Source organism: Dasypus novemcinctus, chromosome 21 (genome assembly GCF_030445035.2).
Source record: "Dasypus novemcinctus isolate mDasNov1 chromosome 21, mDasNov1.1.hap2, whole genome shotgun sequence".
Lineage (NCBI taxonomy): Eukaryota > Metazoa > Chordata > Mammalia > Cingulata > Dasypodidae > Dasypus > Dasypus novemcinctus.
In genome coordinates this window covers 49686460-49758548 of record NC_080693.1, presented here as the reverse complement: position 1 = coordinate 49758548, position 72089 = coordinate 49686460, and the positions used below count along the sequence as shown (strand labels likewise).

Genomic DNA, 72089 nt, shown 5'->3' with positions numbered 1-72089 from the left:
TAAAAATGGGGAAAGGTTATGGGAATTCTGTGTTTTGTGCATGATCTTTCTGTAAATCTACAATTTCTCTAATTAAGAAAAGTGGTTTGAGACTACTGCTTTGTGCTTATATATCTTACAATCTTCACCAAGTAGTGTGAAAATAGCTGTTTGCTTGTTTATATCCTCGAATCTAAGAGACTGAGTGCTTTCCCAGAATAGGGAATACAAAATTTATCTTTGTGCCTCTTGTATTAAAGCATAGTACCCTTCAACAGACTATGTAGACAATTTACATTTCTTGAGCAAAACTTTATTGAAGTAGTGGAAGTCAGAAGACCTAGATTTAGCAAACCTTGGCTGACTCTATCACTTAAAATGAATAGTGGACAAGTCACCTGGCAGCTCTGTGCCTCAGTTTCCCTCATTTTGAAGACAGGGGTAATAATAACACCAGACTTGCCTCTGTGGGTAGGTGGCCTGGCTATGGCCATATGCCTCAAGGACTGCTGCTCATGTGGTATGCATTCTTTGGGCATAGAGTCTTGGGTGCCATTGAAAATTCACGTCCACTTAAGCAATATATTCATCTATAACAATAACTGATGGGTTTCTTTAATTTGGAACATTAAAAATATAAGAAGTCTTCCTGAAAATGACTGATCTCCCAGTAAATAATGAGACCAAAATAATTGACTCAATCACTGTCTTAAGCACAGTTATGTAGAGCACAACATGGATACTCTAAAGGACAAGCACTAATCCCTACCCCAAGTATGCCTCCACAAACTCCAGTTATAGATCAAATCACACATCCCCAAAGTCATGCTCACAAAGTCATGCTCAAGTCCCAACCCCTGGCCCTGTGGCTCTGAATTCATTTGTAAATAGGATCTTTGAAGATGTTATTAGTTAAGATGGGGCCAAACTGAATCAAGGTGGACCTTAATCCCATACAACTGGTTTCCTTATAAGCAGAGGAAATTGGACAAACTGGGAGACATGGCCATGTGACAGAGGCAGACGACAGGTGTGGACTGCTGATAAGCTACTGCTGGGAAGCCACAGACTTCAGAGCCAGCATGATCTTGCTGACACCTTGATTTTGGACCTCTGGCCTCCATAAGTGTAAGAAAATAAATTCTTATTGCTTAAGCCAACTAGACTGTGGTACTTTGATACCGCAGCTCTAACAAACTTCGACAGCTCCAGCAGAGAAACAGCCAGGCCAAAGGCTCTGCTCTAGGCCTGACTGATTTTCTTGTCTTTGAGGCTCTGCCAGATCCACTCTTTATACCTATTGCTCTATTCTCACAATGGTTCCTTTCTGCTCTGTGAACTGGAATGGCTACTTCCTTGTTTCCCAACCCTTGATATCAGTGGTAGAAAATTTTGCATCTGCTATGGCTTGTATTTCACAATGTTTTTAGGAAGTGTTATCCACTGTGCATAAAGGAGGTTGTTTCCTTTAATATCTACTCATGCCTATCAGTTATTTATTACCTTCACCAAGGGCTTCTTTCTCTCTCCCTCTCCAGCCTATCCCCAACTCTCTCTCCCCCAACTCCCATTGCCTATTTATGTCTTCCTTCCCTGGCCACTTCACCACTGCTGCCTCTGTGTTCTCTCAGCTCTGTGGTGGGGTGGTTTTTATATCTCCCTCCCTCCTTACGGTGCAGATAATTAGTTTCCAGTTCAGTTGAGGAGGACCCCATTTCAGACTCAGATACTCTCTGTGCCACCATTAACCCTCTCCTAAGGGCCGCTGGCCAGGACTTTCCCATTAACCATTGCATGCTCCGAATGTGTAGACTACAAAGAATTGTGCAAATTGTAAAATTCTCCACAAGGGGAGGGCTGTAAAGGACTTGGAAATTGTCTAAATTATCTCTTTCAATTTAAACCTGAGAACTCTGAGAGCTGAAGAGATTAAATGACTCCCTCTTTTTTATTCTCATTGCAGTTCTGGACCATCTCAAAAGCCAATCTGAATTATTCTGTTATTTTTTTAGTGCAGCACAGCTAATCTTTATTTTCCAACCTTTATTGTAGTTCTTGATCTTCTCTTCTTTAAGCTTAAGATAATATCCATTTAGTGCAGAGTTTGGGGAAGTTTCATCTGGAAGATGATAGATGTTGCTTTTAAAAGAGTGAGTTCCGTGTATCTGTTTATATAATCACACAAGGTTTAAAGTGATGATGATGAACAGCTTTTTTGTTCTTACCTCCAAAAGACAATTCATTTCCATGCAAGTTGAAAATAGCTTCATTCAGCTTAAAAAAAAAAAAATTCTTCTTTCAATTTCTTTTAGAAACTTCTTATGTGGATTACCAGGATTTGTTTGGAGAAAGATTGCCATAAAAAGATTTGCAGAGACCATTATCCACTAAAATTTTTGAATTTGAGAATATTGGAGAACTTGCAACATGGACGTACCTGCTCACTAGTTCACTCAAAGATTTCATGGAGCGATTCATTGTGAGACTTGACTGTGGTCTGAAAGTCTTGGACTGTTCAATGCTTATCAAAAACAATAATTCCTTGATGGCTGGAATTACTCAGTTCAGTAGAAGTGTAAATGCAGGGCAGGGGGTGGCAAAGGCAAGTTTGAACTGATATAGGACCATGATTATTTCTCAAAATAGAGAATATTTTAGGATAATAAATTTAGAAAGGATATAATCTTTCCCATTGCTTTTATTTTTCACATTTTGATTACATGTCTTCAAACTGGCTTTTGGAAATCACCAAATCTAGGTTTCTAAGAACCAGAGATGAGAGTTATAAAGTCAAGTACTGTAATAAAATGAAGCCCTTCGCTGTCCCCCACCCCAAGTTCTTTGCTTTGTCTTGGCATTAAATATTGTTTATCTAGAGTGGCTTTTTAGGGAAGCAGACTTGGCTCAGTGGTTAGGGCGGACGTCTACCACATGGGAGGTCCGCAGTTCAAACCCTGGGCCTCCTTGACCCGTGTGGAGCTGGCCCATGCACAGTGCTGATACATGCAAGGAGTGCTGTACCACGCAGGGGTGTCCCCCGCGTAGGGGAGCCCCACGCGCAAGGAGTGCACCCATAAGGAGAGCCGCCCAGTGTGAAAGAAAGTGCAGCCTGTCCAAGAATGGCGCCACACACATGAAGAGCTGACACAAGATGACACAACAAAAAGAAACACAGATTCCCGTGCCACTGGCAACAGAAGTGGACAAAGAAGAACACGCAGCAAATAGACACAGAGAACAGACAACTGGGGTGGGGGTGGGGGTGGGGGCGGGGTGGGGGCAGGGAGAGAAATTTTTAAAAAATGGAGTGGCTTTTTAGTGGGGTTAAGATGTTATTTAGATGGTTGAAGATTTCTGGATTTTTAGGGAAGTAACATAGTGAAATCAGTATATCTAGACATACAGGCCTGGCTGTGAGATAGATGTTCTAACTTGGCTATCCTTCATAAACCACTTAGACCATTTGTTTCTTCATCTTGAAAAATAGACCTATTTCACTGGGTTATTGTATTAAATAAAATAATATACCTGAAAACATTTTATAAATGGTGAAGCTGTATTTAACTGTGAGATTTTAGCAATGTCTCTAAATTCAATGGCCTGCAATATCTGAATGAAACTTACCAAAATAAGTTTTACATGGGCTGATACAGTGTGTTACTGTAAGTCAGTGCCTGACATAGAATAAACCTTTAATCATTTTTATTTCCCTTTGCCAACTAAAGGTACATGCTTTTGAGTATCCAGATACCACAATGTCAACCATTTTACAATATAAGTGATGACTAAATTTTAGTTATATTTCTATGATCTTTGAGAAATTTCTTAGATAATCGAAAAAACATGTACAGGAAAGTGGCTGTGGCTCAATCAGTTGGGCTCCCATCTACCATATAAGAGCCTCTGGGTTCATGTCCCAGGGCCTCCTTCTGAAGGCAGGCTCGCCCACACTCTGTGGAGAACTGCCCGGCCCACAGGCACTGCGGAGAGCTGACTCAGCAAGGTGACGCAACAAGAAAAGTGAGACAAGCAAAACCACAGAAGAGGGCGCCGTAAATGGTCACAGAGAGCAGACAGCAATCAAGTCACAAGGGAGAAGGGGAAATAAAATAAATAAATACATACACAGAAGAATGCACAGCAAATGCACACAGAGCAGACAGCACCCAAAAAGCCACAAGGTGTGTGTGTGGGGGGATTAAAAAAAAGCACAACATTTATATTACAAAATTTTTCAATCTAGGTATGCACCAATTAATGCACCTCACTTCTATCTCCCCTCTCTACCAACTGCAAGTCTCTCTTGAATTTAACTATTTGAACAAATAGGTAATTCTCTTCAGCTTGTGACTGAAAGTCATGACATAAATTATTACTTTAAAGAATTATGGTGTTTTCTTCTTAAGGTTTTTAATGACAGAAGGAAAACCTAGTCAAAAGCTAAAACTTAGCTAATATGGATAAACCCAAATAGAAAATAAAAATCATATGCTGATGTCACCATCCATAGAATAACTATTAATATGTTCTTTTCATTCTATTTTCTCTACATAATATGTATGTTGTTTTTCTTATAGAAATAGGATCAGGCTATATGTAATTTTTACACTCTTGCTTTTAGCACTAACTGGAGGTGGTAAACATCTTTCCATGTCAATAAATGGACTCTCAAAAATGTCTACATTGTGTTCCACTGGAAGGATGTACCGTAACATATTTATGAATGTATTTTAGTGAGTTTTTCTCACTGTGTGTGTTTTAATTTCCCTCTAGTGTCCCATAGTTTCCATAACGATATGCCAGAAACTAGACCCAACATTGATAATATTCAATACTTAACATTAGGCTCTAGAAGTGGTAAACCAGCACTCAGATCTCAATATACTGCACTGACAAATATGTCTCCTGCCCCTTTTCATTTTCTGCACCGCTTATCCTTTTCTACTGAATTGCATTGAAATATGCTTATCATAAACATAGAATGAACACTTCTAAAAGATTTAAAATATTATTTTCAATAGCATGAAAGAATGTAGTGTGTGAGCCAGGTGTGTGTTAAGAACTAGAGATGGAAAGGTAAGGGAGACGGGCCAGTCCCTGCAGTCCTTGAGATATGCTCTGGCGAAGGAGACAGACACTCAGCTAATTGTAGATCAACATCAGTACTGGATGCAATTAGTATTTATTTGTTCGCTTTTTATCATTTTCCTCCCTCCCCACTGGAGTACAGGCCTAATCACAAATGGTAATCATTCTTTTTCAAGAGGTTCTGGGGAAGGAACCTGGGACCTTGTATGTGCAAGCAGATGCTCACCACTGAGTTACACCTGCTCCTCAGCAATACATTTTTATACAGAAAAAAAAAAAAAAAGACTGAGACAGTTAATAAAAGTAGCTGGGAGAGAAGAGTCTGAGGAAGGAACATTCAAGCTGATTGGTGAAGGATGAGAATGAGAGAAGAGTGTGGAGAGAGCAGCTGGCAGAGACACAGCATGTGCAGTGTTTCTGAGGTAAGAAAACCAGGCTGGAGCCCCTGAGCCAGGGGAGTGTGCAGGAGATGAGGATGGAGATGCAGGCAGGGCCAGCGCTTTGTGTGCTGGGATGAGGAGTTTGAGTTCTAGTTAATGCCATGGGAAGCCAGGGAACGGTTGCTAGGAGAGGAGTGACATGGTCTAGTTAGCATTTTAAATTGTTCTTTTTGTGGTGTGGGGAGTTGGCTCCAGCGCTGAGATTAATTCTAAGACCACGGAGTTAGAAGCAGTGCTGGTTGGCTTGGGCTATGTTGGGCACTGTAGACAGAAAGAAGTGAACATATCAAGCCACCTGGGAAGTAGAAATGGTAAAAAATGCTGACAAATTAGATATGGGGGATGACGGGAAGAGACGAATATCATGGCAATGTTTTTAAACTTTGGGAGGAATCTGGTTTTGTCCTTATGGACACACAGCCCTAGTGAGATAGTGAGAAGAGGGGATCCTATAGAGTTATTTTCTAGGTGGAACTGGTATAAATTAAGTCTGCTGAAGTCACCCAGAGCATGGTTTACATTCCAGAGAAAGATGCTGCTAGGCTTCTGACCCAAACTTGAGACCTCCCTCCTATAAGGAGAGGATTCCAGGTGTTCAGAAAAAAGGCACTGAGAGTTTATGCTGATTAATGTGACAGTGCAACTCCGCAGTCTGGGGGTCTCAGCCAAAGTGAAACTCTAGCCACTAGGACTGAAACGCCCCACAGCTGAACTCAGATCCCCTGCAATGATTAGTCAGGGAAGCGGAAGGGACTTCGTAATACAATACATCCAGCTCTTCTCTGGAATACCCTTTACTGGAAGGAAGAGAGGTGGTGACTTTATTCTCTGATTCCTTCCAGGAGGAGTAAAACAAACCCAGTTTTCTGAACAGCCAATTCCATTTAGCAAGTTTCAAATAAAGTAAATGTCCTAACAGGCAAAATTATAGACTCATCTTCCTAGCACCTGATTTGCGTGTTCTTACTTGATTTATATTAGTCGTTTAAATAAACTAGGGAACATGTGTCTTTATGGATCTGTGACAACATGGCTTTACTAACTGAATAACCAAGTTATTACCTATGGCAGTATCTCCTTGTGCTTCAATTCCCTCATGTGGAAAATAAAAGTGATGGACAAGATAGTATATGACACACATCAAATAATCTTTATTATACTTGATCCTGTTCACGTGTTCTGGGCTTTAGGCTAAGGATGCTCTGGTGCATGTTTGTACTCCACATAGCTGTTACAGCCATAGACCCATAAAGTCTCTTACTGAGTAAAGATTCAGATATTGTTGTTAATGCCTTTATTTATCTACTCATTTTACTCACTTGTTTGATCAATATGTATCAGCAATCAATAAATATTTATCAAGCATGAATGAAAAATAAGAGAATAAATTAAAGTTAATATCTGAATCCCTTTTCAGTACGATATTTTATAGTTTTTTGGTTATACCAATTCACAAAAAGACTTTAGCAATGAAGAAGTTTACAAATGTAATCTGGGTTAGAAGCTGTGTTCACAGTCTCATGCCTTCAGATCCCACATCCGTAACAGGTGATTTAGACATGCAAAAGTGGACTCTAGTGTCCACCAGAACTGGCTCCAAGCCATGGGCTCACGTTAGGCAACCTGTGTGTCCTTGGACAAGTTACTTCACTTCTCCAAACCCCTATTTCTTCAGGTAAAACCTGGGGATTATGATAGAATTGAATTCAGAGTGGTTTTGTGGGGATTAAATGAAAAGAGCATAATATCTGGCTCATAAAGAGTACTTGGCAAGTTGAAACTATTATTAACTGACTTAGAGGTTATTTTTATAAACTTTGGAGGCCAGTAACAGATCATCACTCTCTTTTGCCTCTCCCCCACCCACTTGAGCATATGATAGGAGCAGATATTCAACAGTACAAATTGAATAGGATAGAATGAAACTGATTTGGATGGAAACTAAAGCTACAGAATTTAGAAAAACCTGTTGAGACCATGTTTTCTTTAAGTTGTCACTTTTGCTTTACATAGTGCTTTTATTTATATTATCTGCTTAATCCTCACAGCACATCCTAGATGTGAATATGATTATTTTCACACTACTGTTGTGTAAACAGATTTTCAAAATTAGTGACTTGCCTAGTTCTTAAAGTCACTAGAACTAGATCTTTTGATTCCAAAGTTAACTTTTGTAACTGTTTTGGGGATCATAAACCAAATTAGTTTCGTGTTATAAAAAACATGCCTAGGGAAAGTGAAAAGTTCTGATCTTTACTCAGATGTTCTATCTATAATACCATACATTTCTTCACTCTTAGTTCCTAGTGATTTTTTACTGGTAAAAAAGAATGGATATACTTCTAAAACTCCAAATTAAAAAAACAAAAAGAAAAACACCAATCAATCACAACAGTTAATCTATAAGTGTAAAAGTTAGGCACGTGTGAACAATTTATTCATTCATTTTTCATAATATTCCTGAATGATGCTTTCCTTTTTTTTCTTTTCTTTTTAATAGCAATTATATTATTATAACTTTATTAGATTTATTTCTTTAATTTAAAAAATTATGTATATCTAAAAAATACAGAAAAGTGCAGAGAATAATATAATATTCATGAGCCCCACACAGCACACACATTCATATTGTGCCTTATTTACTACATGATTTTAAAAGAAATAAATGTTCACAACTTAAAGCTCACTGGTATCCTCCCCATTCATATTTTTGTATTTTCAGGACATATGCTTAGTCCATAAACAATAGTAGCTTACTCTATGGATCCTTTTGCAACTTTGTTCATTCAACAGAATTTTCCAGATTTATCCATGATATACAAGTAGATAAGAAATTTTTTTCAATTTCAAAAGCTATGAAATAAATATATTGCAATTTGTTTATTTTGCAGTTGGTGAATATGTATGCTGTTTTCAATTTTTGCCAACGAAAACAATATTCAGCTCTATGCAATATTAGCATTTCTCTCAAGTGTGCTCCTCAGAGTGGAACTGCTGGATCAGACAGTATGTGCCTCCTCAAAGTTAATAGGTCTTGTCAAATTCATACTGCCAGTTACATATCAACCAGAATGTTTTGTATCAGAGCTTTCATTTTCCCATATATTCACCAATATTTAATTTTGTCAGATTTTTAAGGTTTTTCAATTTTACACAAATGAAATGTTATCATTTGTTTTGCATTTCCCCCGATAATAGGGAAGTAAAACACCTTTTCATGTGTTTAGCACTGTTTGTTTTTTCTCACTATTCGTATTTTTCTGTTGCATTACGTGGCTTTTAAAGTTGGTTTCTAAGAGTTCTATGTATATTTTCAATATTGATCATGTGCTGGTTATGGGAGTACCAAATGTTTTCTATCAGTCCATAGGGTGCTGTTTTTAATTTGTTCATGGTATCTGGTTGAACAGAGGCTCTTTCTTTTAATGTAGATGACAATTCATTTTTTCCTTTATGATTTGTGCTTTTTTTTCTTCAAGAAATACTTTTCAGGTGAGCAGATGTAGCTCAGTGGTTGAGCACCTGTTTCCCATGTATGAGGTCCTGGGTTCAATCCCTGGTACCTCCTAAGAAAACAAAAAAAAAAAGGAATACTTTTCAACTCTAGGTTTCAACACTTTTTGTTCATAATTAGTTTTTTAATACATCTGGAATTTGTATTTGTGTAAGATATGATATAGGAATCTCATTTTTAGAATAAAAATATCCAATTTTCCACCAAATCTTTTTTTTTTTTTTTAATTGGCCATCCTCCCTCACTATGTTTCCATTTTTGTATGAGTCTGTTTCTGGACAGAGAGTGATTTTTTTCATTTTTGTTCTTTTTTTTTTTTTTTTTTTTTTTTAGGCCTGGTTGTATATCACAGTTTTCTTTATGATAAATCTTAAAATCTTATAGGAAAATGTTTTCTATTTTCTTCCTTTTTTAAACTATTTTTGCCTCCTTAACTATCAATTTTAGAATTTTTAAATCTCCATGAAAACTCATTCTGGATTTTTATTTAAATCTTATTGGCTTAAACTGTGAATTGGAGGGAATGACAAACTAAAATATTAAGCATTTTAATTCATGAATATAGTATCACTCTGGGGTCAATATAGAAAACAATTGTAGGCATTTTAATATGAAGGGAGATTTGATACAGGGAATTAGTTGCTGGCACTAGGCTAGGTTTCTGGAATAAGTGTACATTTGTTTTGTTTAGTTTTTAAGTTTCAAATTTATGGCAGGCAGGATTGGCTATTTTTGTCTCCCAATATTCTTTTTTTGCATTGTCATCAGATATGATATCGATTATTTGGTATTTGTTGAAAATACCCTTTGTGGTTTATAAGATGGTCAATTTTAATGACTGTTTTATGAAAGATTGAAATTACTATATATGTTTTTTATTGGCTATAGTGTTCTATATAATATGCCCTTTAGATCAAATTTATAAATTGTATGCTTAATGCTTCCATACATTTACAAATTTGCTTAATCAATCTCCTAGAGTCTTAAAATGTTCTGCTATGATTGTAAATTAATTGATTTTCCTTGTACTGATGACAATTTTTGCCTTACATATTTAAGACCATATTGTAACATAAATATAAATTTAAACCTTAAGAATTCAGAATTGCAGAAGAGTTGCCTCTTTTATCATTAATTTCTGAACTTCTATCACTTCATTTTTATTTGCCTTAGCGTCTATTTTACCTGATTTTTTTAGAGCCACACCAGCTTTCTTTTGTTTAGGGTTTACTTGTATATTGTGATGTTGAGGCTAATGTGTCAACTCAGCCAAGTAATGGTGCCCAATTATTTGGTCAAGGAAGCACTGGACTAATTGTAATACAAGGGCATTTCATGAACTTTAATAATCAATAAGTTGATTGCATAGGTGATTGGTTATATCTACAATCAAGCAAGGCGATTGCTGTCAGCAATGAGTGACGTTTCATCTAATCATTTGAAAGCCTTAAAAGGGAAAGCAATTTCAGTATTCAAAGAAAGAATTCAGACCTCTACTTCAGACAGCCAGCGGCTCCTAGGAACTCATCAAGGACATTCATCTGAGCCCCTGGTTTGTAGCCTGCCCTGCAGAATTTGAACTTGTGTGTCCCCATGGTGCAATTTTATAAAATCTCATACTGTTTACAGATATCTCCTGTCAGTTCTGTTTCCCTAGAGAGCCCTGACTGATACATGTATTTTCTATACTTTCATTTTCACATTTCTTTGTACTTATAGTTTAGTTATTTCTCCTCCAAACACATGTAGCTGGATTGTCCCCCCATTTTTGGTTTGAAAAATGTTAACACATATTAAAGCTGAAGGAATAAGCCAATGAAAATATGTTTACCTTTCACCTAAGTCTGTTTAACCTTCAACTATTCCAATTATCCCAGAAATGGCTGTTAAAAGATGTTTTAGTAGTCCATGATTCAAAGAAATTTATGGAGCGCAAGTGTTTGTTATTTCTCTTGAGTCTTAGAAAAGTGCCCCCTACCTTTTTTTGTTGTCATTTGGTCTTTCTTGACATTAGTTTTTGTTGTATTGTTGTTGTTGTTGTTTATGATTCCAGATCAGTTTGAGTCTTTTGTGGACCCCAGAAAATCCTGTTCTCAAAGGGAACCCATTCCTGTGCCATTCATGTGCCTGAAAACCTACTGTATGTGATGAGACTTTTTGGTTAGATTCAATTAAGGCACCTCGTGATTAGATTACTTTTGATTAGATTGCTTCAGTTAAGGGCCTTCGGTTAGATTGTGGGACACTTTGATTGGATTGAATTCGGTTGGGGCCTTTGATTGGAGTACTTCAGTGAGGCATGACCCAGGATGTGTCCAGCCCTCTTGCTGGAGTCTTTTATAAATGGGAGAAACATGCAGAGAAACACAGAAAAAGAGATCTTCCATTTTTACCCTGTCTTGTGAGAGAGGACTCCAGAAGAGCCTGAGTGCTGGGGAAAGACAGAGAAACCCCGAGAGACTGAGAGAGAGGCTGGAGACTAGAATCAATGGTGCAGGCCAAAGCTGAAGAGATGAGGCCCAGGGAGAGATGAACCATGGGCCTGACTGCCCACAGCTGTGCTCAGAGAGGAAGTGAGATGGGCCACCATTTTGCTTTGCCACATGGCAGGAGTCCAGGATCACCAGCAGCCAACCTTTAGTGAGACAGCTTCTCTGATGATGCCTTGATTTGGACATTTTCACAGCCATGGAACTATAAACTCTTACCCTAATAAATTCCCATTATAAAAGCCAACCTATTTCTGGTATTTGCATTGGCAGCCTTTAGCAAACTAAAACAATTGTCTTGAGAAATGTTCCACATTCTAGATTTGTCTCACTGGTTTCTCATGATTAGCTGTAGGTTAACATTTTAGCAAAAATGATGATGCAAACTTGCCACTGTAGCACTTCAGGAAACTTGTGTCAGTTGTCTCACTATTGGTGATGCTATTCTACTGAACCCTTCGTTAGAGTAGTAACCACCATTTCTTCATCATAACATTATAGCTTCCCCTCTGTATGTAACAAATAAAATATGAAGACACTTTCCCATCATGTGAATATTCTATTTCCCAACAACCCAGCAGATGTAACATCCTTTGATGATCCTGCCTGAATCTGTCAGCTATTACATGGGTTGTGGAAAATTTGTAATTTCCTATTTTTGTCATTTCTTCTATGTAAATTGCTTGGTATTCTGTAAAGGAGCTTTTCTAATCCTACCCTTCACCCCTCAATTTATCTCCTCTTCTTTTTTTTTTTTTTAATATTATAATGGACACACGGATTTCTTTTTTTTTAAGTTTATATTTAGAAATACTTTCAAATTTACAGGAAAATTATAAATATAATTACAAATTCCATATGGAGTATTCCAACATACCGCTACTCCCTTAGATGTCCAGATTCATCAATTGTAACATTTTGCTCCATTTGCCATACCTATTTATCTATCTATGTATCTATCTATCTATCATCTATCATCTATCTTCTATCTATCTATACATTTTCTGAACACAATGTAGGTTGTATATATCATGCTCCTTGAATACTTAATATTACCATGTACATTTCCTAAAAACAAGGATATTCACTTTATGTAACCACCTTAAGTGCTGTTATCAAGTTTTAGAAATTTAATATTGATAGAAAGCCAACAGTATATATTCCAATTTTTTCACATGTCTTAGTAATGTCTCTTTGAGTCTTTTTTCCTCTCTTGTTAAATCCTTTCTAAGATCATGTATTGCATTTAATTGTCATTGTCTTTTTAGTTACTCTTTCTTTTTTTAATAATTGTGGGAACATATACACAACATAAACTTCCCAATCTCAATCATTCCAAGCATACCATTCAATGGGATTAATCAAATTTACCATAATGTTATACCCTAACTAGCCTACATTACTAAAACTTTCCCATCTCCCCAAACAGAAACTCTAAACTTTCCCTTCTTCCCAAAGAGAAACCCTACACACATTATACATTATTCCCCACTCCCCTGACCCCACCCTTGGTAACCTGCACTCTATTCTGTCTCTGAATTTGCATATTCTCTGATATTTTCTTTGTAGTTTCCATGGGGCTTAAATTTAACATCATATTTTTACATGACTCTGCTAGTCTTTGAGCATTTCCTTACACTCTGGCACGAGATGTCATAGGCTCACTTTATTCGCCCCTTACCCAGAATCTGTTTTGTCCATGAAGTTTTTAGTAGAGAGTAGTATGGAGAAGCCAAGATCCATGGTCACTGGTGTGCTCATTGTTACCAGGCTACCCATGCTTCTAGGCCACTAGGTCATTTTGATGAACAGAGAACTAGAAAACACACACACACACATTATATATACACACATACAGAGGCATAACTCACTTATTGAGCTTTGCTTTACTGTGCTTCTCAGATATAGTGTTTTTTAAAAATTGAAGGTTTGTGGCAACCCTGCATCAAACAAGACTAGTGGCACCATTTTTGCAACAGCATGGGCTCACTTCATGTCTCTGTGTCATGTTTTAATTTTGTACATTGTGTTTTCAGACATAATGCTATTGGGCACTGTATTAGTCAGCCAAGGGATGCTGATGCAAAATACCAGAAATCTGTTGGCTTTTATTAAGGGTCTAGGCAGTGGCAGCCCTAGCACGGTCCTTGTCGGTCCATGCACCTTAGCCCAGCTGCCTCACTGGCGAATCACTGCTTCATGGGGGAATGCCCATCTCCTGCCTGGCTGGCTCCTTCGGCTGGAACCACAGCAAGACCTTCCTTATGCAGCCAGTGTTGCTCAGTGTCGGTGTCACCTGACACCAGTCGTTCCCTGTTCAAGGGAGCACTAGAAGCCACAGGGTTTCCCCTCCTGCTTGGCTGGCTGCAGCTCCTGGGGAGGACTCCAACCTACAGGACTGCCAATTTGGTGTGAGAAGCTTAGGCAGCTCTCCTCAGAGTCAACAAGCGGTGGTGCAAAGCAGTGGGGACCTAAGTCAGCATGTCACAGATCCTTCCCACATAGTATTAGTTCTCTCAGAGAGCCAGTTAGCTAGCCAAGAGCAGCCAAAGGACATTACGCCTCAGTTCTCAACGGTCGTGAGTCACACCGAGCTTGTTGTGGCACTTGTTTCTAATCAGTTGAGTTGGATTTTAAATTTGGGTCTGAATAGAGGTCAGGTATGACACAATGGGACACCAAGGCCATAATGCATGAGAAAAGATAGTTATTCACAGGTCTCAAAGAGACAAGGGTGCCTGAGAGGTCGGCGGGAAGCACATGGGCAGGGAGCACACCCGCGGAGCTGGGCTTGTGCCTGTAAAGTGGTTTAGGGGTGTAGGGTAATAGATTGCCCACGGGAGTCAAGGATTGGTTAATTTAAAGCAAACATGGGCAAAGGGGAAAAAGGATTGGAAGTCCAAAGACTCTAGGGAGGTTAGCTTATCATTTGGAACCAGCTGTGGGTGTGGGGTTGAGGTGTGTAGGTGGGCAAAGCCCACTTTTCGCCTATCTGCCTCCCCAGACCGTTCCTCCTCTTAAGCCCCGCCTCCGCCCTTATCCTCCTCCGTTCCCCGCCAATCACGTGGAGGACACCCGGAGGCCCCGCCTGCCGGCCTACCCAGCCCTGTCCCGGGCCTCCCCTCCAGGCGGTGGAGCTGTGACTACAGAAGGATGGAGCGGGCGGCGAGTGTTTTCTCGGAGGAGCAGTTCCGGGAGGTGTGCGCTGAGCTCGAGCAGCCCGTGCTAGCCGGGGACGACTGGCAGCTGCTGGTGGAGACTTCCGGCATCAGCGTCTACCGGCTCCTGAACCAGGTAGCGGCCACCGCGCCCGAGGATCGCGGGGGCAGGAGCCGGCGGGACAAACCTCCCCGCGGGGAAGACGGGCCTGCAGCCGCAGGAGGGACTCGGCGGGTCTTCTGGAGCCTGGGGGGCGGTGCCTTGGGCTGACTGCACTCTGTAGATTAGGGGAATTGGGAGGTCATCCGAGTTCAGCCTCAAACCTTAGGCCCCGCGAGAAAGTGGTTTGTTAGAAGGTAATGCTGGAGTTAAACCTGGGTCTCCTGGGTCCTAGGCCCCTACGCATAGTGGCGTGCAGGGTGCGTGGATCCCCCGTCCCGGGTGCTAATGGTGTGAGGTGGGGTGGTATTCTAGGGCTTACCTATGAGTGGATAAAAGACAGGACTTTTCAGGGACTGACTGTGCAGGGCGCTAGTGGGTGTGGGTGTGGGGGGGGAGGGGTTCCTGAGAAGCGACCTACTATGATCTTCAGTCTTTCTGGTGACTGGCTGCTCTTTGCAGCCACCCCTTCCTTGAAAGTTTGCACTTAATAACTTTAGCCCTAGCTTCAGGCAGAATGATAAGCAAAGGGGTAAGAGGAATGGAGTTGGTTTTTAAGCCAGGCTCAGGGCGTTACTGGAGGACTTTGGAACACCTGTAGCCATCCAGGCAGCAGGCATTTGCACCCAAGGCCTGCCATTCATTGCTTTGTGTGACAGTAGCTGTGTGGCAAGTAGGTTAAAGTCACCTTCAGCTAAAGTAAAATTGAAATTTTGTGGCATAGGACCAGAGCATTATAGTGTTAGAACAGGGTGGAACCTTAAGGCTCAGCTGGTCAACCCCATGTTTCATAGATGCAAGAAACAGGCGTGGAGGGGTGTAAGGTCTCTCCAGAGACACCGGGCAAAGCTGGTGGTAGAGGTGCATTAGAGATTTCATGATATTGACATGAGCGTTACCAATGCTTTTTAAACAGTCATATTTAAGTTTATGTAAAATATATTTCTTTGTATTTTAAAACAGAGAACAAGCATTGTGATAGTTAGACTTTGCTCACCATCTGCCATGCCTCCTCAGAGGGTTGTTGAGAGGTTCAAATCAAATGTGTGAAAATGTGTGAAAATCTCTGCAATGGACAGGACAGCCCCCCTCCCAAAACAAAACAAAACAAAAAACCAGAATGAATTATCTGGCCCAAAATTGCAATAGTGCCAAGGTTAAGAGGCCCTGCTGTAAATAAATGAAGAATATTAATATTACGAAGATGGAAGAAATTTCCTCTCTAGAGACTAGGACCATGGAACATGCTAATTTGAACACTGCTAATTAGTAGAGCAGACCATTTTATGATCCAGAACAGAGCAGATACTGGATGTTGGTGAGATGTCATATTTGCTTTTCTCTATATACAGTTGTTACATTTTGTTGGGCATCAGTTGACTAGGTATCCAGCTAAATTGGGTAAGAACTATCCTATAATAGACTTACAATATGGAGTTCTGCTCTAGGCTTCTGCACTTCAGGACGTTAATCACCTGCTGTTTACCCTCAGCCTGGTGGTGGCCCTGAAATGAATCTCAGGGAGCTATTTTGTATTTTCACTAATTGTTCTCATATGCATCCAGAGGATGATGCATCCATCTACATTTGTGTTTCAGTAATGTTTGTGATTATTCACTTAGCAAACACTGAATGCCTGCTGTGTGCCAGGACCTTTGGATATACAAGATGAATAAGTAGCTCACCGTCCCAGGACAGGCAGAATTTATTTCCTGATATAACTTTGACAGACACCTGAGCAGGAAAATGGACATTTTTCAGACAAAATCCTTTTATCTTCTCTCTGAATATTCTATTTTCCTTACCAGTCACAAAAAGGGCCTTTGCCCACTTTTTTCATTTACTGCTTAGCTATATCTGGCATCTGGCCCATTTCCCTTCCCTTTGCTTTCCTTTACCTTTGCCACTTTAGGTGCTCAGTACCTCTCACCTAGAATTACAGTGACCTCTTTTTTTTTAGATTTATTTATTATTTATTTATTTAATTCCCCTCCCCTCCCCCGGTTGTCTGTTTTCTGTGTCTTTTTGCTGCGTCTTGTTTCTTTGTCCGCTTCTGTTGTCGTCAGCTGCATGGGAAGTGTGGGCGCGCCATTCCTCAGCAGGCTGCTCCCTCCTTCGCGCTGGGCGGCTCTCCCTATGGGTGCACTCCTTGCGCGTGGGGCTCCCCTACGCGGGGGACACCCCTGTGTGGCAGGGCACTCCTTGCGCGCATCAGCACTGCGCATGGGCCAGCTCCACACGGGTCAAGGAGGCCCGGGGCTTGAACCGCGGACCTCCCATGTGGTAGACGGGCGCCCTAACCACTGGGCCAAGTCCGTTTCCCACAGTGACCTCTTAAATAGTATCTTGGCCTTCTACCTCCTCGTGTCTTCCCTTCCATCCTACACATCACGGCACAATTAAACACCAGGAAGGGAGGCTGTGATCTTATCCCTACCCTGTCAGTAGCACTATTGATTCTAGAATTAGTAATAACAGTATTTATAGCTAAAGACTTTTCCCATGCTTTCTTATTCCAGGTACTGTTTAAGTGCTTTGCAGGTACTGACTTATTCAACCCTCCCACCAACCTATGAGAAGGTACTATTATTATGTTAAGGTACCTTTTAACCTGTGTGGGAGAGAAGGCAGGAGAGGTTAAGTTAGTTGCTCAAGATTAAACTGGCTTGAGAACCCAGGTTCTTGGCTCTAGACCTGTGCCCTTAAACATGGTCTTATATTGCCTCTCTGGACAGAAGGCAAATGCTCCTGGGTGGGCTTTGCTGAACCAGTTTAACCCCAACTCATATTTCCAGATTTCTCTTCTATGCCTCATCCACACATCTCCTGTCCTCCAGCTGTCCCAGACCATCCTGCCTCCCCCATGGGCCTCATGCTTTTTGGGTTTTAGGCCTTTCCTCACACAAATTCCCTGCATGACAAAGTCCTTCTGTGCCTCTGAGAAAGGAGCAGTCATAGGAATGAGGATGTGTCTGCTTAATGAACAAGTAAATCAATTAGTCACAGATTTTATTTTCAGCCTTAGCTCTCTACAAAATGGCATGCTCCCTAAGGCCAGCCACTGAACTAATTTATTTATTTCTGAGTACATAACACGTGTCAGGCTGGAGACTCAAGAATCATCAGCGAACATGAAAACAGATAAAATTCTTGCCCATAAGGAGCTCACACTTCCTTTTCTTTCCCACCATCACACATCGTAGAAAGCCAGAACTGGAAAGTGCCGTAGAGATTTCTGGGGCAAACCCCATGTTTTACAAAGCGAAGACAGGTTCACAGAGAGAAACACAATGCTAGTCAGTTTTAGGGCAGAATTGGAATCCACATCCTCCAAGGTTAAGGCAAATCTTTTTGTATCCCATTTGTCCTCTTCATTATTTCTGGGATACATTGCAGTTAGTAGGTGCTCAAAATACTTCATTCTGCTATTGTTTTATATTCATCATTCTTCATCTGCCTGCTACTTCTTTCCAGTTTGATTTTTTTTTATGGAAGCATGAATTGGGCATTATTCCCTAACCCCCAACTCTACTTCATATTATTTCTTTATTTGACTTTGGGCCAGTTTTCTTATATATCCCCTTCCATTTGCGTACCTGGGATAAATCCCACTTGATCATGGTACATAATTCTTTTAATGTGCTGTTAGATTTGATTTGCTAGTAGTATGTTGAGGATTTTTGCATCTATATTCATATGGTACATTGGTCTGTAAACTTTTCTTGTGATATCTTTACCTGGCTTTCATATTAAATGAATGTTGGCTTCATAGAAAGATTTAGGATGTGTTCCTGCCTCTTCAGTTTTTTAAAGAATTTGAGCAGGCTTGGTGTTAATTCTTCTTGGGATGTTTGATAAAATTCACCAATGAAGCTGTTTGGTCCTAGGCTTTTCTTCTTTGGGAGGTTTTTGATTATTGATTCATTATCTTTGTCTGTTTTTGGTCTGTTGAGATTGTATATTTCTTCCTGAGGCAATATAGGTAGTTTGTGTGTTTCTAGGACTTTGTACATTTCATCTAGGTTCTCTAATTTGTAGCAGTAGAGTCATAGTAACCTCTTGTAATCCTTTTTATTTCTGTGGGGTTGGTAGTAACATATTAATATACCCCCTTTCATTTCTGACTTTAGTTATTTGCACCTCTGTCTTTTGTTCTTTGTCAATCTAGCTAAATGTGTGTCAATTTTATTGAGTTTTTTAAAGAACCAGCTTTTGGTTTTGTTGATTCTCTTAATGCTTTTTTATTCTCTGTTTAATTTATCTCTACTCAAATCTTTATTTCCTTCCTTCTGCTTATGTTGGGGTTAGTTTGCTCTTCTTTTTTTAGGTCCTGCAATTATGAGGTTAAGTCTCTGGCTTGATATCTTTCCTGTTTTTTAATGTAAGCATTTAGATATATAAAATTCTCTCCCAGCACTGCCTTTCCTGTATCCAATAAGTTTTGGTATGTTGTGTTTTTATTTTTATTTCTGTCAAGATATTTCCAAATTTCGCTTGTGATTTCTTTTGTGGCCCATTTGTTGTTCAAGAGTACATTGTTTAATTTCCACATACTCATAAATTTTTCAGTTCTCCTTCTATTGATTTCTAGCTTCTTTCTGTTATGGTTGGAGAAGATACATTGTATGATTCCAATATTTTTAATTGTATAGTATTTTAATTGAAACTGGTATGGTTTTTAAATTGAGACTGTTAGAAAGAAAGCTGCACCTGTAAGAGAACAAAAGCTCACCGGATTGTGGAGGAGAAAGACTTTTATTAATGATTTTGAAGGAATGGTGTGCAACCTGATAAATGGCCAGCACACCAAACAACAACAAATGTTGTTAGGATAAAACAACATTTATACCCTAAGCCTAACACGCAGGTCCCTCCCCTGTTCCCTATTCATTGGGTAGTTCAGGGGTTATAGCCTATCCGAGAGGTCTGATTAACTTACATGTGTTCCTGTTCTTAGTTGCTGCTTCCATTCCCTACATTCTGGTGGCTTGGCACCGCTTTCAAATTCGGTGCTGCTTTTCACAATTGGCTGGCCCTCGCTTTCACAATAGCCGGCCCTCTTGGCTTGACGCCACTTTCAAATTTTTGGCATCAAAGCTGCTAGAGGGAAGCAGATTTGGCTCAACTGATAGAGTGTTCACCTACCACCTGGGATGTCCAGGGTTCAAACCCAGGGCCTCCTGACCCATGTGATGAACTGGCCCATGTGCAAGGAGTGCTGTGCCATGCAAGGGTGTCCCTCATGTAGGGGAGTTCCACACAGGGGGAGTGCACCCCGTAAGGAGAGCCACCCCGCGCGAAAGAAGTGAAGCCTGCTCAGGAATGACACAGCACACACGGAGAGCTGATGCAGCAAGATGACACAACAAAAAGAGAAACAGATTCCCAGTGCCGCTGACCAGAATACAAGTGGACACAGAAGAATGCACAGTGAATGGACACAGAGAGCAGACAACTGTGGGCGGGGGGGGGGGGGGGGGGGCAGGGAGGAAGGGGAGAGAAATAAATAAAAAATCTTTGGCTTCACCTTCATGTGAAAACTAAACTTAACCCTTTACTTACAAATCTCTACTCTTTCTTTTAGACTCTTTAGTTTTCACAATTTAGTTTCTTAAATCTGCTAAGAGCTTCACATTCTTCATCATAAAGATTTTCCTCTTTAAGGGGGTAGGGGGCTATAAGTTGTTTTGCTTATACTATATGGGCATCTGTTTGGTTAGGGTCATTTCAATGAGTTTTTGAGCTAACCTTCAGGCACATGGGATGATGCAACACCCAGCTGCTGTGAGTACCCCAGCCACAATGATAAGAGAAGTCAGAACAGACAGTGCCACTCATTTCCATTTTCCAAACTTGCTCTCTTATCATCCTGTGAGTGGGTTGTCAATGCCAGAATTTTCTGCCAACTCTTCAGATAAGCCTGTTAAGCCTTGCAAGGCTTTGGTGATAGTCCTGTCTGGGGCCATATTATTGGGGATGATTAGAGCAACTACCTCTAACCATGATACAGATAACTCTGTTTCTGCTGGCATCATGTCTAGGGCTATCCTATTTTCCCATGCCATGGCTAGTAGCATCCAACTGTTCTGCTATTCCCTTAACTATATCCCTAGTGTAACTGATAAATCTTTGTTGATTATAATATATAGTTAATCCAATCCACATTTTTGTTAATGGTGACCCTCCAGAACAAGAATGAGTCAAATCCTGCAGCTACCTGATTTCTAGCTTTAGATTTCTAGTTCTCTGGGGAACTGCTATACTATCTAGATAAATTCAGTCATCAAAGAAACCAGGTAAACTTCTTTCTTTTCTCTTTCCCTGGTTTTGCGTTTCTTCTTCTTTTTCAAATGCCAGGGTAAATGGAATGGCCAAATGAACCAGAACACAGGTTCCTCCCCACTTCTCAGGTAACACCAGTCGGAGGACAACCTTCCTGCAATACCACCAAAGGTCTGCTTGGGGTATGGCCAAACTGGAGAAATTGCCAGTACTCTCCTCACTCTGTTCCATACTCGTGTACACAAGGCCATGGTCCCAAGGTCCTGGAGCCCTTTTCCACAGCTAGTCACAGGCAGAGTGACTTCCTGGACTATGGCGGGAAGCTGGTATGGCTTTGCTGTTTCCCTTTTTGACAGGAGGGAAGAGAAGACAACATATTACAATTTTTACCAGGAGTAGCAGTCTGGAAGAGAAGCACCATGCACTTAAACTCCCTTTCATGCTTTTCCATACCTAACGGAAAGGGTACAATATGAGCAGTGGGCTGGCCTGTTGCACAAGCATAACAGTTGCTTTTGTTCAGACTCTGAACTGTATATTTGACCCGTTCTACCCAGGCATTTATGTCCCCATATCCTGTCTCTTTTTCTATGGTTTACTTTAAATCTTCTGCCTTCAGTATCCTGGCTGCTTTGGGACCATTCTGATTTGGGGAGCTGGCCTTTGGTCGGTTTTCCCTTGTATCTCTGAAGGGTTAGCTGGAGGGGGTGTTGTTGACATCATATCCACTGGGAGAGGAAGGACTCAAATACAGAACCTCCCCAGAGGATCTTTACCTCTAATGTCCACCCCCATCCTGTAGACTCTGTCAGGGGAAGAATAACAGCTGCTGTTGCTGAGTTTGTCTGCCTTATTAATGGTTATTACCACTGGGTTGCACTGGAAGTTTTTGCAGTCTGATGGGGTATTACCTTCATAAAAGGCTATTTTGTCCTCCAGTGGTTTCCAGTGAGTATGGCCTCTGCTGTCCCACCCCTTGTACTTGGTAGACCACCACAAAAACTTTCAGTTGAGATGGGGGAGGGGTTGAGATAACTTCTTGATGACTCTGGGCATAGATATTTATTTTGCTCACTCAGCCACTGCTCATGTCCTAAGCCCTCACATTTTATCACTTGGCAGGCATCAAACTTCACAGTCTAGGACTCTAGGTCTTTGGTTACATTTACTTTCAATTTAACAGGGCTTGTTGTGACCTGAATCAGAAACATCATAGTCAGTATAATTATTTTGATTTTCAGAAACTTTAAATCCATCATCTGCTAGTCTCTCAAGGCACTAGAAAAGATGAATATAGGTAATAGCCTGCCTGCTAAGAGGAAGGATATCTTCTCGCAATATTCACTGATACACAGTCTGACCAGTCCCTCCCCCCTTCCTGATATGCCTTCTCACCTACTCCCTTCTCAGAATGATCCTTAAGGGATCCGAGGTTGGAGTTATTTCCCAGGACTCAGACGGTGTGTTGGGTACTTATTGTCTGGTTTGGGTACCGGTCCTTTTACTCGAGAGTTGGGGGTCCAGGCTTTTTCTGCCGTCAGTACTGCAGTTTCAGTTGTCAACAAAACTTGATAGGGTCCTTCCCAGGTTGGACTCCTTCTACAGCTTGATTAGGACCCAGCTGCTAGGTTGGTATTGATGGATAGTGAATTTGAGAGGCAGGGTCTGGGCCAGCAAACCACGATACCTGAGGGATGACAAAGTAGAGGGCAAAGCCAGTATATAATTCTTAAGGAAGAAATCCTTTGACTCGAAGGAAGGTCTCTAGTACTCCTAGGAAAAGGCAAGTCAGAAGCATTTCATAGGGGGAGATTCCCAGTTTTTCCCTAGGTGCAGTTCTAATCCTCAATAGGGCTAAGGGTAAGCACTTAATCCAGGGTAACTTTGTTTCTAAAACCAATTTAGAAAGATGCTTCTTTAAAGTTTGATTCATTCTCTTCACCCTCCCTGAAGACAGCAAGTGCCAAGGTGTATGGAAGTTCCATGTGATACCCAGTCTTCACATAACATTCTGCAAATCATGGGAGGTAGTGTGGCTACCATTATCTGAGTCTCTATTTTCCACTAACCTATAATGAGGAATGATTGTTCAAGGATAATTTTAGAAGTTCCTAATGCTGTAGCTGAGACCAGAGGATATGCCTCCACCCATCCTGTCAGATAATTTATAATATCCAGAACATACTTTAGCCGACCCATGGGGGGCATTTCAGTGTAATCAGCCTGAATACTCTGGAATGGCCAGAGGCCCGGCTCCCTCTCCCTTGTTCTTGCTTCCTTAAGACTGTCTTATTAGCTTTTTGGCAAATTGTGCATCGTTCACTTGTTAGTTTAGCTATAGTATAAAGGCCCATGCATCCAGATCACACATGACCTGTACCTCACAATGACTCCCTTGGTGTAAGAATGCTACTACCTCTCTCATTACTTGCTTATTCAACATTTGCCTGCCATCCAGAAGGAGGCACCTCCCTTGATCATCTAGGGTTGCTCCTAATTGCTCCAGCTCTTTCACCTCCTTTTCAGAGAATGTGGGGACTCCAAACTCTTTGGGAATGGAGGGTGTCAGGATCATCAACTTCAAAGGGGGACTAAGAGAGGCTTCCCTAGCCACTTGATCTGCTAACCTATTGCCCTTTGCCTCAAACTGTGACCTTTCTAGTGTCCATTTACATGCACCTCTGATATTTCCCGGGTAAGAGTAGACTGGACAATACTTGTTTTATTAATTCTCCCATGGACCAGCCCTTTTTTTCCCCAATTAATCAATCCCCTCTCCTCCCAAATTTTCCCAAAGGTGTGGAGTACCCCAAAGGCATACTTAGAGTCGTTGTAGACTGTACCATCCTTTTCTTCTAATAATTTGAGGGCTTGATTTAATGCATACAGTTTGTGAGTTTGAGCTGACCAGTCATTGGGCAATTGGCCAGCTTCTTTCACCTCATAAGTTAGTCCATCTATAATTGCATAGCCATTGTGCCTCCTTCCTTCTAGGACCCTGGAGGACCCGTCTATGAACACTTTTTCCCCCGAGTGCAGGGACGTCAGATCAGACTCGGGTCTGATACTCAATCAGGTCTCAACAATTGTGCTCAGGAGCCTCCATTTGGTCTGATCCCTTCCAAAGGAAGGAGGCCGGGTTTAGGCTATGGTCTGTTGTCAAATACCAAGTCATTTTTTTCCATCTGGATAGTGTCATACTTAAGAATTTGGCAGTCAATCAGCCACCTTCCCGCTTTCTGAGACAGAATAGTTCTGACATGATGAGGGGTGCTAACAACTAAGGCTCCTCTGAAAGTCAGCTTCCTGCTCTCTTCTACCAAGAGAGTGGTTGCTGCGACAGCTTGAACACATCTGGGCCATCCCCTGGAGACAGGATCCAGGATTTTGGAAAGGAAGGCTACAGGTCTCCTTTGACCTCCCCAGATTTGGGTCAGAACCTCCAAGGCTGTCCCTTTATCTACTGTAACAAACAAGTAGAAAGGTTTCTCAGTGGAAAGGAGGGCTAGAACAGGGGCCTGACCAGTGCCTATCTGAGCCCCTCCAAGGCCTCAATTTCCCATTTTTTCCATTCTAATTTGTCAGGATCTTCCTCCAACAGTTTTTGATATAACCCCTTAGTTTGGGATGCATAAGATTCTATCTATATATAATCCATGCAGTGCAGCAGTGCTCCAAAATGAATTCACCAAATGCAATGACTGTGCCACAAAGATGAGAGAAGTGTTGATGTGGGAAGAGTGGGGGTGTGGGGTATAGGGTATATGGGAACCTCTTATATTTTTTAATGTAATATTTTTTTGGATCTATGTATCTTCAAAAAAAAGCAATAAAAAAATTAAATAAAAGAAAAGAGTCTATAATCTACAATACCCTACCAATCCTAAGAATTTCCTTCCTGGGGCCTTGGGTGGGTTCTATTGGACCTTCCAAATTCACCAGTTCCTGCTCTGAGAGGGGAGGGGAAACACAGGGGGAAGGGAGGCTCAATAGAGGGTTCCAGGTTTTAGCTTTTACAGACTTAGTTTCTGGGTCTGGAGATTTAGCTTTCATGAGATAGAGGATGGTCTCTCTCCCCTTCAACCAGCACATGGCATAGTCAGACTCCTCCTTGGAAAAGGGTTTCTTTTCATTAACATTAAGTACAAGGTTGGCACATAGCTAATCCTCATTTGCCCAATATTTTCACTAAAATACATCAGGTGGTAAAATGCTCTCTTTGACCCAAGTGTAACAGCAATAGTTAATCATTTTCTTTTTACCTTTTCCCTTGGTCCGATCATTATCGGTCCAGTTTTTCAACATCATCCCTAATGGACTATCCAAAAGAATGTCCCTGAGGGACCCAACAGATATCCCCTTTCCTCTTTTCCCAGCTGGCCAACTGCCCCTATTCCCCATTCTGAGTCTTGTTCTGGGTGTCTTTCTCTCAAATCCTTTTGCTTCGTCTGCGGCCCTTTCCCTCACAGGAGAAGGGAAACGTGAGTTGGGACTTTACATTCGCTTCGTACTGTATGTTGCACATCTCATGCATACACAGTCAACCCCAGACTTAACAGAATTTTCCTACAACCAAGGAAATATTTTATAGTCCCATTTCTTACCTTGGCCTTGTGCACAGATTTGCCTGATTGATAAGAGGCAGGTTTTCCCTTCCCCTTTTCTAGTCCACAGTCAGCAGACCTAAATGACTGATCTTAGGTCCTTCCAGCTATCAAAGGCAGGCCCCCAACAGTGGAGTCCAAGACCACTCAATCAGTTCCCCTTGTCTGCCCCGGGGTCCCCCTCTGAAGCTTCAGGTCCTGGACAAGTCCCCAAAGTTATTAAAAAGAAAGCTGTACCTTTAAGAGAACAAAAACTCACCTGACTGTGGAGGAGAAAAGAATTTTATTAATGATCTTGCAAGAGAATGGAAGTATGACCTGGATAAAATGACCGGCACACCAAACAACAAGAAACAATGACATTTATACCCTAAGCCTTACATGCAGTTCCCTCCCCTGTTCCCCATTGATTGGGTACTTCAGGGATTACAGCCTATCCGAGAAGTCTAAATAACTTACATGGGTTCCTGCCTGAGTCGCTGCTCCCATTCCCTACATTCCAGTGCCTTGGTGCCACTTTCAAATTCGGTGCCGCTTTTCACAGTTGGTTCTGCCCTCGGTTTGGCGCCACTTTCAAATTTTTGGCACCAAAGCTGCTAGAACGCCTTTCCCTCCCTCCTCTAACTGCAGTGCCAGCTTCGGTTTCACCTTCATGTGAAAGCTAAACTTAAGCTTTTTCTTATAAGACTGACATATGATCTGTCTTGGAGAATGATCTATATGCATTGGAGAAGTATGCATATTCTACTGTTGTGGGAAGTTTCTATATATCTGGTAGGTCTAGTTGGTTTATAGTATCGTTCACATCTTCTGTTTCCTTTTTGACCCTCTGTCTAATTGTTCTATCCATGCATATGGTGTATTGAAGTCTCTTTCCATTAATGTAGAAACATCTAATTCTCTCAACAAACTTGTCAATATTTACTTCATTTATTTTGGAGCTCTGCTAGTAGGTGAATATATATTTGTAAATATATCTTGTTGAATTGACCCTTTTATCAGTATATAATATTCTTTGTCCCTCATAAATTTTTGGTGTAAGGTCTATTTTATTTGATATTACTATAGCTATCCCAACTCTTTTTTTTTTTTTTTTACTACTTGCATGCTGTGATTTTTTCCATCCTTGCACTTTCATCCTTCTTGGGTCTTTGAATTTAAGTTTAGTCTCTTGTAAGCACCGTATAGATGGGTGGGTCATGCTTTTTTATCCATTCTGCCAATCTCTGCTTTTTAAGGAGTGTTTAATCCATTTACATTTACAGTAAGTAGCAGCAATGCAGGACTTTCTTCTGACATTTTTCTGTTCATTCTTTGTAAGTCTTATGCCTTGTTTGCCCTCAGTTCTTACATTAATGCCTACTTTCATATTTATTTAATTTTTTTGTGTTGTACCATTTGAGTCCCTCCTCACTTCTCTTTGTTTATATTTTTCATGTATTTTTCTTTGTGTTACCATGGGCTTAAATTCAACATCCTAAATCTTTAACAATCTCATATGATTTGATACCAACTTCAATAGCATACACATACACTATTCTTATATCCCTCAACCCCCCATCTTTTTGTTGTACTTGTAACAAATTGTATCTTTATACAATGTATGCCCCAAACCATAGTTTTATCATTACTTGTTATGTATTTGCATTTTATAACCTGCAGGAAGTAGAAAGTAGAGTGACATACCAAAAAATATAATAGTACTGGCATTTATAATTAACCATATGGTTACCTTTACAGGAGATCTCTATTTCTTTATGCTGCTTTGATCCACTCTTTAGTGACCTTCCATTCAGTCTGAAGAGCTCCCTTTAGTATTGCTTGTAGGGTAGGTCTAGTGGTGATGAACTCAGCTTTTGTTTTTCTGGGAATATCTTAATCTCTCAGTTTGAAAAACAGTTTCACTGGATATACACTGTGTGGTTGGCAGTTGTTTTAACACTTTAAATATTTCATCCTATGCCTTCTTGTTTCCATGGTATCTGTTGAGATCTTGTCTGTTCAAGTCTTTTGCCCATTTTTAAATTGGGTTGTTTGTCTTTTTGTTCTTAAGTTGAAGGATTTCTTTTTATATACTGGATATTAATCCTCTTTTGGATATGTGGGGTCCAAATATTTTCTCCCATTGTATAGGTTGCCTTTTTTACTTTCATGATAAAGTCCTTGAGGGAACAAATATGTTTGATTTTAATAAGGATAAGACCCCATTTATCTATTTTTTCTTTTGTTGCTTGTGCTTTGGGTTTAAAGTCTAAGAAACCTGTTGCCTTTTGATAAGTTTGAGAAGTTCTCTGTTATTATTTCTTTGACTATTCCTTCTGCCCCTTTCTCTCATTTCTTCTGGGACTCCCATGACACATATTTTGGTGCATTTGATGGTGTCTCAGTTTTCTTAGGCTATTTTTGCTTTTAATATATATTTTTCTTTTCTGTTCCTCAGCCTAACTCATTTCAAGTGGCTTATTTTCAAGTTCACTGATTTTTTTTCTGCCAGCTCCTAACTGCTCTTAAAATCCCCGGGGAATTTTTCATTTCAGTTATTGTGGTCTTCATGTCCAGTAATTCTGTTTGATTCTTTCTTAAAATTTCTACCTCTTTACTTAGACTCTTGTATTATTTATTCATTCATTTCCTGGCATCCCTTAGGTCTTTCTTTGTACTTTCTTTCATCTTCTTGAGCATTTTAAAGATAATTTTATTTTTTTTAAGGGCTATATTTGGTATGTCTACATTCTCGTCTTCTTCATTAGTGTTTCCTGCATTTTTATTCTCTTCCTTTGGATGGACCATCACTTCATGTTTCTTTGTCTTATACTCTCTTGTTGTACACTGTGCACTTTAATATTTTAAAATGTTAACTCTTGGGATTTACTCCCTGGGATGTCTGTTTCTTGGTTTTGTAACCATGCAGTGATAAGACAGATTTTCTTGAGCTTCAGTCCCCCTATCTAGAAGGTCTGCCCAGGCGAATGCACTGTGCAGGGCTTTCCCTGCCTTACTGGTCCTCCGTCTTGTCCAGAGCGTTTGCATGTTAGTTGTTTTGGAGTTCCCCTGTTTACAGGAGTTTGGTTGTCCCCTCTGTTTCCCAGGGGACAAACCGCTGTCTCTTGGTTATTGAAACTGGCAGGCCTTTGTCCCAGACTATCCACTTCTGTAGTTTTTTACACTCCTTTTGCCTGGAGGACAAATTCTGGGAGGAGAGTCACTCCAGGGTGCCCATTGAGGACTTTCAGGATTCTCTTTCCCAGCCAAGACAGGACCAGGGACCCATGAAAGGGGCACGGACTAGCTCCAAGGTGCCCTGTGGAGACTCCGGTCAGGAAGGGTGCCAAGAACTCTGATAAGTCCCCAAAGCCGAGCTTTGCTGGCCTGCCCAGCAAATGCAGCTCTTCAGCTAACTTTCTCCCGCAGCCCTAAGCCTCTGTCTTTAAATCTCTACTGCCTCCACCTGTGTCCCGGCAGATTGAAACAGTAGCTGTGATCCGAATTCTCCAACCAAAAGCTGTGATCAGGATGGGCTGTGCACAGCCTGCTTTTGGGGAAGAGGATTTTTATGTTCCTTTCTGTCAGCAGCAGTAGCCGGGACGGGACTCCAGAGCAGCCTGCTGTGAGAGTGGGGGACGGCTCCAGTAACCCCTGTGTAAGAAAGCAGTTTACAGTTCTTTAACTTAATGTATCAGCTCTTCCTCCCACTCTTCCCTGGATGCTTCTGGCCTATGGAGTTTCAAAACCGTTGTTTCAAATAGTTCCTGCCTGTTTAAAATTTGTTTGGTGGGAAGACTGGGTCCTGGAATTCCCTACTCTGCCATTTTCCCTGCAAATTTCTGCCTCCTGGGTTTTAAACTAGAAGTGGAGGGGATGCTAAGTGTCCCTGAGCCAGGTGTGAGCTTGCCTTATTTTCTGAGAAGAACCAGAATCCAGTGGGCCTTCTCTTTCTGAGAAGAACCAGAATCAAGTGGGGCTTGGGTTGAGGTTGGAGAGAGGCTAGTGGTTATCACTTTTTCATTTTAAAATTTCAACTTCGTTTGCAAAATAAGGAGAATGCCTATCTTCCAGGGTTGTTGAGAGGATTGACTGAAATGATATATGATAGAGTAGTTCTCAAACTTGTCGGAATCACCTGCAGAGCTCACTAAAACTCAGAGTGCAGGGCCCCAACCCGAGTTTCTGGTTCTGGTACGGGGGTGGGAGAGTGAGCATTCCTAGCAAGTTGCCAAGTGATGCTGAAGCTGCTGCTCCAGGGACCAACTTTAAGAACCACTGGTGTATGTCTAGCATGTGTCTTTCTCCAGGTGGTTCTGACATTGAGAGGAAGTCAGAGACAGGACGGTCCTCTAGAGATGTGAAGCAACGGAAGCTGAAAGGTAAAAGTGAGAAAAAAAGAAATGTATCTTAAGACGAAAGAAATGTCCAAATTAAGACTCACTCTCTCTGATCTTTAAGTTAGTGACCACTTGGAAGTGAATGTGGTCCCTTGAGCAGGGTTGAAAAGTTCCCTTGACAGAAAAGGGCCCCAGGTCACTTAGCACAGCTTTTCTCCTGATGGGTGGTCAGGGCCGGCAGGAGCTCTGCGCTGTGTTTACCATGCCAGGAGACGCCTGATGCAGTGTGAATCTGCGTGAAATCAAAGGTTCACATTTTCGATTTAGACAAAGTAATTGTTGGAATGAAAAGATCTGGCTGTGGCTTGACTTTTAAATTTTTTGTATCTAAATGCCTGGCACTGTGAGAAGAGACTGCCTAAATTGTGATTTTGTCCTTTAATAGATCTTCTAAACAAAGAGTTTGGTGAGGAGCAGACTGTACTTTCCCAGGGACTGTTCTTTCTTGTGCTGTTGACCTACTAAAATATTCAAAGCCTGGCATTACTGGAAAAACTGCAGTTTAGCCAGGCAGGGCTGAGGAAAGTTTGACCTTTTTGAGTGAGGCACAGATTTTACTCACATGAGGATGGAATTATCAGAACAGATGGGAAGCGTCTACTAACTTTCCCCAGGTCCAGTTTGCATTGTGGGCTTCTTTTATATAAGGATTGCAGGATATTCCACCCCTTCCCTCACCCTTCTGCCTCTCTCCCAAGGATGGAGCAATTACCAGCATGATCAATATGACTGTAATTGAACCTAGCACACTTATGAAATCATCTTTTAATAGTGGGCAGTCACCATGTGTAAAAGCTGCTTGCCCGTGTGTGGCGTTCTACTTGCTGTCATAACAGGCCAGCTTCCTCTCTCCTTTTCCATCTCCCCCTGAGCATACAGCGAGATAGATATGCTAGAGCTTCAGTTTTCCCTCTCCGCTATTCTGTCTCAGGGTGAACATGTGGATGTGAGGTAGCAGGAGAATGTTCATCCTAAGATTTGGTGGGAAGAAGGGAGAAGGTGAGTAGGATGCCCCGCTTCTGCCTCCAAGTATAAGGCAAAGTTCATACTCTCACCCAGTCTTTCTACAGATTCTTGCACTGGGGATTATAGGATGCTGATGTGGCTAATAATAAAGTGAAACTGATTTTCATTCTATCCTGGGAGCACTGTGAGAGGAGATGTGATTGGTAGGAAGGATTTAGACGTTTCTGGATCTGTGGACACAATACCATGTCATGAACTCCTGGGGTGAGCCAGGGGGAATCAGGGGCAATAACAAGTGGAGAAGGCTTCTTGCTTGGTCATATATGCCAAGCATAGTATTAGGTGTTAGGCACAAAATGTTTGGAATTCAGAATATATTTTTCCTATTACTGATTTTCCTGTTAACATTCCTAGAAATAAATACCTAATTAACTAAATACCATACATTTCTTATGGGATATAGCAGAAAAGTATATTCCTGACTCTCTGATCAACTTTGTGTTCTTAACCTCACTGGAATCATTTTTTCTAGGATACTGCTTTCTCCATGTGAGTAGCGCTCCACTGTCAACAAGAGAAAGGACTAACTTCTCTTTTGTCCCACCCTGTATGTCCAGCCTCCAACAGTGCTACCTTCCAGACACTCTACACTCAACCAAACTGCTCCACTCTTTGTGCTTTTGTTGCCCTTTTCCGCTTTCTTGTGTAACCCTTGCTGCCTGCTCTTTTCTCCAGGAAACAAAGCCCCGCCTTCTAGGCTCAGTTCACTGCTCCCTCTGCTGTGCAGCCCACAGCTGCCTCTTGCTCCTCTTGGCTCATTATGTGGGTGGTGCATGAATGAAGCTCATGGGAAGCTTAACCTAAAGTGATGGAATTGAAAGGAAAGGGAATCTGCGTAAACCATGCTGTTGCAAACAAATTGAAGAGGGAGAAGTAACTCTCCCATAAGTCCTTGGGTTTGTGGGAGAGTGCAGTTGAACCTGTCACTTGGGGATGCCTCTTATTTCTGTTTCTGAAATTTTAAAGCAAAAGGTGTTTCTGGCCATGTAATTGTCTGAACTTAAATGGTAAATCCCCATGTGGACCAAAATAAAATAGAAATATATTTTGGATATTGACACAAAAATTCTTATGTGTGCAGTTGCAATATGACTTGGTAGTAATTCAATGATTCTTTGGGTTGTATGTTTTAGAAGGGGTATAGACTTTTTCAATATTGGCAGCAGCTACTATTGAGAAATTATGGGGCCTTAAGGTTTTGTGTTTTTTTTTTTAAGGACAACCTTTTTATTTTATAGGGGATGAAAGGGAGATCCTTAGAGGTTAAGGTACTTTCTCAGAATAAGAACTAATTACAAACCATGACAAATCTAGGATCCCTGGGCATCTAGGATTTTCTGGACATTTTTCATAACTTCTTTAAGCCTCTGTTTCCTTGTCTGAAAAATGCATTTATTGGTGGTCCATACCTCATATTATTGTTGTGTAGATTCACTGGGATAAGCCATGTGAATCACTGAGCCTAATTCCTGGTGTGCAGTCAACATTCCATAAGTATTAGCTGTCACTATTATTTTACCCAGTTATCTGTAATCCTTAGGGATTAAACCTACTGCATTTTCTTAGAGATCTCAAATATCAAATCACATTTAATCAACTATCTTTTTTCATACAATCTTGCTACTTTCCCAATATCTGCCCAGTGGCAATTACAGGTTTAACTTCTGCCATTAAAACTGGTTCTCTTTGGTGAGAAATGCTTCCTTTTCATCCCATCTGCATCTCTCACTTGCCACAGAGCTGCTTGTGTTGGACAGCTTCCATGGGCTTAGAATGGGGAGGCTTCCTGTCCCCCTGGGGAATAGAAATGAGCTCTTCTGCAAGAGGCAGAGAATTCAGTGCATGCTCAAGGGTGCATTCACAGGCTTAGAGAAATGTGTGTGATTCGTCAAGGCTGCCTTGTAGTTTGTGATGTAAATGCAGATAAACACCATAAATTGAAGGAAATGAGTGGTGTCTTTCTCCAGGTCAGGAGGGGCTACAAGGAATTAATCCTCTGTGGAAATTGTAAATGTCAAATACAAACATTATGACATGTTGACATTGCTCATATGTAAACTCTCCTTAGGGTTTTCAGAATTTATTCTGTTTAGAACAAATACTTGTACAATTGGCAGTAGTGTTTCTCAGAATATCTTAACCCTATAACTGCAACTGGAAAGAAATAGATTTTTTCATGCTTCAAGAAATGTAACAACTAGAGGTTTTAGACAATTTAGCTGGAAAAACAGAACATCTCAAAAAGTAATGATATCCATAGCAAACCACCTAACCACCCTCCACTCCAGCTCCCCTTTCCTCATTTGTAAAGTGCCATTAATGATGCTAGTGTTAAAGGATAATTGTGAGTATTAGAGCTGGTGCTTCGTAAGATGGTAGTTTCCCTAAAAGAGTGCATAATGTCATAGATCTGAATCCTTCATTTTTAATATGGAAAGAGTGGCTCATCATATCTACCTTATTAATGCAAATGCTATCTAATATTTCCTAAATACTTATTCTGTGCCAGGCACTATGGCAAGGACTTTAGATAGATCATGGAATTGAAGGCCACGGACATGAGAATCTGAGAAAAAAGGTTTATTAACAGTCGGCCGGGCTTAGCAGACTTCTGTCCTGATAAAAACCAAGCCCTGAATAGGATTTTTGTTTTTAAAGATTTATTTATTTATTTTATTTCTCTCCCCTTCCCCTTCCTAGTTGTCTGTTCTCTGTGTCTGTTTGCTGTGTGTTCTTCTTTATCTGCGTCTGTTGTTGTCAGTGGCACGGGAATCTGTCTTTCTTGTTGCGTCATCTTGTTGTGTCAGCTCTCCATGTGTGCGGCACCATTCCTGGGCAGGGTGCACTTTCTTTCGCGCTGGGCAGCTCTTCTTACAGGGTGCACTCCTTGTGCATGGGGCTCCCCTATGCGGGGACACCCCTGCATGGCACAGCACTCCTTGCTTGCATCAGCACTGCGCATGGGCCAGCTCTACACGGATCAATGCTTACAATGAAAGGGAGGAGGCAAGGAAGTATGGTGCATCCTCCTATGAGGAAGGCAATTATTCCCACCAGAAGCTTCAAATTGTCTGCTATTGACTGCCAGTTTCCAAAGGGATTACTTAAATTCCAACCATTCCAGGTCTGCATGGAAACATGAGCAATTTTTACCATTTTGTTTGTAATTTCATTGATAACCTTTCCAGTGATATTTAGTTCAAGGCAGCAATTAGAGAGATTGGATTTTCCGCAAATTCCCCCTTCAGCTGCCAGGAGATAGTCTAGGGCAAGATGGTTTTGATAGATAGCATTTCTGAATTTAGTTTGCTGTTGCGCTAGTACGTTTAGAGCATGGGTGGTTTCATTAGTTATTATTTCTACCACAGCTTATAAGTGGATGATTTGATTTAGCATATAGATAGGGGTTTGATAACCCCACATGCCATCCTCTGCCCAAATTGCTGGCTCATAGTACTGGATTATATGCTCAGGGGGCCATTCTTCACCTCCCCAGGTAAGGACAGCCCTTTTTTCTCTTGTTTTGATATACTGGTTAGCTTAGCTCCTTCCCTTCTGCTAAGGGAATGAGGAAGAAGGAAAATTTTATTGTACTTAGCATACAAGTACCACACCAGTTTTGGGGAACTTCTCGGAATACGACTTTTCCACAAATCCAGTACAGACCATTTGGGACCCTTTGTGATGGAGTTCCACACTCTGATTAATGTGGGGAAAGTACGATTTATGAGAATGAGTTTAGATTCATTCGATGTTCCCCAAGGCTCCATTGTATTGGTGGTGTAATTTTGGAAATTTCCCCCCATACATGTTAGATTTCCAACAGATATAGAGGAGTTTAGGCAGACCCTTGAAGCACAATATTTTCCTATGACAAAAGTTTGCAAGGGCCACATACTATCTCAGGGAATGGCCGGGAGGCCAGTTTTGTTATATGGTTGGCTGTAATTGTATTCTCTAATTTCCCAGGGCTGTTGGTCTCCCATACTAGTACTTCCACATCGATAGCACAGGGAGACATTTAAGGCTGCCCCTACTACTTCAGCTAGTTTTATAAAGAGGTTTTTTGCTACTTGTGGAAAAGGGCTTTTCCATTTCTTCATAGAAGGAGTAGAACACAGTGGGCTTTACTTGTGAGTGGGTGTTCTGATACCTAACCCAGATGTAGGCTCCTGGATCTACTCCTTTACCGTCAATGCGGAGGCCCATTTGGACTCCCTGAGTCTGCCAGGATTCAGGGTTAAGGATGGTGAAGTTTAAGGGGTTACATTGACTGTGTGGACCATTATTCAGGGCCATTCCTTTGGTGAGGATGGCTGTTTATTCAGTTGTGTCTGTGTTCTGGGTGGCCTAGGGACACAGGACTAGTAGGGGCAGTAGTGTGCACCTATGTATTTGCACCAGAAGCCCCCTCCTTGGGATGTACTTTTCATTTCTGGAGCACATAAATACTTACTGTTATGAATATATTCCTGCTCCCAATTGAGCCCTCCACAGTTGGTTCTTTCGCAAGATGAGTTTGGTTGAGTTGTGGGTATTTGGAATACAGGCCCAGGACTCTGGGCAGCTCACTTGACCCAGTTATGGTGTATCCACGGGGTGATTTCAGCTACTTTAACTGCACTGGGGGTGGATAAAATGACAAGATAGGGTCCTCACCATCAAGGGGTGAGTGGAGCTGATTTCCAGTCTTTGACCCAGATTTTATCTCCCGGCTTGTACGGGTATATGGAGCTGCTTAGGCTTATGGGGGCCCTTTCTTGGACCCAGTGATGCAGGTTTTATAGGGTTTTTCCTAAACTGATCATTTGCTGAATGAACTATTAATAACTTTCCTCTTTCTCTGCGATCCCCTTCTATATTTCAGATTAAGGGGGAGGAGACTCCCAAAGAGGATTTCATAAGGGGTTAGGCTTAGCTTTTGGCTTGGGCTGGCTGGAATTTGGAGGAGGGCATTCAGGAGTGTTGCACCCATGTTAGCCCAGTTTCTTGGCAAATCTTAGCAATATACATTTTTATTGTATGGTTCATTCATTCTATTTTTCCTGAGCTTTGAGGATGGAAAGTGATGTGCAGTTTCCATTGGATGTGCAGTGTTTTGGCAATCTTTTGAGTGATTTCGGAGATGAAGGTGGGTCCATGTCGGAGCCAATTGAGAGGGGTAGCCCATAGTGAGGAATGACTTCCCAGAGAAGAACTTTGGCCACTTCTTCAGCCTTTTTGGTCCAAGTGGGAAAGGCTTCCACCCAACCAGAAATGGTCCAAACGAGGAGTAGGAGGTATTTGTAGTTTCTGGATCATGGCATTTCAGTGAATTCAACTACTAGATCTTCAAGAGGCATATTGCCAATTCTTTGAACTTCTGGGGCTGCCATGGGTCCCTGGTGAGGGTTATTCTTTGCTCATGTCACACATTGCTGGCATATGGTATGAGTGATAGCGGCTAGACTTGGGATGTAGAAGAATCTTTCAAACACTTCTTTAAGATGGGTTTTTCCCAAGTGTGTGTTTTCATGGTAGTCTTGAACTATGGTTACAGCTAATATTTGAGGCATGACTATTCTGTGATCCGGCAATGTCCACCACTCGTTTGCTCCTTGTGTCGTGCTCTAAGAGAGTATCCACTCTCTCTCGGCTTGAGTATATTGCGGTTCCCAGTGATTTAGAGGCTGTAGGACAAGAGCAGGCAGCATATACTGGAGTTTCTGATAATTAAGAGGTTGAGGAATGAGGGCAGTGGCCAGGTCCTCAGATAGGGATCCTTCCCATGCCGCTCTTTTTGCTTCAGTGTCTGCCCTCCGACTTCCTTGAACGACGGGGCTGTGGCTTGTCTGGTGTCCCTTACAGTGCATCACGGCCACTTTGATGAGCTCCCAAACTGCTTCTAATAGTTCCAGAATCTTTGTGCCATATTTAATGTTCTTTCCTCCTGAGTTAATGAGTTCTTTTTGTTTGTATGAGGCTCCATGCACATGCAGGGTAAGGAAGGCATATTTGGAGTCTGTGTAGATGTTAACCTTGGCCCCGGCCACAAGTTGTAGGACTCCGGTGGGGGCAATGAGTTTGGCTTTTTGTGATACTGTGTTATCTGGGAGGCGCTGGGCCTCTACTGTGGTTTCAGAGGGTACTACAGCATATCCTGCTTGCCAGTCACTGCCCTGAACAAAGCTACTCCCATCCGTGAAGAACTCCATGTTGGGATTTGGTAGTAGCTGGTCTTAGTGGTCCAGCTGACTAGAACACACTTCTTGCAATGTTTCCAGGCAGTTATGGGTTGGAACCCCCAACTCTGTGGGTAGCAAGGTAGCAGGATTCAGGGTTTTTAATGAGTTCCAGGCAGACAGATGGATTTTCACTAATAGGGTTTGATATTTAACCAGGTAGCTGTTAGTAGGCCAGTATGTTCCTTTGTCTTCTAAGATTGTGATTACTGCATGTGGAACCTGAACAATTATAGGCTGCCCAAGAGTTAATTTTATGGCTTCTAGTATTAGCATTGCTGTAACTGCTATAGCTTGCAGGCATGAGGGCCATCCCTGGGCTACAGTGTCCAGTTGTTTGGATAGATAGGCTACAGGTCTTTGCCAGGAACCCAGGTACTGAGTGAGTACTCCTACTGCAATGCCTTGGTGATTATGGACGTATAGGTAGAACGGTTTACTGAGATCTGGAAACCTGAGGCTTGGTGCTTCCATCAGAGCTTGCTTGAGAGTGGTGAAAGCGTTCTTTGTGGGCTTTCCCAGAACAGGGGATCATGATCTCCCCCCTTTGCGGCTTCATATAAAGGGCATGTGAGGACCCCAAAATTGGGGATCCAAATGTGGCAGAATCCAGCCACTCAGAGGAATTCTCACAACTTTCAATGAGTGCTGGGTTCAGGGAAGCTACAGATTGCTTCTTTTCTTTGAGGCCCTAATTCACAGAGCCACTGTGCTATTTTATAACTTAGATATTTGACCTGAGGTAGGCAGATCTGAGCTTTCCTTTTGGACCCCCGATAACCCTTTTGTTGCAGATGTTTTAAGAGGGCATGGGTTCCGCTAGCACAGTCTTGGTAGGTGGGACTTCTGAGGATGAGGTCATCTACATATTGGAGGAGAAAACAATTATGGTTTTCTGGTTTAAAGGATTTGAGATCACTGGCCAGGGCTTGTCCAAAAATAGTGGGTGCATTTCTGAATCCCTGAAGGAGCTGTGTCCAGGTGACCTGTTGCTTTTCACCTGAGCTCGGATTGTCCCATGTAAAGGTGAAAATCACTTGACTTCGGGGTGCACTTCCGATGCAGAGGAAGTTGTCTTTAAGATCCAAGCATGAAAAGTAGACTGTCAATGAAGGTATCCAGCTGAGGAGAGTATAAGGGTTGGGGACCACTGAGTGTAGGGTCACTACTGCTGAACTGACTGCTTGCAAGTCCTGGACCAGGCAGTAATCCCCATCAGCCTTTTTAACTGGGAAGAGTGGGGCCTTCCATGGAAACTGGCATGGCTTTAGTATGCCTTCATTCAGCAATCTCTGAATATGTAACTGGACTTTTTCTTGTGCTTCACATGGAACTGGATATTGTTTTATGCTCACTGGGCTGGTTGTGGGCTTTATTTCAACAATAATTGAAGGACTGTCATGTGCCATCCCCATTGGTTTGCCCTCTGCCCATACTTTGGGTACATCTTTGAAGGGGAGCTGTGTGGCCGTAGATTGGCCAACTTCGCTGAGGCAGAACAGTCTCCATTCCTCCTGCAGAGGGAGTGTTAGCGCTATATTTGGAGGGTTTGGTGGTCCCAGTGTTAATGTGAATTTCCCCATGGCATCAAAAGTAATTTAAGCCTGTAGTTTAGATGGCAGGTCCCAACCCAGGAGAGGGACTGGGCATTCTGGGAGATAAAGGAACTCTAGAGTGACTGTTTACCCACAATGTTACAGGTCCTGGCTTGGAGGAAGGGCCGCTGGGTGCTTCTACCAGTTGCCCCTATGATAGTGGCTTGTCTTTTTGATAATGGCCTGACTGACCTGGTCATTACAGAGTGTTGAGCCCCAGTGTCGACCATCATATGTATGGTGCAGCCCCCAGTTTGGACTCTGACCATAGGCTCCGCGGAGCTGTGTGAATAGGAGCATGGTCTGTCCTAATAATCTCCATCAGAGCCCTCTATTCCTGCAAGTCCAATGAGCTGATTTGCAGATTTTCCTTCTGAATTTTTGTGAACCCGGGTTTAGTTTGCAACGCTTTGCTTGCTCTCCTGGCTAATGCTTTGGCCACTTTCTTGGGGGTGATGGGGTCGAGTGACCTGTTGGGGCACTCCTGTTTCCAGTGCCCCTCTTCCTTGCAGTATGCACACTGATTTCGCCCTAGGGGTGGGGATGGGGGTGGGCCCCCATCCCCTCCATGGGGCAAGGGCTTCCCAGTTTACTTTCCTTGACACAGGATTGCTTCTTTCGACTATTGCTGCTGCGAGAAGGTCCACTTTCTTTTTCATTTTCTGGTTGTCTTCTCTCCTGTTTTCTATATTGTGGTTGATGTAAACCTTGGTGGCTACTTCCATGAGCTGGGAAATACTCATTCCAGCGAACCCATCTAACTTTTGTAGCTTTCTTCGGGTGTCAGCCTGTGACTGGGCAATGAATGCTGCATTGACCTTTGTTTGGCTTTCGGGAGCATCTGGGTTAAAGGGCCGGTATACATGAAACGCCTCGCACAGTCCCTTATAGAACTGAGCTGGACTTTCATTGAGAATCTGTAGGACTTGGGTGGTCTTTGCCGTGTTTACTGCTTTTCAGCTCCCAGCTCTGAACCCTTCAACTAAGGCCCTATGGAAAGTTTCTAGTCAGTTATCCTAGTCGTGTCATTGGGATCCATTGGGGGTCCTCATCTGGGAATTGTGTTTTGGCATATTGGTCACTATCCAGGGTTCCCTCAGGTGGGTGCTTTTTGAGCCAGGTTAGAGCCCCTTGTGTGACTCACATCCTCTCCTAGAAGTTGAGTAAGGTCATGAGTTGTTTACAGTCAGCCCAGGTGGGTTCATGGGTCTGTATGATAGACTGGAAAAGGTCTGTCATGGCCTGAGGCTTCTCTGAATATGGTGGGCTGTGACTTTTCCAATTAAAGAGGTTGGTGGCAGTGAAGGGTTGGTATACAAATGTTCAGTTTCCTCCTTGAATCTGGCCATCTGCATCATAATAAATTGGAATTCGGGCTTCACGGAGAGGTAGCTGTAGGGCAGCCCTTTTCCCTGCTCCACCTGTCCCCTGTACTCCCCGTGGTCTGAGTGGCTGTCTTTCAGGGACTCCTTCCTGACTGATGGTCAGCACTATGCTGCCAGGGGCCAAGATTGGTGGAGGTAGCAGTTGCGGGGGAGCGCTGCTCTGGAAGGATGGCAGTGGAGATGGCTGTGGGAAAGTGCTCTTAGACAGCTGTAGGGGAGCACTGCTCTGGGAGGCTGGCAGCAGAGACAGCTGTGGGGCGGCGAGGACGCACTGCTCAGGGAGGATGGTGGTGGAGACAGCTGTGGGGTGCGCTGCTCAGGAAAATTGGCTGATCCCCACTCCTCAGCACTGGCATGATAGGAGCAATCGCTTAAGGTGGTGGGAGGTCATTTTCATCTGGACCTTCTAGAATGGGTGGGTCGGCACTAGATTTGGGCTCACTTCCACTGGACCCTTTGCTCGGCACTTGTTTGGCCTAGTTCCTGGGACAGCACCTCTAGGCTTTTGTATCAGGTAAATCCTGGCTTCTTTAGTTGTACATTTCCTTAACCAGGGCGGACTTTGACTGACAGTGTCCTGCCAGGCATTGATGTAGGGGAACCCATCAGGGTGCCCTGGTTTTCCAGTTACTAGGTCATGGACTTTACCAGTAATCCAGGGGTCAAAGGTACCTTCCTGGGGCCAGCCCACACTGAAAGTCAGCCACTGTAATTCATAAAGCATCCTAGGCTTTCCTGGCTGGAATTTTATGCCATGTATATCTTCATGGATACAACCTAATGGGGTCCTACTTTGTGTGTTTCCCATGTTTTCACCCTGTGTCAATGCTGCACAACACTCACTCAGCCTTTTACTTCGTCCATTTCTGGCTGTATCCCTTGCGGGAGTTTACAGCACCTCTTAGCCTTAGTGGGTCGGTATAAGTCCCCGACTCGGAAGAGGGTCCCTTTGCAGGGAGGCCCTCCAGACTGCCCTTGACCAGATGAGGTTGCCACGGAACCATGGTTTGGAGCTCCGCACTCACCATGCAGAAGTTTGTCTCTGTGTCTCACTCAGTCTCCACAATCACACGCACACAACCACCCTCCTTCCTTTCCTTTCTCAGACCTAAAGAAGATGGTTCCCTCCCTTCTCCTCAGGAGTACTGGGGTCTTCTTTGAGAGCTGATCAGGCTCCCCTCCTTGTTTTATAGAATTAGGCTTTTCCTGTGTTATGCCCCCGGGGGGGGGGCCTTACCCATCTGGCATGTGGAGCTTCTTGATTCACTCTCAGGTTCTCTTTTGAGCCCTCTGGTGCCTCCAGATTCTACAGGAGGGCTCCAGCGGAGTCCACAACCTCTTTCTGGACTAAAGGGAGTCCAGGGGTGCCCAGTGCTAGGGTTCACCTGGGCCCTCCCAAACTTCTTGGAGGCATCTGAGAGGGTCAATCAACTGTTGCTTCCTCTGGCCTTCTCAGAGAATCCTGGACGAGCCTCCAGAGATGTGGCAGAGAGAAGTAGGGTGATCGTGGTATTGAAAGCCAGGACAAAAGAATCTGAGAATGAAGATTCATTAACAGCTGGACGGACTCGGCAGACTTCTATCCTAATAAAAACTGAGCCCCGAATAGGATTTTTGGGTCCCTTTTATACAGAGGATGTAGGAATGGGGAGTCAAACAGTGCTTTTAGGCAAAAGGACTTTCTTTGTCTGAGTAGCAGATAGGTCTTGAATTAACACATATCCCCCACATTCCAGGTAAGCTTGAATTAACACATATCCCCCATATTCCAGGTAAGCTTGAATTAACACATTTAGTTTGCACCCTCCCTGAATATCCAAAGCCTATAGAGCCTATACCACTTAATTGGCTTTCTGGAAACTAGGCATACTTGGATATAGAATAGGTTTGAATTCATGCACAGGCCATATTAATTTAGACAGGGGTTCTAAGGCCATATCCAACTCTAAGATCCGAAGTGATAGATCCTCTTTAACTTAATCATTAGCTTGAATTTTGTACCAATGGAGAAAAAGTGCAGAGAGTAGAGCTAAATAAGGAGACATTGTGGGAAGTAGTGAAGCAAGCTAGTAAGATAGGAAATCAATAGATGGATCTGGAACCTGGCAAGAAGTACACATGGACATCAGTAATCCCCAAGATGGCTGCTGGAAGACCCCCACCCTCGATTCTGCTATTAAGAACGAAGACTTCTTCTGGAAGCTGGGAAAACCCCCAGATATTCCCCAAGGACTTTATCACTGAGTCCTCACTGGGGGATTGATAGGTGGGGTAAGCAATCAAAACAGCAAACAGCTAGAACCCTCTGTTGCCATTAGCAAAGGGGTGGAATAATTAACAGTGTAAGAAGTCAGGCACAGAGCCTAAGCATGTGCTCGCTCTTGCTTTCTGTTCTTTTGCCTCTGGGCATGTTCCTGCCCTCTGCGTGCTGCGCTCACCATTTTCCCTCTGCCATGTGGCCATGCAAGTAAACCTGGGGATTTATAACCTATAATGGGGAATTTTAGTTTGTAAATCAGCCCACCTTATCCCTTTTTACCCCCTTCCCCTCTACCTGGGACCCCTGATCTGTTATTTTCTCCCATTTCTCATCCCTCCCTACCTGAATAAATTACTGGCCTAACTCACCCAGTGTGCTCTTGAAATTCATTTCTGCAGGATAGCCAAGAACCTAAGTAAAATCCTGTAAGAGTAGGAGTAGAAAAGAAGGTCAGAAGATTCAACTTCTCTTTCTGGCTGACCCATGCACTTGCTATAGGAGTTGGGCAAGTAATAAGTCAATCTCTCTGAGCTTCAGTCTCCTCATGTAAGACAGCAGGACTGTGTTAAGGAGTGCATGAGATATGAATATAAAAATGTTTGGAAACTGGAATGTGCATAGAGAGAAATTACTAGTATTTTTTTTTTAAAGAATTTTTAACAGAACAAAGTGATTAGAAGCCTCCTTCAAATACAGAATACCTGTTATTGTGATTATTTGGAAAAGGAAATATCTTGGAGAATGATTAAATTAGGTGTGATCTCTTCATAGCCTCAATACAATATTAAATAAAAGATAAGAATATAAAGCTGCTTATACCATATTATTCCCATTTTATAACATTGAGGTGTTTATTTAAAGGAAATAGGTCAAATATTATCAGTGGTTTTTTTGTGGATTGTGTGGTCATGTGCCATTTTTATTTTCTTCACTTTTTTTGGCATTTTCCAATTTTCCTATAATGAATTTGGATTAATTTTTAAATTAGTAAACATTCATTTTTTTTTTTTTAAAGATGACATCAAAACAAATCTGCTTGCTGAGAATTTTTTTAAAAGAAATAATGGGTGAGAAAGTGTTTCGATCCAGAAATTTGGGCTCTGACTATTCAGCACATCAAAAGGACGTTTTCTTAATAGACCAGGAAAGGTGTTGCTGAGCATTTTGTTCCTCTGGAGTTCTGGCGTTTCTCAGTTCTGCCACGAAGGGAGTGTTTAAAGGAAGTTGTCACAATAGTTCATTCTTCTGTAGTCACGCAAATCATGATCCATGATCGTCCGTTTTTTCTCTTCCTTGAGGACTTTTTGTTTTTCTTTTCTGTCATACGTGCATGACCGAGGTCACTAGGGGCTGAATCTACTTTCAGGGGGGAAGAGAACCAGTAGAGGGAAAGTTTGTCTTCCTTTATCCAGATAATGAAAGCTAAACCCTGTAAGGTTGGGGGAGATAATTATGTATTAACATATCTCTTTTGCTCTGGGTGTGTAGAAAATGACACCCGATATCCCTGAATAAGGAACAACTTTTCTCTTTCCGAAGCCTGTTAGTTAATCCTTGGGCCTTGTGTGTGGGCGTCTGTCACCACCGCTGGGCTTGTGTGTGAAGGCCGTGGAAACCCTGGCAGCGGCCAGAGGGAGGAGATGCTGCTCCCAAGTCTCTCACCAGATGCCAGGTGGTGCTTCCCGCTGGGGCTTCCGTGGCCATGGCAGGTGGCAGGGTTGCCAGTAGTTGTCACCTATATATATTGGTTGTAAACCCTTGGAATAAGCTATACCTTTAGAGTGAGGGGACCCTTATGGATTCCAGTAGAGTTTGACCTTCCATTTCTTGCCAGGTACTTTCACATACATCTGAGATTCTTAAATGGGGCATGCTAATCCCTGCGTTATGCCACCGGAGCAAGGGGGTACTTAAAGCACAGGAGATGCACCAGGTTTCTCCCATTTTAATGTCACAGAACTTCCTGGCTACCTTAAGAAGTTGGGTTCATTTGTTCATTATTAGCCAATATCATTGCATTAGCACAGGGGAGCAAGTTTCCTTCTAAGAACTTGGATATTGTTTTTTGCATTGAAATTAAGAGAGGTTGTTTTAGCTATAGCACCTTTAGGCAAAACAAGGTTCAAGAATCCTTAATTGCCATTATACAGAATGTGGGGTAGGTCCAACTCCAGCTCGGAACCCTCCCAAAAAAGGAAATGGCTTATTAACACGAAGGCGAACTCTCTGGTTGTACTTCAAAATTCTATAAATGGCCTTTTCGAGAACAAAAATGACTAACGTGATTTATTTATTTATTTATTTTATTTCTCTCCCCTTCTCCACCCCCCCCCCCCCACCCCAGTTGTCTGTTCTCTGTGTCTATTTGCTGCGTATTCTTCTTTGTCTGCTTCTGTTGTTGTCAGCGGCACGGGAATCTGTGTCTCTTTTTGTTACGTCATCTTGTTGTGTCAGCTCTCCGTGTGTGCGGCACCATTCCTGGGCAGGCTGAACTTTCTTTCACACTGGGCGGCTCTCTTTACGGGGCACACTCCTTGCATGTGGGGCTCCCTTACACGGGGGACACCCCTGCGTGTCACGGCTCTCCTTGTGCGCATCAGCACTGCATGTGGGCCAGCTCCACACAGGTCAGGGAGGCCCGGGGTTTGAACCGTGGACCTCCCATGTGGTAGCTGGATGCCCTAACCACTGGGCCAAGGCCGCCTCCACTACCGTGATTTAAAGCACGTGTTTCTTCCGCTTTTCAGTCCTGTATACACAATAGAAAAAGAAGTGGTTGTTGAAAAAGTCTCTGTCTTAGAATTCATAAAATCATGTGTTGGACTTCACGATGCTCCGTGAGTGTTATAATAACCTCTCCTCCGAGGTCCAGTCGTCGACATGACACCCTGCTTGGATGTTTATTAAGTGTCTGGAACTCACCTTGCCCAAAAGAAAACTCTTGATTAGCTCCTAGCCTAGCCCACAAATCACTTCCTCCCCAAGTTTTCTGCATCTTAGAAATTGGATCCCACATCTACACAACTGTTTGAGCAAAGGTTCTAGGAGTTGTCCTTGATTCTTTGCTTTCCTTACTCCCAAGGCCAATCCATCAGCAATTCCTGTTGACTTTACCTCTAAACTATATCCCCAAATCACTGACTTCTCCATCACTGTTTTCACCTCCCTGTTCAAATCACCATCATCTCTTATCTGGACTATTGCAATGGCCTTTTAACTAATCTCACTGCTTCTATTTTTGCTCACTTATGACCTGTTTTCTACTGAGCAACAGGAATTATCTTTTTAAAATGTTAATCAGATCCAGTCATTCTCCCATTTGAAGTTCTCCAATTGATTTTCCATAACAATTTGAATAAAATCTTTACCTGTCCCTCACCCCAGTTTACAAAGTTCTTTGGGCTCTGACCTCCACTGTCTCTCAGACCTCATCTCCAACCAGTCTTTCTCCGTTCGCAGTGCTCCAGACCCCTGACTTTCTCTTCTTTGAACTTGCCCGTTCATCTACTTAAGGGCCTTCCTGTGGCTTTCTCCTTACATTTAGAACAAGACGTCTGGATCAAGGTTCTGATTCGTAGGCACACATTCCCCACCCCCACCCCCACCCCCACCCAGAGCATCCTCTATCATATGGCCCTTCTTATAGCTCCCTTAACATTATCTGGATAGCACTTACAATGATCCCCATGCCCAGTTCCACTGCAATACTGCATTATAAGAGTCAGGTGAGCAGAGCCCTCGTCTGCTTTTTCAGCACTGTGTTACCAGGGCCACAAAGGAGGTGCTCAGTAAAGGTTTGGTGAAACCCAAGGTTGCTTGAAACCCAGCCTCAGCTGTTTTTCTTGTGCTTGTAGAATCCAGCTTTCTCTCAACTTGGGAGGCAGTAGGCTGATTCTACCTGTTCTGTTTTCACAGCGCACTGGACTTTATGAGTATAAAGTCTTTGGGGTCCTGGAAGATTGCATGCCAGCTCTACTTGCAGATGTCTATATGGACTTAGGCTACAGAAAACAGTGGGACGAGTATGTTAAAGGTGAGGGATATCTATCATTTTTTAAAACTTATTTTCCTAATCAATTAGAAGGTAGACTTCATCCTTATTTATTGTAGCCCTTGAAAAGGAGCGGGTTTAATTTCTACTATGTCATGTTTCATTTTAAATTTTTGGCACAAAAGTCTAGGCTGAAATGCACCTTTGCTATTCCTCAGACTTCTCCTTGGCTGTGAGGAGATTTGCATGAAACAACATGATACGTTTAAAACTGTAAGCTGTTTGATGCTGCTGGTTTGGTTGGGGTAGCAAAAGCTAAAGCCAAAGTAGGAGTACCCAGGACTCTGGGGCTCTAGCATGGCACCAGGCTACAGGTCTTAGATTTTACCACATAAGGATGCAGTTATAAAAAGTATTAAATAGGAAATCCTCCTGCAGCTGAGAGCTGAGTGCTCCCTCTGTCATCTCAGTCATCATGGAATAGAATTAAGAGGCTAGCAAAGGGCACACAAACTCTGAAAGGCCCTTGCTTTAGTCAGGACTCTTGGATGCAAGCAACAAAAAGGCAACAAAAACCAGCTTAAGAAAGGAAAAAGGAGTTTATTGATTCATGGCTTTGAAAAGTCTAAGGGTTTCTGGCTCCCAGGATAACTGTATCCAGAATTTAAATAATGTCAAAAGGATTCTTTCTTTCTCTGTCTCTTGACTTTGCTTTCTTTGTGTTGAGTTAATTCTCCAGCAGATCATTATGTTACAGCAAAGATGGTCACCAGAAGACTCGGGCTGCTTTCATTTAAATAACCTCAGGGGTATAAGAATTCCATTTTCCCTGTGGTTGATGCCGAAGATTCAGGATTGGCTCAGTTCGGATCACTTATTTCCTGTGGACTTCTGTCTTTGGGCATTGAGTGTTTTCCAATACCTCTCCTGTTTAGCGGGTAGGGAGGCTCACGTCTCCAAGGAGAAGCTGCCATTCTCCATCCCAGTCCCCCTGGGCAGTCACGGTGCAGCCACATGATATAGACTGCCCATATGGCACACAGGTGGCTTCAGTTTGGAAAAGATCAATGTGAGGAAGCAGGCAGCATGCAAAATCCATTTTGGGGGGATCATCATGGTGAAAGTATCTGGTTTTGGGGGAAACAGTGACAGAGCATCTAATGTTTGGTACCTGGCATCAGCAGCTCACACTGTAGTGTCTGGTTCTACTGGCAGCATCAGTTTGACTTGGCTGGAACAATCCTGAGGTTCTAAACCTCACTGTGCTCCTCCTGGATACTCTGTGAGCTCCCTTAGAGCCTTTACAAAATTACTTTTTGGCATAAACTTGCTAGAGTGGCAAACTAAAACCCTGACTGTATATACCATCCTTCTATTTAATCACTGTGGCCATGTCTTGTTCATTTCCCAGCCCTAAAGTTAGGACAGAGTCATTCTGCTTGAACCATATAGTTCAGAAGTAGAGGGAGGGTGAGCCCCTGAAGGAAAATTGAAGTGCTGGTATTAGAAGGAAGAATCAGTGCTGAACGTGCAAAAGCAACAGATACTCTCTCCTTCCCTTTCCTTTCTGGGCTTTCTTCAGCCTTCTGTGGCACCAATGGACTGACAAGCCCTGTAATCTAACATCTGCTCCTAATAAATTATCTTTCAAATGCTCAAATAATTTATCTCCCCTCACACCCTTAACATTTCCTTAAGGGGCTCTCTTGGTTTCTTCAGCAGCCACAGCTTCACTCCATCTCTGAAGGGTTAGGTGGAAGTATACTCTTAGCTGGGGGTTGGAGGGCCTAGCTCTTATTAAATTCCTTTGCTATGTCCCCTCAAAGATTGCTGCTTTTTCCCCACAATAGCATGATGGAGTATTAAGAACATTTGGACACTGTAGCTATGAGTTTGTGTAAGGAAATATGGGAGAGAAGTGGGAAGCGGGTTTAGCCACAGTGTGCCACTTTCTAGATGTTTAAGGAAGACGTTGCCTTCTCTGAAACCTTTTCACTTTAAGGTGCTGGACTGGGCGACTCCTTCCTCCTGTCCCACCAAAGTTGTAGGCTAGCTGGGCTGTGTTAAGAAATCCAAAAGGGAAAGAGTGGGCTCAGATGCCAAACTATTGATACTCTAGTGACACCTGGTGGTAACTCTGATTTTCAAAACTTCTGAAAATGTATTTTTTGATGCCTGATTTTATTCCATTGCATTCTAGCCATCTTCTTTGTGGTATAAAATGGGAAAATTTTCTTGGCCTCTTTCAGTTTTTCTCAGGCTTCATATCCGCTTGACTCCTGGGTAGCAAGATTTGGTGGTAATGAATTGACCCAACACTTTCTAGAATTCTCTGTCTTAGGAGTTAGTGGCTTGTAATACCATGTGCAGTCATCATACGTAAGCTGCTTATTATTTGAAGCCAAAGAGTTTTCTGAATGCATTAACTTCTTTTGTTCTCCTTTAGAACTCCGTGAAAAAGAATGCAATGGAGAGACTGTAGTCTACTGGAAAGTGAAGTACCCTTTTCCTTTTTCCGACAGAGATGTATCCTTTCAACAAGGCACACCATTCCTCAGCCTTCTGCGTGATTTTTGTGCATCTCAGCCACCACCAGATGCAGAATGGTAGAGTAAGGTTTTTAGAAGGAACCAATAATGTCTTTGGTTCTTGCAGAAGCATCTGCTAAAACCGCTGCTTATTGTGGCTTTCAGAGACCTCAGAGTATGATTCCTGGGCCTCACTATGGGAGTGTGTGCCACTGTGGTCACTGGAGGGCAGCTCATCCTTTTCTGATAAGTTTTCTGGGTCAAAATGCTTGAAGGAAGGTGAAAGAGTGTGTAGTGAAGTTCCTGCCATCTGCAAAGGAGGAAGTGGGGAGCCAGGGAGGGGACATATGGAGACCTACAGGTGGTAAATGGCAGAGACATTTGTGTCTTTACTTCAGTTTCCTTGTGTATGAAATGAAGCTGTTGAATTAAATATGGGGACTTAGATGGCTCTTAAAAGTCCCTTTACTAGCCTGGGAGGGTGGGTTGGAGATTGGCTGGGTGAGCAGGGTGGAGATGGAGGATGACTGATGGGTGAGCTTTCAACTCCTTCACTCTGTTTCAGTCAAAGCAGCGGAGTGTTTTACATATCGAATTTCCATATAAGATCCTGTCAACAAAGGAACTTGTGGATTTTTTAAAAGTTTAAAAGCCACTGAATTAGACAATCACTTGGGATCTTTCATAACTGACATTCTATACATCTGCATCTAGACAGATGTTCCTAAATAATGACTCTCTAGAGAAAGGGAGAGTATGAGTGTGTGTTTTGTATGTGTGTGTGTGTTCGTGTGTTTCTGTGTCTGTGTGTGTCTGCTTTAGCCTCCAACTAGACCATAAGCTCTTAAAGAGTTCATTCCTTTGCATAATTCCCAAATATTGCCAGATAGTTTGTACACACATGGTTTGTGTTTCAACAAATGACTGATTACTTCATCCCTTAGATTTCATGTAATTCCCTCTAATCCTGCCAACAACTGTGCAAGGTATGTGTCATAATGCCCGTTCACAGTGGATGAAACTGAGGCAAAGAGAAGTGGAGAACTTTGCTCAGAATCACTCAACTGTTGGGTGGCAGAGGCAGATCTGGGACCCAGATCCAGCTGTCTTCAGAGATATGACCTTGAGCAGGACATGATCCCACCTCTCTTCCCTCAGAGTGACACTGTCAGGTAGGTAGTCTCAGAAGGAGCGGGCCCTCAGGGGTCCTTCAAGTTCTAGTTCATTGGCTTCTCGATGCCACACCATCTCATGATAAGTTTCTTAGCTGTCATATATGTGTATATGTATCTCCCCAATAAGAGTTGTTAAATTCTTGAGAACAGAGAATAGTAGAGTGGATGAGAACATTAGTTTGGAGGCAAAAGATCCCAGGTTCAAGTTTGGGCACTTTCCTGATTTGCTGTGTGACTTTGGAAAAGGCCCTTTACTTCTAGGCCTCAGTGAACTAATGTTTCACCAGTCATTTAGCATATGGTTCCCTGGAACTTCCAGGCCTTCAAAGGCATTCTGCTAAATTTTGATCAATATATCAAGTTAATTTTAGGTGATATTTATCAGATGAGCTGAGCAAGTTATGGAATAGAGTCAACAAAAATTGCTGTGAGGGAGAAGAGTTTTGGCAGAGAGGAAAGCCAGAGGCAAAGCAGCGTTTTCTTCCCCCTGAAATATTTCAGAACTTTGCTTATGACTACATAAAGAAGTGGGGGCAACAGACCGTCCAACATTCACCAAGTCCACGTGGTTTAATATGTGCATGCTGTAGAGACACTGAGGTGGCTTGGGACTTTAGCTGTAATTATAAGTATATATTGTTTTATACTTAGAGTGACTTTTTTTTAGCAAATCAATTTTATTGATATATATTAATAAAGTATAAATCCATCCAAAGTGTACAATCAGTGGTATTCAGTGTAATCAAATATTTGTGCATTTATCACTCCAGTTATTCTTAAAGAACTTTTATTATTCCAATAATAATAATAAACAAAAAACAAATACAAAACTCATCACCTCTCAATTTCTGTTTGCCCTGCCATACATAGCTGCTATTCTTTTTCCTTCTCTCTAATATATTTATATATATATTTTGTAAAAATAGTCTTATGTATGTAATATCACTCATTCATGTTTTATGTGAGGTTTTATTATCTTATACAATGCCATGTTACAGTTTTTATCTTTTCTTCTGGCAATATACATGACCTTAGACCAGGGATTCTTAATAAGGCGTCCATGAGCTTGAACTGAAATTCAAAAAAACCTTATTCTTGTGGAGACATGTTGGTGCAGGTGTGATATATTTATTAAATAATACTCAGTATAGTGTAGACTTAGTAAGGGGTCCATGGAACATAAAAGGTTAAGAACCCCTGTCTTAAACTTTCCCCTTCAACCAGTCATACCCATATAATAGCTCTGCTAGTTACAAACACCATGATACGCTTTTACCATTTCTGTTCATTTCCAAAGATTTACAAACAACCTTTTTACCAATTCTGCACAGATTAACCCTCAACTTTCCATTCTCTATCCTCCTTTATTATTTCCTGGTGACTTATATTCTAATCATTAACACTATGAATTTATGCAATATATTTAATTCATAGTAGTGCAGTCATACGTATTTGTCCTTTGTGTTTGGCTTGCTTTACTCAACATAATGTCCTCCAGATTCAGCCATGTCATCATATGCTTCACAACTTCATCACTTCTAATTGCTGCATAATATTCCATCCTATTTATACACCATAATTTGTTTATCCATTCATCAGTTGATGGACACCTGGGTTGTTTCCAACTTTTGGCAATTGTGAATAATGCCATTATGAACATCAGTGTGCAGATATCTGTTTGTGTCTTTGTTCTCAGTTCTTCTGGATTTATACCTAGTAATGGTATTGCCGGGTCCCATGGTAGATCTATCACTAACTTTCTTAGGAACCGCCAAACAGATTTCCACAGCAGTTGTACCATTCTACATTCCCACCAACACTGAATAAGCATTCCTGTCTCTCACATCCTCTCCAACATTTATAGTTTTCCAGCTTTTTAATAGTGGCCATTTTAATAGGTGTGAAATGATATTTCATTGTAGTTTTGATTTGTATTTCCCTAATTGCTAGAGATGTTGGACATTTTTTTCATATGTTTCTTGGCCATTTGTGTTTTTTCTTTTGACAATTGTCTTTTCAAATCTTTTGCCCATTTTTAAATTGGGTAGTTTGTCTTATTGTTGAGTTGTATGATCTCTTTGTATATCATGTATATTAAACCCTTATTGGATATGTGATTGCCAGATACTTTTTCGCATTGAGTCGGCCACCTTTCCACCCTTTTGACAAAGTCCTTTGAGTCACTAAAGGTTTAATTTTGAGGAGGTCTGCTTATCTATTTTTTCTTTTGTTGCTTGTGCTTTAGGTATAAGGTTTAAGAGACTACCACCTACCACAAGATCTTGAAGATGGTTTCCTACATTTTCTTCCGGGAGTTTTATGGTTGTCACTTTTATATTTAGGTCCTTGATCCAATTTGAGTAAATTTTTGTATAAGGTGTGAGATATAGGTCCACTTTTGAATATGGATATCCAGTTCTCCCAGTACCATTTGTTGAATAGATTGTTCTGGCCCATTTGGGAGGGCTTGACAGCCTTATCAAAAATCACTAGACTGTAGATGCGAGAGTCTATTTCTGAGTTCTTGATTTGGTTCCATTGGTCGATCTGTCTATCCTAATGTAGTACCATGCTATTTTTTACCACTGTAGCTAAGTAATATGCCTTAAAGTCAGGAAGTGAGAGTCCTCCAACTTCGTTCTTGTTTTTTTTTTTTAAAGATCTTTTTGGCTCTTCAGGGTCTCTTTCCCTCCCAAATAAATTTGATAATTGGTTTTTCCATTTCTACCAAAGAGGCTGTTGGGATTTTTATTGTGATCACATTGAATCTGTAAGCCAGTTTGGATAGAATTGACATCTTAATGATATTTAGTCTTCCAACCCATAAACATGGAATGTCCTTCAATTTATTTAAGTCTTCTTCAGTTTTTTTTAGCAATGTTTTGTAGTTTTCTGAACACAGGTCCTTTATGTCTTTGGTTAAGTTTATTCTTAAGTATTTGGTTGTTCTAGTTGCTATTATAAATGGCATTTTTTTCTGATTTCCTCCTTACATTGCACATCAGTAGTGTATAGAAACACTATTGATTTTCGCATATTAATCTTGTATCTCACAACTTTGCTGAACTCGTGTATTAGTTCTACTAGCTTTGTTTTGGACTTTTCAGGAGATTCTAGATATAGATCATATCATCAGTGAATAATAAAAGTTTTACTTCTTCCTTTCCTATTTGGATGCCTTTTATTTATTTATCTAGCCTAATTGCTCTAGCTAGGACCTGTACACAATATTGAATAACAATGGCGACAGTGGGCATTCCTTGTCTTGTTCCTGACCTCAGCAGGAAAGCTTTCAGTCTTTCACCATTGAATACAATACTAGTTGTAGGTCTTCATACTGCACTTTACCATATTGAGAAAGCTTCCTTCTATTTCTGTCTTTTGGAGTGTTTTTATTAAGAAAGGGTGCTATATTTTGTCAAATGCCTTTTCTACATTAACAGAGAGGATCATGTGATTTCTCTTCTTCATCAGTGTGGTTTATTACACTAATTGATTTTCTTGTGTTAAACCACCTGTGCACACCTGGGATAAAACCCACTTGATGGTGGTATATAATTCTTTTAATGTGCTTTTGTTTTTTTTAAAGATTTATTTATTTTTAATTTATCTCTCTCTCCTTCCTTCCCCTCCCTCTACCCCAGTTGTCTGTTCTCTGTGTTCATTCGCTGTGTGTTCTTGTGTGTCTGCTTGTATTCTTGTCAGCGGCACTGGGAATCTGTGTCTCTCTTTCTGTTGTTTTTGTGTCATCTGGCTGCTTCAGCTCTCCATGTGTGTGGTGCCACTCCTGAGCAGGCTGGACTTTCTTTCGCGCTGGGCAGCTCTCCTTCTGGGGCACACTCTGTGCACATGGGGCTCCCCTACGCGGGGGACACCCCCGCATGGCATGGCACTCCTTGCATGCATCAGCACTGTGCATGGGCCAGCTCCACATGGATCAAGGAGGCCCTGGGTTTGAACTGTGGACCTCCCATGTGGCAAGTGGATGCTCTATCTGTTGAGCCAAGTTCACTTCCCTTAATGTGCTTTTGGATTCTGTTTGCAAGTATTTTTTTAGGATTTTTGCATCTATATCCATTAGAGATATTGGTCTGTAATTTTCTTTTTTTGTAGTATCTATCTTGTTTTGGTATTAGGGTGATGTTGGCTTCAAAGAATGAGTTTGGTAGCATTCTTTCCTGTTCAATTTTTTGAAAGAGCTTGAGCAAGGTTAGCATTAGATCATCTTTGAATGACTGGTAGAATTCACCTGTTATGCCATCTGGTTCTGGGCTTTTCAGCTCTGGGAAGTTTTTGATGACTATTCCCTTGTGATTGGTTTGTTGGGGTCTTCCATTTCTTCTAGGGTCAGTGTAGGTGGTTCGTGTGTTTCTAGGAATTTGTCCATCTCTTCTATATTGTTTCAATTTTTGGCATAAAGTTCATAGTATTCTCTTATGATCTTTTTATTTCTGTGGGGTTGGTGGTAATATCCCCCCTCTCATTTCTGATTTTATTTAGTCAGTCTAGCTAAGTGTTTGTAGTTTTTTTTAATCTCAAAGAACCAACTTTTGGTTTTGTTAATTCTATTTTTTAATTTTTGTTCTCAATTTCATTTCTTTCTGCTCTAATCTTTACTATTTCTTTCTTTCAGCTTATTCTTTTTCTAGTTTCTAGTTTCTAGTTTCTCCGGGTGTGCAGTTAAAGCTTTGATTTTAGCTCTTCTGTTTTTAATGTATGCACTGAGGGCTATAAATTTCCCTCTCAGGACTGCCTTCGCGGTGTTTTCATATGTTGTGTTGTCATTCTCATTAGTTGCAAGATATTTGCTGAATTCTCTTACAATTTCTTCTTTCACCCACTGATTACTCTAGTCTGTTATTTAATCTCCATATATTTATATTTTTGGATTTTCCCCTTTTCCATCCATTATTGAGTCCTACTTTCATTCTGTTATGATCAGAGACAATGTTTTGTATAATTTCAGTGTTTTTAAATTTATTGAGAGTTGTCTTCTGACCCGTCATGTGGTCTATCTTGGAGAACAATCCATGAGCACATGAAAAAAATGTATATCTTGCTGCTTTGGGGTGCAACGCCCTATAGATTTCTGTTAGGTCTAGTTCATTTATCATAATTATTCAAGTTTTCTGTTTATTGACCATCTGTCCAGATGTTGAGAGTGGTATATTTAAGTCTCCAACTATTATTGAAGAGACATATATTTCTTCCTTCCATTTTGCCGGCGTGTGTGTCATGTATCTTGGGGCACTGAGGTTAGGTACATAAATATTTAGTATAGTTATTTCTTCTTGTTGAATTGCCCCTTTTATTTAATGACCTTCTTCATCCCTATAAAAGTTTTGCATTTCAAATCTATTTTGTCTGATATTAGTAGCACAACTCCAGCTCTAATTTTGGTTGCAATTTGCATGGAATATCTTTTTCCAGCCTGTCACTTTTAACCTGGTTATGTTCTTACACCTGAGGTGAGCCACTTGTAGACAGCATGTGGATGGCTTTTATTTTTGTAATCCATTCTATCAGTCTATGTCTTTTGAATGGAGAGTTGAATGGGGAGTTAACATTCAGTGTTATTAATATAAAGGCATTATTTACTTCATCCATTTGTCCTTCAGCTCTCTGTTATCATATCATTCTGTTGTCTGTCATCTTACCTTTTAGTTTACCCTTCCTAATAATCTTCATTTCTACACTCTTCTCCAAATCTCTTGCCCTTGTTTTTTCCTTTCAGGCTACAATACCCCTTTAGTATATCTTGTAATTCTGGTCTGTAGTAACATATTCTATCAGTTTTTGTTTGTCTGTGAAGACTTTGAACCACCCTTGTTTCTGAGGGACAATTTGGCCGGATACAGAATTCTTGGCTGTAACTTCTTCTCTTTCAGTACCTTAACTACATCATACCACTTTCTTCTTGCCTCCATGGTTTCTGATAAGAGGTTGGCACTTAATCTTACTGAGTTTCCCTTGTATGTGATGCTTTGCTTTTCTCTTGCTGCTTTCAGAATCCTCTCTTTATCTCTGATATTTTTCATTCCGAATAGTATATGTCTCAGGGTAAGTCTTTGGATTTATTCTGTTTGGGTGCCTTGTCCTTCTTGGATATTGATATTTATGTCTTTCATAAGGGTTGGGAAGTTTTGGGTCATTATTTTCTCAAATGTTCTTTCTGCCCCTTTTCCATTCTCCTCCTCTTCTGGGACACCGATAATGCAAATGTTTGTGCATTTTACATTGTCATTCGATTCCTTGAAGACTCTGTTCCTTTTTTCCCCATTCTCTTCTCTTTCTGCTCTCCTCTTTTCTAGTTCAGATGTTCTGTCTTTGAAATCACTAATTCTGTCTTCAAGCAATTCAAATCTGCTCTGATGTTTCTCTAATGTATTTTTTTAAATTTATTTTTTATTTTATTTTTTAAAGCTACATAGATCACACAAAATGTTACGTTAAAAAATATAAGAGGTTCCCATATACCCCACTCATCACCATGCCAGGGTCCACAAGATGGAGAAATAAAATATGGATTAGAGTGGACTTACTGGTATTCTACTATAGAACTATTGTGACTCCGGCAATGGAAGAAATTGTATCATTGATGTGGAGACAGTGGCCACGGGAGTTGCTGAGGGCAGGGAGAGGGAAGAAGAGGTGTGATATGGGGGCATTTTTCAGGACTTAGAGTTGTTATAATGTATTTTTAATCTCAACCATTGTGTCTTTCATTCCCATAAGGTCTGTTATTTTTTGTTGCAGTCTTTCAAATTTTTCTTTATGCTCTCCCAGTGTCTTCTTAAAATACTTTATTTCTTTAGTCATATTTTCTTTACATTCTTTGAAGTGATTTAGGAGAATTGTGTGATTATTACTAATTAATTGCCTTAAATCCTGTATCTCTTCATGATATTTGGTTTGTTATTTTGCTGGACCATCTCTTTCTGTTTCCTAATAACGGTTTATAATTTTTTGCTGATGTCTAGGCATCTGAATATATTGGTGAATTTACTCTCATGGCCAATTTTTCTTTCTTGCCTATTTTTTTTCACAGCTCTTCTTTGATATTTGATTCAACTTATTCTAAGTCTTTAAAATTGTCTGGCCTAAGCTTTCAAAATCAGGGTAGGGACTCACTAGTGGGGTGCAGATTTTCTCCCGGGGTTGGATACAGACAGGGTGACATTTTTGTCCGTGCATTTTCCAGACCAGCCAGCAGATGGCGCGCATCAGTGCACCTTTCCATGGAGGTGTTTCAGTCTTGGTTTTCCTGTGTTCCTGTGTTGAATCTCTAGGGCAGAGATTCATAGCAGGCTCTGCTGACTGAATTCCCTGAAGAAAAGCCCCCCAAACCCGGCCCCCCCCCCTTTTCCCTTGAAACAGCTGGCAGGGAGGATACTGTCTGTTCCTCTCTTAGTTGGCTGCAGTGAGCCCAGGGTTTAACCCCTAATTAATATCTTGGGCTGGAGTAGGGAGCCCTTCCTAGCCGCCATGGACTTGGTAGCTCGTGTTTGTTGTTTCGGGTATCTTCATCTCTCTTGGAAGTTGTGCCTCATTGTTCTGGTCTCCTGACTCCCAAAGCAAGTCCCTTGGACAGCTTTTGGCTCTTTCTCCATTCTTCTTGTGAGAGCATTGAGCCCTGCCTGTTAGTCTGATGCCATCTTCCGACAGTCCTCTTAGAGTGACTTATTGGGTATTATAGGCTTTTAATTGCCACCCAAAATTCTGTTATTTGAAAGTTTAATTCATTCATTAAAGACTTGAGCCCCTTGCAGTTATGAAATTCTAACTAGGCTTTTGAGCGAGATCTGGGTTCAAATTCAGGCTCCCTTACTTGAACTGGGCTATGGCCTCTTGGGCAAGTTTCTTAACTTTTTTGTCATCTGTGAGATGGAGAAATTATACTGAACTCACAGGGTCTTCGCAAGGATCAAAATCAATGCTATATGGAGCACACACCATGATTATTACATAAGAACAGCTCAATAGGTAGTGAGTCTTATTAGTTAGAAATAATTGACCTTTCCTAGATTAGCCTCATAGACATAATGGCTGTTCTATGAATGTTTATTGAGATGGAATGGATTTATCATGTTAGCACAGAGAGGACATCTGCCTACCAAATACTCAAATATTTATATGTCCTGTGGCACCGGTGGTAACACTGAGTGAGTGACCATCACTTATGCATAAAGGTCAGTAATTAGAGCTTTGGGATGACAGCAGAACAAAGAGGAATGAAACCACAATTTATCAAGGACTTATTCTGCATCAGCCATTGCCACTAATATCTCCTGATAGGGAAACTGAGCCTCACACAGGTTGAGCAAATTATCACACAGATTACACAGCTAATAGTGATCCATCCTCTGCTGTCTCATACTATCCCCTTGAGGAAATTATATCGTTTCCCCACACAATTAAAATGATCAAGGAGTGATTGATAGGTAGGTAATGCATGCCCTCAAATGAGAATGCTGGGTAGTTTGAGACCCAATCCTACAGTGCAGCTAGGGAAACAGGGCAGGAAAGAGAAGTAATAGTCCAGGGAGCAGATGCCACGCAGGAGGTATGGAACCACTCTCCTCTGTCTCTGGCTTGTGGGCTCTCCTGCCCTTCAGCACCGTGCCTTGACTGTCCTGTAGTATGTCTTCCTCCGGCAGCGGCGAGAGCTGAACGTGGGAGGGCGGACGATCCACGTGATCCTGGCCCAGAACACCTCCGTGCCTCAGTTTCCCAGGAATCCAGGTGTGATCCGGGTGAAGCAGTTCAAGCTTTGCCTGGCGATTGAGAGTGATGGCAAGCAGGGGAGCAAAGGTAAAGCTCAGGGTGCCTCTGGGTGCCCCCAGCCGGGGCCACCCACCTGAAAGCTGAGTTCATGGGACACCCCTGATAGAGAATGGCCATGGGTACAAAACAGACAAGGGGCCAACAGCTGGGAGAGACTTGAGTCCTTCCCTGGAACTTGGCTAGAGCACAGGGTAGCTTTTAAATCTGACTCAGTCCATTCATTACCGTCTTTAGCATCGTCCAGAAGAAATCAGAACTTCAAAAGTAAACCAGAGGGTTTGGGAGTTCACTTCAGGCTCATCTGGTAGATAGGCTGGGCCTGGGGAGAGAGGACTGGGGGAGCCTGTCTCAGAGAACACACTCCCACTCAGCACAGCCGAGAGGCTCAGCCTGGCTGCCCTGAGGTCCAGCCCCCAAGAAGAGCTGTATGCAGGGCGCGGGGCCTGCTGCGACCTGCTCCAATGGTCTTAAGCAAAATCTGAACTCCGCTCTGATGCTTCTTAGGTCTGGCACCTGGGACATCACTTAACTTTTCTGAGTCTCAGTTTCAACATCTATACCATGGGGTTAATTTTACAAACTCCTTAGGGTTGTTAGGAAAATTAGATGAGAACTGTATCCAAGTGTCTAGTACTTGCCAGGTGTTCAATAAATAGCAAAAAAAAAAAAAAAAAAAACACGCCTGTGGCTTCGTTTTCAAAATTATTTATATATTGATATGCCAATAGAGAGTCAGAAAGAGAGAAGTCCATCTGTGCTACCTCCCTCCGTACTTTATAAGACTTAATATGAAGTTAGGAAGTTTGCAAGGGTTTGTTGCTGCATTTTCCAAGCATTTTCCCTCCTTCTGAATTGTCCTTTCTTTCCCCCTCTAGTTTTCATGTACTACTTCGATAACCCGGGTGGCCAAATTCCGTCCTGGCTCATTAACTGGGCTGCCAAGGTGAGATCCCAGGAGGCCGGAGGGGGAGAAGTGTGTGTGACAAATGTTGACTTAGCCCACGGAGCTGACAGGCCAGAGAGACGCATTGGGTCAGGCGTCAGGAGGCTTTTTTATGAAGCAGCTTGGCTGAGTGACTATGGATGTAGCTGGGGTTGCCAACACCCAGGGCTGAGGCTGGGATAAAGAACAAAGCCTCATTAGCTTGGGGTGCCATCCCTTCCCCGCTCATGCCCCAAGACCCCTCCATGATCTCTCTCCAGAATCTCTGGGCAATACACCTGCTCTGTGAAGGGACGGTAGTGCCTTGGGACCCTTCATCGCAGAGGGAGGAATATTCAGGACTAACCTCACGTGGGAGACAACCAGGCATAGCTCCAAGCCTGGGCAAGGCCTCCAGTTTTTTTTGTTTTGTTTTTGTTCCAGTAAGGAGGCAGAATTGCAGTCAGGCCTCTGTTTTTTTGTTTTTTTTTCCATTAAGGAGGTAGAACTGCAGTGGTAACCTTGATCACTAGAGACTGCCTAGAGCCCTGGCATCATAAAAACCGTTTAGCCTCCATTCTCTCAGTTCTACTTAAGGGCTGGAGGGCGCCACGGGGTCCCTGGGGGAGTGAAAAGTGCATAGGCTTTAGAATCATTCTGAGGTGATTTGGAATTCTGTCTTGCTACTGAGTCTCTGTGTGATTTAGAGAAGCTATTTAGTTTAGTTTCCTCCTTTTAAAAAAATGGGTGTGGATATTGCCTCCCCTAAGAGAAGGAGTAAATATGGCAGTGTTTGGAAAAAGTTTTGCATGATGCCCAGCACTAAATAATAATATATCCTAACCCCTTCCTCCCAAATCTTTACCATTTTCTAATGTCTATAAAGCAAGTTTCTTCTCTCATTTCCTTGGAAGAATCCAACAACTCCAGTCTATCCTATTTCCTATGTTTCCTTTTTCTTTTCAAGACACAGTATTTCAGAAATTTCTTAGCTTTTTACCAGCAAAAGCCAAAATATAAGGCAGTGCCTTGCAACAGCTGCTCTTGCCATCTAGTCTCCCCTAAGCCCTGGGTCTTACCTTTCGTCGTTACTCATGCCACCTTCCACGGAAATCCAGACAGGTGCCCTTTTGTCTTTTCTTATTCCCAGGACCATCTCTGTTTCCCTTTTGCCACAGGCAGAGGAATCATGTGTGATCAACCATGAGGACATACAAATGAAAGTCTCTTTTCCTTTGCAGAATGGAGTTCCTAACTTCTTGAAGAACCTGGTAAAAGCCTGTCAGAGATACAGGAGGAAAACCTAAGAAAGGGACCTGGGAACCTTGTATCCATGGAATGACGTCTCTGGGTGTGCCACAGCCTGCTGATGCTCAGGCTTCGCTCCGCTTTCCGTCCTCACAGGCCTGCACCTTCCTCAGCACGTCATTACCAATTGTTTGCCTGCTGCCCGGCTCACCTACCTGCTTCCGTCCCCCTCTCCCCACCCCAGGACGAGGTGCCTTCTTCCGCTGTTGGCTATGTGTCAGATTAGGGAAACCTTTGTTTGTTTATTTTTAAAAGGGGAAGTCCTCCATAGGGCACACAGTCATTCCGTTGTACCATTGTACCACCGTAGGGGAGGTGGAGGAAGGACAACATAACACAAGAATGACTGCCTGGCAAGCAGGCTCCTTCCCGCAGCGTGATTTCTTGCAACTCAGGAGGGGCTGCTGGAAGTTGCTTTCCACTTAGGGCTGACTTTCGGTGCTCTGGGGCTGGCATACACGTGCTGATATCCACTTGCCTTATGCTTTGTTGACATGATTAGGCTGGGATTTGAGGTGATAATCCAGTAACTCTCTCCTCATTCCTACTTATGGAGGATCAGTAGAGGCTATGATATTGATCCATTGTAGGCCTGCCTGAGCCATAATGTGATACCATTTTTCCTCATCACCCATGTCTGGGTTTTGCTGTTTCCCACATGTCATTGGGTAAAGGCTGCCCATACGTCTCTAGCTATGTACTTTACTGGAAACTAAGACATCAAGATAGCTCTGGCACCTGACAAAAGCAAAGATGCTTTGTGCTCAGCACCTCAGTAAAATGGCTTTATATACAATTGGATGGATCCCCTTTTTGGATTGTTCCGGAGATATTGAAGGGTAACAGTTCACAGCCAGGGAAAATTCAGTTAGTGGCTTGGTTGTCTCTACACCTTTTTCTCAGGAAACCTACCTAAATTGTGTGCCTCTCTATCACCAGAAGGATTTTTAGTTTCATATGTTTTCTCCTGAATTTTAGAAAGACAGGATATTCTGTGGCCAAGGCACAGCCTGATGATCTCAGGGACAAATTATAACTATTGTGTAGACCTTAATTAATGGGCATAGAAATTCAGGATGTAATGTCAGGGATTTATTATACCGGTATACCTCAGACTCTGTTTTCTCTATGGGAAGGAAAGTGTATTACATACAGAATAAATTACAGAGAAATTCATATTTGTCCTGTGTGCAGCTTCTTTACCTACCTTATTCCTTTTGTGAGAATGAATCAGGTCTCTTGTTTGCGAGTGACATCCAACCCAACTCAAGAAGGCATGAGCATAGTAGGGAATTTTGGTCTCACTTACATGGGTGGCCAGGTAGAGTGGCCTCAAGTAGGGCTTGAGACAGGTGCTCAAACAATGACATTCAAATTCGACTCTGTTCTTCTTCAAGTTATCTTTGATTTTGATCTACATCAAAGATTCAAGCAGTGATAGGCCTGCATCTTTCCAGGCTTGTGCCAAGCAAAAAAGAGCTAGTATTTCTTTGCAGTAGGTCTTGTACCATCCCATGATTCCTTTTAAGCCATGTGCCTGTTCCTTGCCCAGTGATTGTGGTCATATGGGCAGTATTCAATTTGTCCTATAAATGTATGAGTATCTCATACATTTATCATTAAAATATCATTATCAGTAATGTATTTGAAATGTAATTTTAGGTGGACTAAATCTAAATGCCTCACGTTATAAAGTCAAATTGAAATTTTATGTGCAGACTCTTTATGAAACACTCCCTAAGATTACAGTCTTTAAGCAGAGAATAGACCTGAAATAGTATCTAGCAAACCATATTTTAAATAGTATCCAGTAATTTACCAAGTATTCTGAGGATACTAAGAACATTGAGTTTCTAGGTGAGGAATCTAAAATCCAAAAGGTTACAAAGTTTGCTGTAATTAATAATTATTAGAGTTGTAACTTTTGGGTATTTGTTTGCTAATTTGGAGTGGAAGGCCTAAACAGTACTGAAATATGAGGTCATGTGGGAAACTGAGAACCCCAGAGTCTACAGGATAGTCGATGCCAAAGTGCAAAAAATATAGGCCTGGTACCTTGGGAAGTGCATCCCATTCTCCAGAATATGCTTTGCCATAGGGCTGCATATAGTATTTAGAATTTGAAAGTAAATATATTGTTATACTTCTAGCACCTTGTTTCACTTTTTTTCCCCATGTCTTTCCAAATAATAATCTTTTTATGGATAGGAACAGTTATTTATTTCACTTTGATTAATGTCCTCTGAGGTGGTACAAAGTAGGCATTAAATGAATGTATAAATGGTTTAGAGAAGATTGATCAAATGACTCCAACCTAGGAGGTTAAACCAGGCTCCTTCCACATTGATTCAAGTCCAGTTATTCTCCCAAGTCATCATTTTTGGGGTTCTAGATGCCCCACGTCCCCACTGGTCTTTCCCTGAAAGTATCAAGGCCATCTGTTTGTTAAGGGTGACATTCCTGGTGTGGTTACAAGTTATATTTTGAAGTTAAGGAAATGGCACTGTTCAGACTGGGTCCAGTTGAGATTCGTCAGGGTTTCAATTGAAATTTAATGACAAAAGTAGCATTACTGTCAGTGCTAACTTATTTCCACAGGCAATTCTTCACACTGTATAACTATTCAAACTTCATGACCACCTTGGAACTGAGGAGCTCCAGCAGAGGGTCACTTTCTTGCATATGTTCCTGTCTCGCAGCAACAGAATAGGCCTGCCTCCCTGGCTGGGATTCCTTACTCAGAGTCCCATCTAAAATGCCTGCCCTTTAAACCTCCTCCTCCCCAGGGGGATTCAGAAGAAAGAAAGCAGGAAGAGCCCATTTGACTAAGGAAATTATCTTTAGAAGCATCAAGACATGTATTCGCTTAGATATTTGCCAAGAATTGGGTGGTTCCTGGGATGATTGAGCCCTCATGGAGTTCAGAGGACAACGTGAACAAGCTGTTGAATGGGTGATGAGTGCTGAGGAAGAGCAAGTAAAGGGACTTGAGACAGTAAAACTGGGGGCAGTAACCAAGTCTGAGAGTTAGGGGAGAACGTTTTAGAGTTGGCTAGGAGAAGGTAGAGAAGAAACAGTTTCAAACAGATGGAACCATTTGCACAAAACCTGTCAGTTTAGAGAGCCAGCCATTTCTGAGAAACTCTAAAAGACCTGTATGGCTGGGATAATGAAAGCCGTGAGAGTGGGCCTCTACATGGCCCAAGAAGTGGGTGGTCAAGCCAGATCATGGAGGACCTTGAGAGCGGTTTCAGACCTAATTCCAAGAGCTCCAATAAGGTCCTGCTGGGTTTAGGCGGAGGAGTGACCTGGTGAAATTTAGTCATTTGTAAGAGCCACTCACTTTTCTTCATGGTTCTCAAATATATGCAACATTCAGAGCGGACCACACCCAAGTCTAGGTTTCAAAGTGGGTATCAGCCTTAGAAACTTAACTCAGAAAAAGGGGACAAAGGGCAGGCAGCAGGAGGACAGTCACCAACATCTCTGTCCTGGCCCATGCTGGCATACAACATACGAGCCAATGTGACTGCCTCCTGCAGCCCATTGGAGCACAGTCATTTCAGGGGTCAAAAGTGGCAGAGAAAAATGAAAAGCATAAAAATGCAGGCAAGTCCACTTTCTCAAAAAAAAAAAAAGTCTTCCCCACAATTTCTCCCCAACTACTAGGAAGAGTATTTTGCTTGAGAAACTAAAGGCATATTATTTGCTTGGGTTTCCAGAGTTTAGAACCAACAAAACGGGAGGGCTTCAGAAAAGCAATTTATGTTGTTAATCTGTTTAGATGTATGCCTTGTGTATTGCATCTATTTGGACATATGTCATATGTACTCCATTGCATAAAGTAGAATAATGGAATGACGACTAAGCAGCATGCTCTGCAGAAGGACTGTGGGAGTTCTTTGACTATGTAATGTGCTAGGCCCAGGGCTGGGCAATGGGGTATATGATGATAGAACAGAACAGATTCTTCCATTAAGGAAGATAATTTAAAGAAGGTGATCAGCATTGTATATGAGGGAAACCTATAATATACCGGATCTGTTGTCTCCTACTGCCAAAATAATTGCGATTTAGCAGAGTGCATGGCCTCCCCACCTACTTTGCAGGGCAGTGTGGCCATGTGACTAAATTCTGGCCCATGGCATATAAGCATAAGTAATATATGCCCCTTCCAGTTCAGGCTCTTAAAATGAAGAGTATGAACTCACCTGTTCCTTTCCCCCTTTACTAGGGCGGAGAAATGATGAGAACTAGAGCTCCTGCCCTAGAACCAAAGATGAAAGCCTAAGGCTAAGGGTCATTAAAAACAGCCTTCTCACTCCTGGACTACTGAAAGAGAAAAATTAACTTCTTTCTTGTTTAAGCCACAGAATTTTAAAAATAAAAGCAGCTTAGCCTAAACCAACTAATGAACAGCTCAAAGGGAGAGTACCCCATTGGATCAGAATTGGATCAGAATTGGATCAGCGGTTTATAGAGGAGAGAACTTTGCTGTTGCTCTAAATGTAGGGTGGGATTTCAACAGGTCCTATGGGGAGAAGGACAGCGCAGGTAGAGGCACCCTCTCAGGAAAGGGATGCAGTGAGAAATCATGTGCTGTTGACCATTCGACTCAATATTAAAAGGAGGCATCAGGATCCAGAACAGAGAGAGCAGCAGGGGACCTTCAGATCTGGGGTCAGAGTAGTCTGGCTTTAACTTCCCATTCTATCTCTTTGAACTTGCTGCATTCATCACCTTAGGCATGTTATTCAGCCTCTCTGAGCCTTGTGCTCTTCATCTGTAAGCTGGAGATAGTATTTCCTTTCTCACTAAAGACTAGGTGGTAAGAAACGCCTCCAGTCTGGTGCCTAGCCAACAGCAGAAGCTTCATGAATGTTGATTCCTTTTCCCTCTCTGCAAACATTACATTCTCAGCAAGTCTGTCAAAGCAATGACTTCTAGAAGTGGGAACTTCTCCAACCTGTGCTGGATTTCATTTAGTCACCATCATGGATTAGGTTTTTCCAAATCCAGTGAACGTCTTGGAGAGAATGGATTTGCAATGAGCATTGAGTTTGGGCAGTAACTTGACAAAACTTGGGAGGACTTCCGACACAGGCAAAGGGAATAGTCTGAGGCCAGGCAAGGAGGCAGGAAAGTGGAAGGCAGACCAATATGTACCACTGGGGATAATCGCAATACATAACAATATATATAATAAAAGGAATAAATATATAAAATCTAAATATATTTAAAATATATAAATATAGTTTAAAGTATAGCATATTATATAAAATATATTAAAATGTATAAATAATAATAGAAAAGAATAATAGCTTACATTTATTGACTATGAGATCAGCAGTCTGATGATGAACATGAAGCTGAGAAAGGTTAAGTAACTTGCCCAACGTGAGCCCACCAGTCACTCCCAATTCAAATCCATCAGCAGGTCACATTGACATACCTCCAAAACATGCATCTAAGCACTTCTTTCCATCTCTGCTGCTGCCAGTTTAGTCCACACTCTCCTTGTTTCACTGGATCTCTTTAAAAGGCCTCTAACTGTTCCTCCTGGTTCCAACGCTGCACTCCTACTATGATTTCTCTCTGCAGTAATGAGAATGAGAGTTTTAAAACTATAAATCAGATCATGTCACTCCCATGCCTAAAACCCCCCATCACTTCCCCTGTCATTAGAATAAACCCCAAATCCCCTGCCCTGATTTAGGAAGCCCTACATGCTCAAGCCCATGTCTTCCTCTCTACCTCCATCTCACATACCAGCCGCACTGATCCTTGTCCCTGCATCAGAGATTTTGTACAGTTGTTTCTTCTGCCAAGAATGCCCTTCTCCCTGCTCCACATGTGTCCGAAGCCTTCAAGTCACACAAGCCACTGTTTAAACGTGCAGTGGAGGTGACTGCTGTGGAAGTAACCACCCGTCCTTCCCTCTTCCGAGTATATGGTACTCATTATTTAATGTGTTTGTTGTTTTCATTTATCTAGACTCCAAAAGAGTAGGGAACCTTGTCTTGTTCCCAGCAATATACTCAACATGTAGAACACACAACAATGTCAAAGCCATTCCAGAAGGAATAAATTAATGAAAAGGGGTTCAGCAACCCCAAAGCTGCAATGATTTTAGAACTGAAATTGTTTTTTCTCATTAAGTTTCTTTTGCTTTATGCTATACCTTTTTAATTTTCATTTTTTCCCACTTTTCTGTTCTGATTCAACACCTTTGGAAGACTTGTACCTTCTGTCTAAAAGTCTACACACAAGAAAGGTGCTGTTGATTTAACTGGGGGTGGGGTGAAAAGAGGAGGGGAAGATAGGTGAGAGGAAAGCAGGGCTAGAAGAGAAGACCTTTTCATTTGCAGACCAGAATCCTGAAAGTTAAGCAAACCTGTATTCCCCAGGGATAGATACGGAGGTTGGGGCTGGGGTGGGCAGCACACCAAACCCATTTTCTTCTATCTCTTTTACCCCATTCCTCTCTAGTGGTTCGTAAATTGAGAAAAAGCCAATGGAAAACAAGCAGGACAAAACGGTACTTAGAGCTTGGTGGAGGACATACAGCCACTTTTGTTTTGTCAAACAGCCTATGAGGGGCTGGATCTGGGTGTAAGTGACCGTGGATTCTGCTCGCCAATGAATGTGGTGTTTCATTTTCCGAGGGAAAGTGAATAATAGTCTTCATTAGGAGCCTATATTTCAGGCCTGGGATTGAATAATTACTGGACTGCTGAAAGCTTCCTAGTAGGATTTTGCCCTCCACTACACAGCTTGGCTCATGTTCCCCTTTCAGCTACTTCGAGCTCTTGTAAACAGCATTCGTTTTCCATTACAAGCTAGGAAATGTGACTGTGCAGCAACGGTGCTGGGTCCCTGGAGAGGAGCTGCCAGGGAGGCCGTTTCCTCACATCTCATTTTAGTTTGTAACTCGCTGGCGAGGTTGAGTAATTGCTGAAGTTCCATGTCTGCCCATCCGATTCTGTTCCACTAACTTATAAAACAGCCGGCGACCCGCTGGAGGACTAGCGGATCCACCAGGTGTTTCCTGAGCAAAGACAGCGTGCATTTCCCCTTGCACATCATCTTGTGAGAGGGAGGGCTGGCAGGGCCCTCACCCCGTCTGACATCATGGGGCGAGGTGGCCTGGGGGAGAATTTCAAAGCAGAACGACTTGGCGGGGGAAGAGCTTAGCGGGCAGCTCTCTGCTGCGATGAATGGACCCAGGGAACTCGGGAGAAGGAACCCGCAATGTAAGAGTTTGTTCTCCAAGAGGAAGTAACCTGCCTCCACCCCTCAAGTCCATGGGCTACAGAACACCTTCCTCACTGGCTTCCCCCACACAGTCAGGAGAATTGGCCTCCTTGCTCTCCACCCAACTCCTTCTTCTTGACTTTTGCCAGACGTTGAAGTGAAACAAGCTCGATGGATTGCAGTGAATAAAAAAATAAAACAGATACAACTAATCCTTCTTCCCTAAACAACAGAGGGGAACTCAAGTCCTAGAAAGAGCCATGGCTTATAATCATCACCTTAAGGGCACAAGCTTGTCAGACTTTGGGGTTTTAAGAATCAATAAAATAAAGTAATTTTTTAAAATGTGAAACAACGGACATGGGATTGGCATTTCCAGCTCTCCCTTCTCTCCTCTCTGCCCAAGAAAGGGCATTAAAAATAAAATCAAAATAAATAGAATGCACCATTTACCATCACTGGTATTTCATAAAAGAGGTTATTTTAACCTCTTCTGCTCAAACCTCTCCAGAGGATTTTCTTCCCATTGAGTCAAATCTATGAGGCCTAAAATAGTTCCATATGATATGGGATCTGGCCCCTGCCTAGTTTTCAAACTCCACCTTCTCTGTTTTTCATTCCTCTCCAGTTACTCTGGCCTCCTCTCTGGCCCTCGAACATGTCTTGTCCCTTGCATTGCAGTTTCCTCCATCTGGAATGTTCCTCTCCAGATCTTCATTTGGTTCTCTGCTTATGGTAGGCAGCTTCTGAAATTACTCCAATGATCCTCACCTCCTGGTATTCATGCCCTTGTGTCATCCCCTTCCCTGTATGTGGGCTGGACCTAGTGACTTGTTTTTAAAGAATAGAATAGAGTAAAAGCGATGGGTTATCACATACTAGATTAGGTTGTAAAAGACAGTGTCTTCCATTCCTGCTCATTTTTTTCTCTCTGGCTCTTCTCTCTCACTTGCTCTGATGAAGCCAGCTGCCCCATTGTGAGCTGCCCTAGGAAGAGGTCCACACGGTGAAGAACTGAGTTTCTCAGGCCAACAGCCTGAGAGGACCTGAATTCCACCAACATCCTCTTGTGGTGAGATTGGAAGCAGATCCTTCCCCAGTCAACTGAATCATGGTAGTCCCAGTGGGTGCTTTGATTGCAGCCTTCTGAGAGACTCTGAGCTGAAACACCAGCTCTACTGTGCCTGGATTCCAGACACACAGAAACTGAGATAATACATGTTATTGTTTTAAGGCACTAAGCTCTGAGGTAATTTGTTATGTAGTGGTAGATAGCTGATAGACTGCCTCACTCAATTAAGGTCTCTGTTCAAATGTCACACTACCTAAAGAAGTCTCTCACCTCTAAAACAAAACCAGCAGAACATAATTGTCCATAATTTATTCTCTATCCCCTTACTCATCTTTTTTTTTGTCTTTATTATTTTTTTAAATGTTACATTAAAAAAATATGAGGTCCCAATATACCCCCAACCCCCCTCACACCACTCCTCCCATAACAACAACCTCTTCCATCATCACGGGACATTCATTGCACTTGGTGAATACATCTCTGAGCACCACATGGTCAATGGTCCATGTTATAGTTTACACTCTCCCCCAGTCCACCCAGTGGGCCATGGGAGAACATACAATGTCCAGTGACTGTCCCTGCAGTACCACCCAGGACACCTCCAAGTCCTGAAAATGCCCCCATATCACATCTCTTCTTCCCATTCCCACCCTCAGCAGCTACCATGGCCACTTTCTCCACATCAATGCTACATTTCCTTCGATTACCAATCACAGTAGTTCATGAATAGAATATCAGTAAGCCCACTCTAATCCATACTCTATTCCTCCATCCTGTTGACCCTGGAATTGTTATGTCCACTCCACATCTATATCAAGAGGGGGCTTAGATTCCATGTGGATGATGGATGCAATTCTCCTGCTTTCAGTTGTAGGCACTCTTGGCTCCCTGGTGTGGTGGTTGACCTTCTTCACTCCATGTTAGCTGGCTGGAGAAAGTTCAATACACCAGAAGGTAGGAGTTGCAAGTCTGTTGAGGCTCAGGGCCTGGCTATCACATGGACAGTCCAGAGATTCAGGTCCCCTGAGTATACACTAAACCCCAGTGCTAACCACAGGTCCAATAAAAGTAACAGGAGAGGCTTGTGTCTATTGCTCTAGACACACTAGAGTTTATTCAATAATGCTATTATATAACATTGCTCTCAGAGGTGAGAAGAAAACTCAGAGTATTACTTCTTATAATCTTTACTTTTTTTCTGTTAATGCAGTCTAAATCTGGTTTAACTTTTTTGACCATTTATTTACACTACTGTTTCATAATAACTAATTTGCTCTCCACCCTATCTTCTGCTTGTTTAATTAATCACTAGCCAAGATGAAGGACTTTACACTAATCTCTAGTGAGTTTTACAATGTCAGTTTTAACTTTATACTCTTTTGGAGTGTGTGTCCCAGTATACAGAAAAGCAAGCTTCAGTTTTTCTTGCCTTTTACCAATCTGCCAATCCATGATCTATTAATCCCTAGTGAATTGTGGTTCCTTACATCTGTGGAACATTTTCTCCTCTAATATTATCTTATCAGAATGCATGCTTTTTTAGTTTCTTAAGCTGAACCTCATTTTTACTTATTGGGGTCATACCATCCATGTATTCAACAAAGATTTTTTTCAAGGGCCAACTGAGCCAAACTGGATGCGAGCCATACAGAAATGAACAAAAAACATAGTTCCTGACTTCATGGAAATTATGGTCTAGTATTTACATTTTTAATAATTATTTACATACTTATGGTTGATAGTGTTTACGTAGTCAAAATTTCACTTTTTAAAAAATGAAAAGTACCTATCTTGATAAGGCATATGCAGCAAAATGTTAATGGTGAAATTTAGATGGTTTAAACTCGTTTATGCTGTTTCTTCCTTTAGCTTTTGAAAAGTAAAATTCTTAGGAACCCATAATGTATTTTTAGATTCTTTTGTTGAGCAAATATCAAGTCACAGGAAAGGAATTCATCTCTCACTCCTAGGTTTCCTTCTTGTTCAGGTAGAGGATGGATGTTAGCGAAGCACCATTCATATCTTGACCAGCTGGTGTGTATTTGCTGCAAAGTTGTAAATACTTTACTGCCAATTCCTGTTTTGATTCTGCACGTTTATGTTATTGTTTGTGTGTCCTGATTCCTCTATCTCCAGGGCTATCTAACCCCTTATATTCCTGTAAAAATCTCATTTACCCTTCAACACCAAGTTCAATGCTACATCCTCCTGTGAAGACTTCCTGAATCCTTCCCTCCAGCTTTTTTTGGTATGTAGTTTTAAAAATTATTATTTTCAATCATTCAATGGGATATTCATGGTACTGTTAATGTCAATTTCAACTTTAGGCAGCTGGACAAATAAAACATACATTTTGAAGAGGAGCTTGCATCTTACAATGGAGCAGTTGTTTTTAAATGGACTAGTTAAATTAAGCTAGTTAATTAAGCTTGTCCAATTTATGTCTTTTGTAAACAGTTTGAAAATATGAGA

General features: G+C 41.9%; 1 protein-coding gene across 2 annotated transcripts; it reads left to right on the top strand.

Annotated features, from left to right (window-relative positions):
* The first annotated feature begins 14615 nt into the window (after positions 1–14615).
* On the top strand, positions 14616–62467 carry PCTP (phosphatidylcholine transfer protein). 2 transcript variants are annotated; one of them, XM_004457631.5, is made up of 6 exons: positions 14616–14804; positions 46499–46616; positions 49021–49100; positions 58917–59019; positions 59937–60004; positions 61225–62467. In XM_004457631.5, the coding sequence occupies exons 1-6, from the start codon at positions 14664–14666 to the stop codon at positions 61288–61290; spliced, it is 576 nt and encodes a 191-aa protein (XP_004457688.1). In that variant the 5' UTR covers positions 14616–14663; the 3' UTR covers positions 61291–62467. The 2 variants fall into 2 exon arrangements, with proteins under 2 accessions (XP_004457688.1, XP_004457687.1); XM_004457630.5 differs by having other exon boundaries at positions 58917–59088.
* Positions 62468–72089: the final 9622 nt, after the last annotated feature.

What these genes read in the sequence shown, in the direction of transcription:
- PCTP (XM_004457630.5), top strand. Translation starts at nt 14,664, where the DNA reads ATGGAGCGGGCGGCGAGTGTTTTCTCGGAGGAGCAGTTCCGGGAGGTG. An exon ending in TGGCAAGCAGGGGAGCAAAG is followed by an intron (nt 59,089 to 59,936) that starts GTAAAGCTCAGG and finishes TTCCCCCTCTAG; the next exon opens with TTTTCATGTACTACTTCGAT. An exon ending in TCATTAACTGGGCTGCCAAG is followed by an intron (nt 60,005 to 61,224) that starts GTGAGATCCCAG and finishes TTTCCTTTGCAG; the next exon opens with AATGGAGTTCCTAACTTCTT.